We start from the raw sequence: 72,089 nt of genomic DNA, 5'->3' as shown, positions 1-72,089 counted from the left end.
GACGGCGGAGAGACTCAGGTCTCTAATCCGCTATTTTCACCTTCCTGTGGACTTCGTCTATAGTCTCTCTACTGGTAACTTCCTTTGGGCACATGGTCCCGATGATATAATTATTTCTTAGGAACAGCTCAAGGCTGGCTTGCGTCTTCCCCTAAACCCCTAATAGTGGAGGTGCTAAACCATTTTAATTTTACTATCAATCAGCTTCATCCCAACGCTATCCGAAACATGGTTGGGACCATTTCTTTGTGTTATGAGTATTGTCTCCCCATGGACTTAGACATTTTTGCTTCTATTCTTTGTATAAAAAAAGCCGCTCTCGGAGCACCTCCGGAAAGGCATTTTTACTACCTCTCTCCCTGCCACGGCTATAAGCTCCTGCACAAGCTACCGAATAAGATTCCTGCCTAGAAGCGGGACTATTTTGTGGTCCTTAACCCCGAGGGGTGGCCCTTCCCAACTTCTTGGAGGGGCACCATCCAGGACCCCAGGCCCAAGCTGGACCCTGAAATTTGGAAAATGATGTTGTCCTGGGCATCAGTAGGCTTTCTCTGTTCGGACTACTTGATCGAGGAGAAGCTCGCACAGGCTGGCCTGAGCCCAGGTAGGTTGCCTTTTTAGGTCACGTAGTGCCTGTTAGACAGTTTTGTATGCCCTTAGCTTCAATCAAATTGATGTACTTTATGAGTTTATTGTAAATGAATAAAAGTGCATATTTGATTCATGTTCCCTTGGTATGTTTCTGTGTAATACCCTTAAACTGGACACTTAATGAGACTCGTGTTAGTTTAGAATATTCACAGCCAGTGGGTTGGTCTGGGGAGACCTATCCTGACAAGGCTGACACTGTGGTGCCACCAAGTTGGTTGGGGTGGCTTGTCTCAGCTACCGGGGTGAGACCCTATGCACATACAGTGTGGGATTAATTGAATCTTTGAACTGGACCCGATTTCCAGTATTGCCCTGGACCTTGGAGATTGATGGGCAAAACTGGAAAGTTACACCCGACCCCTAAACTCGATTATGATACTACACTAGGTGTCGGATTGGGTTGTCTTTGATATACCAATCAGTGAGATCCTTAGCGGGGGTCAAAACCTGGGTATGTTGGGATAGTCTGAGAATTCATCTAAGTGGGTGATCATAGTGACAGGATCAGCCCCTTTGTCGGACAAAGGTAATGATCGGGGAAGCACTCTCACTGATGGAAACCAAGACTGCTAGCAGCCGATTTCAATCATTGAGATTTGTTTTGCAAAATATATTTTATATGAGATATAAAAAGTATATATATATTATGGTTTTGAAATGTTTGCAAAAGGTTTTAATTCCCGGGATCCATACATGAGAGAGTGCAACACTGTTCCTTGCAGCCGAGGGTGAGGTCCTCTCTTGTCGGGCAGTGTATGATCATTATGGGCTGAGAGGTTAAGTGTAAGGCCATTGAGGATAATACCTGATGGGCTAATCTTGCATCTGCCCACAGTCCCTGGGTGTTACAAGGTGGCTTGGCCCAGGGACCACTTAGGGTAAGTGTTGGGCCCATAGAGCCCATCTGATGGGTTTCAGGGGGTGCACTGTCCATAACAGTGTATTCGGCCAGGCCTTGTAACAAAGGTTGGGCTGAACCCATGTGGCTGATGTGTAGATCAATGTTTGGGTCCCACGCCATACAAGGAAGCCCAACTGGGCAGCAGTTTGGAAGGTTTAATGAATACATAACCCTAAATGGGCCTTAAGCCCATTTTGAACTGGGCTAATTTGATTAGTCTTTAAGGGGCGAATTCTGAGATAAGATCAGCTGATAAATTGGGCCCACACCCTATCCACTTAGAGAGTCCAAGATCTAAATGAGATTTAGATTTGGAAACTTCCTAATTAGATTAGGAACTAGCTGATTTAATCTGCATATAAGATAAGGTTTATCCCTTATCTTAACGAGACTTCTAATCCAGATATGATTTGGGTTAGCAACTCCTAATGGGATTAGGAGCTGATCCCTTTAAGTTTATAAAAGGAAGAGGGGGCGGCAGCCTTTAGACACACAATCACCAGCAACAGTCTTGTCTTCAGAGCTGAGATCACAGAGGAGAGAATTCTGCACCCTACAAATTCTCTCTAGCCGCCTCCTTCCTGCAGCCGCCGCCTATAGTAGTTCGATCTCCATTGCGTGGGAGAAATCAAGATCAGATATTGATTCCAATCTTTTCAAGAAAAGTTTGGTAGCAGTTGTATTCACTAGCCACCCAGGTGATTCTTGGGAAGAATCAAGTTCTTAGGAAGGACACTGTTGATTCTGCTCCACCCTGCACTGCGCCATCTTCAGTGGGAGCAGATTTTGGGTTCTACCTTGGGCGTGAACACCTCCGTTGAGAGATATTATTTCTCTGTATCAGGTATTATCTCTCTCTCCTCCTTTTGGTTCAGATCTGGTTCAGTTTATGGTTCAAGAATGATCCTTGAAAATATGATTTTCTAAATAGGGAATTCGATTCTCAGTTGAAGGGAAAGAAAAATTTTTGAAATTCGCCCCCCCTTTATTTCGCAATCTTGGGTGTCCATATGATGGTTTCCTATCCCTTCAGTGGTATCAGAGCTATGGTTCAAATCTTGAACCATTCTGTTTCACATCTGAACCTGCGCAATTAAGGAGAAGGTGTTCTACCCAATTTGCGTAGATATGGGTTTTTAGGAAATTTGTTCCCAAAACAGATGGGCAAATAATCTGAAATTAATTTTAAATAAATTTGATTATTGTTTGGAATAGTTCTTTATAATTTTCTGGATTTATGGGTTGTTCGTACAAGAGGAGATCAAAATCTTGATTTGCGTAGGGAGAACTGCAAGATTTGCAGTTTTTGAATTGAATTTATTACATTTGGTCTATTTATTTTTAATTTTGGATCGAAAATGGCGGCCTAGAGAAGGAGATTTCGTAGATGGGAGATTTTCTATCTGCGATTTGCAGTTTGAGAAACTGCAATCTGTGATCGAACCTCTATTTTGTAGGATGGAGTGTGCGAATAGCCCTAATTAACTGTTTTTGTTTTTCTTTTATCAGTTATTTAATTTTAGATTATTTTCTTGAATTAAGGATTTAATTAAAAATCAAACCCTAGACCCATTCGAACCAAGATTGGTTCAAACTGTTTCGACCAATTCTAGGGTTTAATCAAGGCTGAAAGTCAGCCCTAATTTTCCCACTAATGGGCCTAAGGATTGATATTTAAATAAATGGTTAATTCGGCCCAGCCTGTAAAGGCCCAGTTTTAAATAGTTAAAACTGCAAAAGCCCATTTTAAAGGATAAAGCTATATGGGCCGAACTGGGTAACCCTAATTCAGCCCATATACCTAGATAATATTAATGGTTAATATTATGAAATTTTAACGGGCTTCCAACGGGCCTTACAGATAATTAATTGATTGGATCAATTTATCCCTACATGAGATGTATGGATGTGTGATGTGCAGCGTACATGGGCCATAAGTGCTTGGCCCATGCTCATTCGACAGTGGCTCTTGCGCACACCATGGTTGAATGCACATCATTGCCATGGTGTCCCTTTTGGTCATTGGATGACTTCCCTCAGTGGTGGGCCCCACACCTCATCAAGAGGTCACGTGCGAAACCCTAGCCGATTTAAGGCCCACCGAAATCAGGCTTTATGAAAGTCAGTGGGAGCCACTTTGGTTTGACCTAAATCAAACTAGGGCGTAATTTTGTTCCCTTCAGCTAATATGAGTGCATGTGATAGGGAGATTCATATGATGAACTCTCTAAAGGCCTTCCATCATTAGCATGAGGATGGGTCCTTCAGTAATGAGAAAACACACCAGAAAATGGGCTATCCATTTGCTGCTGGGCTTGTCTGAATGTTTCATAAGATGATAGGGGCGTCATAGACCGATGTGGGAGGGGCTTCACCAAAAAATTGGAACTCTCTCACGGTACTTTGGCATTCACGAATATGATGGGTAAGCACTCACTGGACAGAAATGTTTACCTGTAAACGGCTCTGAACCTTGTCTGATAGAGGCCAAAGGGAAAACTCATATGATGAGTGGATATGATCCTTCACAGAAAGGTGGTGGGGTTATGCTGCTGAAACAGTTGGCTCCATGCACCCTATGTGATTTCCCACAATTCCAGAGACAACTCGTAGTCTCCGTCACTAAGAAAGGAGGGAAATCTCAGAGATGAATAAATGGAAATGGATCGTAGATTAAAATCCATATCTATGAAATGAACATGAATCAAATTAGGTTGTGGACTGATGTTTGCTCTTTTATCAAAAAATGGCAAACGGATCTTTTGCAAAGCTTCTTGATGACAACAAGCTTACGGGCCCAAACTACGCCGACTGGTACAGGAACCTTATGCTGGTCCTAGCTTCAGAAAAGCTAGACAAAGTGGCAAAGAATCTAGCCCCGGAGCGTCCGGGTGACAGGGCTTCTGAGGCCCGAAGGAGAGACTATCAGGAATGGGAGGATAAAAACTCCCTATCCCGGTGTTACATCATCACTTCCTTGGACAACCCAATACAGAGGTAGTTCGATCAGATCGAACTTGCCAAGGACATATTGGACAGCCTAAGGATGATGTATGAAGAGCAGAATCGTTCTACTCAGCAAAAGGTCTTGAAGCAGTTCGTGACCACTCAAATGTCCAAGGGCCAACAAGTTCATGACCATTGTCTTCGGATGATGGGTTACATCAACGAACTGGAGGGTCTTGGATCCGGGCTAGACCTCGCAACCCAGATAGACGCTATCCATAATTCTTTGCCCCCTTCCTTTAATCCGTTCATCATGAACTATAACATGAACAAGCTGAATGTCAGTTTGCAAGAGCTCAGCAATATGTTGCAAAGAGCTGGACAACTGATTAAAAAGGATGAGCCTGTAGCTATGCTTGTTGAAGCTAGCAAAATGGGCAAGAGAAAGAGGAAGGCAAAGAAGCCTTAGAAGAAAGCCACCAAGGGCAAAAGGTAGAAGAAAGACAAAGCATCAAATGCATGCCACTTCTGCAAGAAGACCGGCCACTGGAAACAAAATTGTCCTGCCTACCTGGAATCCAAGAAAGGTAATTTCGAAACTTGTGTTATAGAAACCAATTTTTTGGTAGCTTCTGCGTCCTGGTGTATTGACTCCGGGGCTTCAACTCATCTGTGTAACTCACTGCAGGGGTTCAAGGTAAGCAGAAGGCTGAGTGAAGGAGAAGTCACTCTCTACTTGGGGACTACTGCAACTGTTGTAGCCGAGGCAATAGGAACCGTGGAGTTAATTTTTAGAGAAGAAAAAAGTGTACTCAAATATTGTCTTTATGTACAAAATTTAAGAAGAAATTTGATTTTTGTTTCAAAACTGTGTGCAAATGGTTATTCTGTCTTATTTAGTAATACGATTACTATTAAAAGAAATAACATATTCATCGCATACGGGGAACTGGAGAACGGTCTCTATGTTCTACATCCTTCTTTAGAAATTAACATAACCGAAACTACGTCGGCTGAAATCCCCAAGAAGAGAGCCCGTGATACAATTAATCCCACGTGTCTGTGGCACTACCGACTTGGCCACATCGGTGTTGACCGAATCACAAGGTTGGTAAAGGATGGTCCTTTGGATTTTCTAACTGTAGAAGATCTTCCCACCTGTGAGCCTTGCCTACAAGGCAAGATGACAAAACGGCCATTTGACGGTAAGCCTGAAAGATGTACAGGCACACTTGACCTAATACATACTGATGTATGTGGTCCCCTAAGTGTTAGGACACAGAATCAACACGTGTATTTCATCACCTTCACAGATGATTTCTCACGATATGGTTACGTGTACCTAATGAGACACAAGTCTGAATCCTTTGAAAAGTTCAAAGAGTTTAGACAAAAGGTCGAGAAATAGTTGGGGAGAGAAATTAAAGCCCTTCGATCTGATCGAGGTGGCGAGTATCTCTCTAACGAGTTCAGGGACTACTTAAAGGACAATGGGATAGTATCACAATTAGCTCCTCCTGCTACACCACAACTTAACGGTGTTTCAGAGAGGAGGAATAGGACCTTATTGGATATGGTTCGGTCACTTCTCATACACTCAGAGTTACCCACATCCTTTTGGGGTTATGCATTAGAGACTGCGATCTACGTGCTGAATCGGATTCCAACCAAATCGGTTCCGAACACTCCATATGAACTTTGGACCGGAAAGAAACCAAGTGTCAGACACTTGAAGATTTGGGGTTGTCCAGCACACGTTAAAAGAATGAGTGCGGACAAGTTGGAATCCAAGACCAGTCGTTGCCTATTTGTAGGCTACCCAAAATGCTCTGTAGGTTACCTTTTCTATGACCCAAGTGAGTAGAAAGTGTTCTGCAGTCGAAATGCCCAGTTCTTGGAGACCGATTATATCCTAGACACCCATCGTCAGGAAATTGTTCTTGATGAGGAGAGCTCAGGAGCAGTGGGAGATGTCCCACAAGTTCCAGGTAGTGACCAACCTAGAGGATCCACTCGGGTATCCACGCCACCAGTCCGTTATGGTTATGACCAGGATAGTTACCTGGTGGAAACCTTGACTAGTGAGGAGGATCCTGTGACTTACGCGGAAGCTATGTTGGACATAGATTCCCAGAAGTGGGTGGAGGCCATGATAGCAGAGATGGAATCAATGGAGACCAATGGAGTCTAGACTCTAGTAGATCCGCCCTCTGGGCTAAAAGCAATTGGTTGCAAATGAATTTACAAGAGGAAGGAAGGGCCCTGATGGTAGGGTTGAGACCTTCAAAGCTCGTCTAGTGGCGAAAGGGTACACTCAGAAAGAGGGCATCGATTATGAGGAAACATTTTCGCCTGTGGCCATGCTTAAATCCATTAGAATCCTTTTAGCTGTAGCAGTATATCATGATTATGAGATTTGGCAAATGGATGTCAAAACTGCATTCCTGAATGGAAATCTTTCTGAAGATATCTATCTGCAGCAGCCGCAAGGTTTCATAGCTGCGGGTCAGGAAAACATGGCATGTAAACTTAATAGATCCATTTATGGACTTAAGCAAGCTTCTAGAAGTTGGAACATCCGTTTTGACTCTACCATCAAATCGTTTGACTTCGAGCAGAATCCGGATGAACCCTGTGTTTACAGAAAGTACAGTGGAGATAAGGTTACCTTCTTGGTTCTGTATGTAGATGACATTCTACTCATTGGGAATGATGTAGGAATGTTGACTACGGTAAAAGTATGGTTTTCACAGCAATTCTCCATGAAAGATCTTGGAGAAGCCTCCTATATACTGGGTCTTCGACTCTATAGAGATATATCGGAGCGGATAATAGGATTATCCCAATCTGCTTATATTGACAAAATAGTCAAGAGATACAGCATGGAAAACTCCAAGAAAGGAAATGTTCCTTTCAGGCACGGAGTCACTCTCTCCAAGATGTCTCCCAAGACTTCTGAGGAGATTGATGGCAAGAAGGACGTTCCCTATGCCTCTGCCGTAGGGCGCATCATGTATGCCATGCTGTGCATTCGCCCTGACATTTCTCAGGCAGTGAGTGTAGTAAGCAGATTTTAGGCCAACCCAGGGCAAGGGCATTGGACTGCTATGAAAAACATACTTAAGTACCTTCGAAGGACAAAAGAGTTTTGTCTAGTATTCGATGGTAGCTCACTACAGATCTAAGGGTATACAGATGCCGATTTCCAGTCAGATCCAGATGATAGAAAGTCTACATCTGGGTATGTTTTCACAATAGGATCATATGCTATTTGCTGGAAAAGCAGCAAACAGGGGTCCACTGCAGACTCCACGACTGAGGCCGAGTACATTGCCGCAAATGAGGCTGCCAAGGAAGCCGTGTGGATGAAGAAGTTCGTTCATGAGTTAGGAGTTGTTCTATCCAGCACATCACCCATCCCATTGTTGTGTGACAACAATGGAGATATTGCTCAGGCTAAGGAGCCATGAGCCCTCTCGACGTCGAAACACATCGAGAGGAAGTACCATGTACTGAATGCGATTGTTGGTAGAGGGGACGTCCTGATTCAGAAGGTAGCGTCAGCGGAAAATGTAGCAGACCCATTGACAAAGCCACTATCACAGAAAGTGTTTGAGAAACACGTGGAAAGCATGGGACTCCGGCTAGTACCTGATTGGACCTAAGTGCATGTGGGAGTTATTAGACAATTTTGTATGCCCTTAGCTTCAATCAAATTGATGTACTTTATGAGTTTATTGTAAATGAATAAAAGTGCATATTTGATTCATGTTCCCTTGTTATGTTTCTGTGTAATACCCTTAAACTGGACACTTAATGAGACTCGTGTTAGTTTAAAATGTTTACAGCCAGTGGGTCGGTCTGGGGAGAGATATCCTAACAAGGCTGACACTGTGGTGCCACCAAGTCGGTTGGGGTGGCTTGTTTCAGCTACCGGGGTGAGACCCTAGGCACGTACAGTGTGGGATTAATTGAATCTTTGAACTGGACCCGATTTCCAGTATTGCCCTGGACCTTGGAGATTGATGGGCAAAACTGGAAAGTTACACCTGACCCCTAGACTCGATTATGATACGGCACTAGGTGTCGGATTGGGCTGTCTTTGATGTACCAATCAGTGCGATCCTTAGCGGGGGTCAAAACTTGGGTATGTTGGGACAGTTTGAGAATTCATCTGAGTTGGTGATCATAGTGACAGGATCAGCCCCTTTTTCGGACAAAGGTAATGATCGGGGATGCACTCTCACTGATGGAAACCAAGACTACCGGCAGCCGATTTCAATCGTTGAGATTTGTTTTGCAAAATATATTTTATATGAGATATAAAAAGTATATATATATTATGGTTTTGAAATGTTTGCAAAAGGTTTTAATTCCCGGGATCCATACTTGAGAGAGTGCAACACTGTTCCTTGCAGCCGAGGGAGAGGTCCTCTCTTGTCAGTCAGTGTATGACCATTATGGGCTGAGAGTTTAAGTGTAAGGCCATTGAGGATAATACCTGATGGGCTAATCTTGCATTTGCCCACAGTCCCTGGGTGTTACAAGGTGGCTTGGCCCAAGGACCACTTAGGGTAAGTGTTGGGCCCATAGAGACCATCTGATGGGTTTCAGGGGGTGCACTGTCCATAACAGTGTATTCGGCCCGGCCCTGTAACAAAGGTTGGGCTGAACCCATGTGGCTGATGTGTAGATCAATGTTTGGGTCCCACGCCATACAAGGAAGCCCAACTGGGCAATAGTTTGGAAGGTTTAATGAATACATAACCCTAAATGGGCCTTAAGCCCATTTTGAACTGGGCTAATTTGATTAGTCTTTAAGAGGCGAATTCTGAGATAAGATCAGCTGATAGGATTGGGCCCACACCCTATCCACTCAGAGAGTCCAAGATCTAAATGAGATTTAGATTTGGAAACTTCCTAATTAGATTAGGTACTGGCTGATCTAATCTGCAGATAAGATACGGTTTATCCCTTATCTTAAAGGGACTTCTAATCCAGGTATGATTTGGGTTAGCAACTCCTAATGGGATTAGTAGCTGATCCCTTTAAGTCTATAAAAGGAAGAGGGGGTGGCAGCCTTTAGACACACAATCACCAGCAACAGTCTTGTCTTCAGAGCTGAGATCACAGAGGAGAGAATTCTGCACCCTACAAATTCTCTCTAGCCGCCTCCTTCCTGCAGCCGCCGCCTATAGCAGTTCGATCTCCATTGCTTGGGAGAAATCAAGATCAGATATTGATTCCAATATTTTGGAGAAAGGATTGGTAGGAGTTGTATTCACTAGCCACCCAGGTGATTCTTGGGAAGAATCAAGTTCTTAGGAAGGACACTGCTGATTCTGCTCCACCCTGCACTGCGCCATCTTCAGTGGGAGTAGATTTTGGTTTCTACCTTGGGCGTGAACACCTCCGTTGAGAGATATTATTTCTCTGTATCAGGTATTATCTCTCTCTCCTCCTTTTGGTTCAGATCTGGTTCAGTTAATGATTCAAGAATGATCCTTGAAAATATGATTTTCTAAATAGGGAATTCGATTCCCAGTTGAAGGGAAAGAAAAATTTTTGAAATATGCCCCCCTTTATTCCGCAATCTTGGGCGTCCATATGATGGTTTCCTATCCCTTCAGTGCCTTGTAACAATATTATGTATACAAATATTTCCTTTGGACTAATACCTTGTGGTTTTTTGGCAACCCGGGTAGGTTGCCTTCGGCTCTTCTGCCTTCTCTCGAGCAACCAAAAGCGCATAGTGAAGAGGCTGCGTCCTAACCGAACTCCCACTTCTGGGGGCACTAAGTTTGGGTCTGCTGAGCCAGACTTCACTTCTCCACCGCCTGAAGTTCTGCTGCCTCCATCTGAAGGAGGTGCTGGCGGAGTTGGCCTCGAGGAGGGCGAGCTCCGGCAGCAAGGGGTGATTCCTCCTAGTCCTTCTCATTTGTTTCCCTACTTGTGTCTCCCAGTGAGGAACTGGGAGGGTATTAATGATTATGTAGTGGTCAGGCAGAAGAGCCGAACGACAATCTACCACGAGGAGATCGCTATGTTAGGGGAGATGGAACTCAGGGATCTCGCCGCACTCGCCACCTCTCACTATATGGTGGTAAGCAGTCTTTTTCTTTCTATTCTTGTTTTTTGCTTCCTTTTGCTGCCTTTTGACTTTAGTCACCTATTGACAGGTAAACTCCGCCATCCACACCATGGCCCTTCAGACGAACATCCACTCCGGCGACCCTCACAATCATGGGGTCATCGTTCAGAAGCTCCAGGGCGAGCTCGACCAGACTCGAGGCGAGCTCCTTCACACTTGCAAGGGGAGTGAGTCCCAAGAGCTGCTCATCTGAGACCAGGAGGCACAGATCATCAGGCTTTCTGAGGAGAGCGCGCGCTACAGGGAGGAGTCATCGAGGGTGGCAGTGGAGAGGGAGCTCCTTCGTCAATAGGTTCGAGACTTGGAGTCCACTCTTCTGGACCAAACTCGGAAGTTCGACAACATGGTGGAGGTCGAGCGAGAGAAGGCAGTCTGGGACTTCAAGGACTCCCAGGAGTATCATGACCTCCAAGTGGAGTATGGCTCAAGCTCGTACCGCTCCAGATTCGAGCTCTACCGCTAGTTGGTTCGGAAGAAATTTTCTATGCTCAACCTTAACGACATCACCATGAAGGGCCTGTCTCCCGTGACGAGGATGAGGTGGACCCTTGAGGTTGGCGGCTCCGATTTTTCTGCTCTGATTTCTGGTGGCTCCCGAGTGCCATAACCCAGTCTTAAAAAGATCTTGTTGGGCGGTTATGCCCATTTTACCTCTTGTTAAACTTTCTTGAGCTTTTTAACTCTTTTTTTTGTGAAATGGTAATGAAATTTTTTTTTCTTCAAAGTATGGCGTGCTCCCTTTATATTTTCTAAAGTGATCTCATCACTCGAGCTATTAGAGCTACATACCCGATGTAGTACTTTTTGGTAGTCGTTATCCCGAGCTGTCCCTTAATGTTTAAGGCACCTGTATGGTATACCGCGAAATGATTACCATGTAAGCCCGAACTATACACTTGTTGGTGATTCCTTAGTTCAACCAACATACTAAGGTGAGCTATGCTTTGTGGGGTTTAAACTCGATATTTCATACTTACGCCTCTGATATTTCATACTTTGCCTTCACCACTGAAGTGGCTAAGTCTTTCTTGATGCTGAGATCTTAGTTAGCTCGGTGTTTTAACACAGGCTGAGGGGGTGACTTATAGTCTGCCCTTAGAGTTTTCCCATGCCAAGGAGGCAACTGGGTCTTATTGCGCCGAGGTCGTGTTAGCTCGGCATTTTGGCCCTTAGGCTCTGGGAGTGATTCATGGTCTACTCAGTAGCTACGGGTGATATTGCCTTAAGTTGACAATATTCCATGCCCGAAGTACTTATTTCCCTTCAAGGGTTTTGAGCTCATATGTTCCTTCCCCAAGCACCCGCTTAACTCGGTAGGGTCCTTTCCAATTCAGTCCGAGCTTACCAGTGCCGAGCTCAGGTACCATAACTTTACGAAGGACAAGGTCGCCGATGCAAAGGTTCCGCTTCTTGACCCTGGTGTTATAGTACTGAGCTACTCTTTGCTGGTAAGTTGTGGTCCTGATATATGTAAGGTCTCTTACTTCATTGAGTAGGTTGAGGTTGGTATGTAGCTCGCCTTCATTTGCCTTGTCATCATATGCTTCCAGTCGTAGCGAGGGAACCTCGATCTCAGTTAGGATGACTGCCTTGGTGCCATATGTGAGGTTGAAGGGAGTCTCTCCTATGGCGGTCTTATCTGTGGTTTGGTAAGCCCATAGAACACTAGGTAGCTCGTCCACCCATAGTCCTTTAGCTTGGTCTAACCGTGCCTTCAATCTGCGAAGTATAGCCCTATTCGTGACTTCTGCTTGACCGTTTGCTTGAGGGTGTGCGACCGAAGTGAAGTTCTGTCGGATCCCCATGTCTTGGCACTAGTTCTGGAATTTGATGTCCTCAAACTGCTTATCGTTATCAGAAATCAATACCTGAGGTAACTCGAAGCGACACACTATGTTCTTCTAGAAGAAATTCTGAACGTTTCAGGCTATGATTGTTACAAGGGGTTTGGCTTCTACCCATTTGGTGAAATAATCCACTGCGACCACTAGAAACTTCCTCTGGCCTGTTACTAGTGGAAATGGTCCAAGTATATCAATGCCCCATTGCGTGAAAGGCCACGGCCTAGTGAGATACTTTAGATCGATGGCGGGCTGATGGTGGATGTTGGCATGTCTCTAGCACTTGTCACACTTTCTGATGAGCTCAATGGTGTCTGCTTTCATTGTTGGCCAGTAGTATCCCTGTCGTAGTGCGTTTTGGGCAAGGGCCCTGCCCCCCAAGTGTCTGCCGCGCAGGCCCTCATGAGTATCGTGGAGTACGAGCTCGGCTTCGGAAGGTCACAAGCAGCGCAGGCAGGGGAGCGTGTAGGATCTTCGGTATAGCCATTCATCTATCATGACATTTTTTACTGCCTGACGCTCTACCCTTCTAGTGGCATTGCAATCTGTAGGGAGGGTCCCATGTAGCAGGAAGCTCATAAGTGGGTTAATCCAGCTCGGCTCTGCTTGAATGACAGGAGCGACCTCCTCTACTCTGCCGAGAATGCTAGGCCGAGGCAGGTTCTCTATGTACATGATTCTCATGGTGTTATCACTAGTGTTGGCTAACTGGGACAGGGCGTCGGCTTCAACGGTCTCAGACCTCAGGACTTGCTTGATGAAGTGTGACTAGAAATTGGGTAGAGCCTATCTTACTTTGGCCAGGTAGGCAATCATAGTCGATTTTCGAGCTTCGTATTCTCCTGTGACCTGATTGACCACGAGCTGGGAATCACTACAGATGATAATGTGCTTGCTTTCATTTCTTTGGCTAGAGCTAGCCTGGATATCAACGCTTCGTACTCTTCTTCATTGTTAGATGTCGAAACTCAAAGCGTAGTGTGTACTCCATTTTCGTGCCACTTAGGCCGTGTAGAACTATTCCAGCTCCGATGCCTTGTTGGTTCGAGGAGCCGTCTACGTGATGGATCCAGGGCTCCTCATCCTAGTTCGCTCTTGGCCTAACTAGGAGAGATACCACACTGGCTGCTACCTCACAGTGCTCGGACTCAACCAGCCTGGGAGCTTCGGGCTTGCCCGAGCTGGGGGTCTCGTGCTCAACCATTTTGGGGACTTCGGAGATGAAAGTGCACTTCGCAACAAAATCTGCTAAGGCTTGGGCCTTAATAGTAGTTCACGACTTATATTGGAAGTTGTACTCGCTGAGCTCAACGACCCACTTCGTCAATCGACCAGAGACCTCGGGCTTGAGTAAGACTTGCCTCAGAGGTTTGTTGGTGAGGACGATAATAGTATGAGCTTGAAAGTACGGACGGAGCTTTCGGGCTGCAACGACCAGTGCGTACGCCAGTTTTTCTATCTCTGGATATCTCGTTTCTACTCCCTGCAACACTTTACAAACATAGTAGATAGGTCGCTGGACCCGATCTACTTCCTTTATTAGTACTGAGCTGACCATTTCGTCACTTGCCAAGAGGTACAACTCTAAAACATCGCCCTCCTTAGGTCAGGTTAAGACCAATATGCTAGCAAGGTACTTTTTGAACTCATCGAACACGAGCTGAAAATCTTGGGTCCATTCAAACCCTTTGCTTTTAATTGCTTTAAAGAAAGGTAGGCAGCGATCTACCGACTTGGACATGAAGCGGCTCAGGGTAGCTATTCGTCCATTCAGCCTCTGAACCTCCTTCATTTTTCAGGGTGGTCTCATATCCAGGATGGCCTTTATTTTATCCAGGTTGGCCTCAATGCCGCACCGGTTCACAATATACCCCAAGAATTTACCCGAGGTGACTCCAAAGACACAATTATTCGGGTTCAACTTCATATTGAATCTACGCAGGATTTCAAAAACCAAAGTCAAGTCTTGTATTAAATTGCATGAGAACTGGGTTTTGACGATCATGTCGTCTACATAACATTCTACTTTTTGGCCAATCAATGACTCAAACAGTTTGTTTACAAATCTTTGAAAGGTCGCCCTAGCATTTTTTAGCCCAAAGGGCGACCTTGTAGCAGTACAGGCCGAGCTTTGTTATGAAGGCAATTTTCTCTTCATCAACAGGGTCCATCCTGATCTGATTGTAGCCCGAGTAGGCGTCTAGATAGCACAACAACTCGTGCCCCGAGGTCGCGTCCACCAGATGGTTGATTCTAGGGAGTGGGAAGCAGTCCTTTGGGCAAGCTCGGTTCAAGTCGGTGTAGTCGACGCAAATCCTGTTAAACAGTCTTGTATGCCCTTAGCTTCAATCGGATTTGATGTACTTTTGTTATTTAGTGGAAATAAATTAAAGTGCATGTTTGATTCATGTTGTTTGGTATAATTCTGTGTAAGACCATAAAACTGGACACCTATAGAAACTTGTGTTAGTTTTAAATGTTCACAGCCATTGGATAACTCTGGGGAGATTTATCCTGCCAAGGCTGATACTGATGTGCCACCAAGTGTTGGGAAAGCTTGTTTCGGCCATCAGGGTAAGACCCAAGGCACATGCAGTATGGGATTGTTTGAACCCTTGAACTGGACCAGATTTCCAGTATTGCCCTAGACATTGGAGACAGATGGGCAAAACTGGAAAGTTACACCTGACCCCTAGACTCGATTATGACACATCACTAGGTGTCGAATCGGGATGTCTTTGATGTGTCAATTAGTGAGATCCTTAGTGGGGGTCAAAACCTGGACATGTTGGGGCAGTCTGAGAATTCATCTGAGTGAGTGGTCATAGTGACAGGATCAGCCCCTTTGTCGGACAATGGTAATGATAGGGAATGCACTCTCTCTGATGGAAACCAAACTGCCGGCAGTTGATTTCAATCATTGGAATTTTGTTTTGCAAAATTAATATATATATATATATATATATATATATATATATATATATATATATATATGTATATGTATATGTACGATTTCAAAAGATTTGCAAAAGGTTTTAATTCCCGGGATCCATGTGAGTGGAGAGTGCGGCACTGTTCCTTGCATCCAAGGGAGAGGTCTTCTCTTGTCGGGCAGTGCTTGATCATTAAGGGCTGAGAGGTTAAGTGTAAGACCATTTAGGATAATACCTGATGGGCTAATCTTGCACCTGCCCACAGTCCTTGGGTTTTTATAAGATGGCTTGGCCCAGGGACCACTTAATGTAAGTGTTGGGCCCATAGGGTCCATGTGATGGGCTCAAGGGGGTCACTGAGTCTTTTAGTGAATTCGGCTGGGCCTTGTAATAAAGGCTGGGCCAAACCCATGTGGCTGGTGTGTAGATCAATGCTTGGGTTCCACGCCATACAAAGAAGCCCAACTGGGCAGCATATTGGAAACTGGGTAAACATTGAACACTTAATGGGCCAAAAGCGCATTTCGAACTGGGCTGATATGATCACCTGTTCATGGGGTGAATCAAAGATTAAAGTTAGCAAAAGGATTGGGTCTTTAACCTTATCCACCCTAAGAGACCATATTCAAATTAGATTTTAATCCGGTAACCTCCTGATAAGATTAGGAGTTAACTAACTTAATCTAAAGATAGCATTAAGATTAACCCCTATCCAAATACTGTTTTGGATTGGGATAACTCCCAAAAATATTGGGAGGTTTCTTAATCAAGAAGAAAGAGCTGAAAACCCTAGCAAAAATATCAAATTTTGGACTAGGGGGTTTGAGTAAGCAAGAAACACTTCCTGCAAATTGAGATCAGATCTCTAACAAGACTTCAGAGAGAAGAGACAGTTCTGCCCTCTTCATCCCTGGATTTCTCCTCCTTCAGCCGCCGCCACTCCCTGTTGGAAAATTGGATCTTTGCAGCAACAGGAAGTCAAGAAATTAGTTCTTGACAACAGTCTTGCAAGAAAGACAAAAGGATTCGGTGTTCGAGGTTTCCGAAGGGTTCTTGTGAAGAATCCAGTGTGTAGGACGCACCCTGCTGGTTCCGTTCCATCCACAGCTGTGTCATCTTCAGCGGGAGCAGATCTTGGTTTCTTCTTTGGGCGTGAACACCAGCTTTGGGAGATATTGTTTCTCTGGATCAGGTATAATCCTTCCTGTTTCCTTTTGGTTCAGATCCGGTTTGATTATGGTTCAAATAGAATCCTTGAATAATATATTCTAAATTTAGGGAATATGATTCCCAGTTTGAAGAAAGTAGGAAAATTTTTGAAATTCGCCTACCAATTCCACACCCTTCATTGCATCCATTAGATGGATCCTACCATTCTTTCAGTGGTATCAGATCCAGGTTCGAATTTTGAACCAAAAGAAAATCAGATCTGACCCTGCGCAGATGGACAGAAGATGTTCTGCCAAGATCTGCGCAGATTGCTTTCTTTTTTTTTTTTCAAGAAATGGTTTCTTGTTAATGGTGTTTGATCTGAAATTAATTTTGTTAAATCCAAAAATTTATTTAGAATTGTTCTTTATTTATTTTTGATTTAATGGTCTATTTGAACCTAGAGATCGCGGTGCAGTTTTGGCGCAGATGGTCTGCGCACCCTTCTTCATTTATTTTATTCAATTCGGTCTGTAAATAATTTTTTTTATTTTTCTAGACTGAATGTATAGGATTTGATCAAGAATGTAATTAATTAATAGAAATAGGATTTCTGTTTTTTATTTATTTTCTTGATTAAAGAAGAAGGAAGAAGATGGCGGCGCTGGAGATTTGCAGATGGAGAAATCGCCTACTGCGATTTACAGTTTATGAAACTATAACTTTTGTGATTGTCTAAAATCAAAATTATTAATTTCAGATCTCTCTTGAATTAATTCTTGAATTGAAAATTAGTTTTGGACCATTTCGGACTAGATTGGACCAAAACTGTTTGGACCGAATCTGAGATTTGAAAGGGGTTGTTTTTCAGTCCATATTTCGCACACTGGTTATTCCAAATCTGATGTTCAATTACAGGGATTAATTCGGCCCACCTGTAAAGCCCAGTTTTAAAGGGTTAAAACTGCAAAAGCCCATTATTGTGAGAAAAGTTGTATGGGCCGAACTACTAACTGCTATTCAGCCCATACACCTAGTAGACATTAATTGTTAATGTTTTAGGTTTTTAAATGGGCTACTCGATGAGCTCTATAGTAGTTAATTGATTGGATCAATTCTTCCTTTACATGTGATGTTTGGATGTTTGATGTGCTGCGACCATGGGCCATAAGTACTTGGCCCATGTTAACTCGTTAGTGGCTCTTGCGCACACCATGGTTGAATGCACATCATTGCCATGGTGTCCCTTAAGGTCATTGGATGACCCCCTCTCTACTTGATGGGCCCCACAACCCTGAAAAGGGATGCATACGGAACCCCTAGCCGATTGAGGCCCACCAGAAATCTGACTTTATAAAAGTCAGTGGGAGCCACTTTGGTTTGACCTAAATTAGAATAGGGCATAATTTTGTTCCCTCCAAGCAAATATGAGTGTGTGTGATAGGGAGATCCATTTGATGGACTCCCTAAAGGCCTTCCGTCATTAGCACAATGATGGGTCCATCAGTAATGAGGAAACACACCATAAAATTGGGCTATCCATTTGCTGTTGGATCTGTTAGAGTTTCATTAGATGATAGGGGTGTCATAGACCGATGTGGGAGGGGCTTCACCAGAAAATGGGAACTCTCTCACGGTACCTTCGCGTAACCTGAATATGATGGGTGTGCACTCACTGGATAGAAAGGTTTACCTGAAAATGACTCTGAACCTTGTCTGACAGAGGCCAAAGGGAAATTCATATGATGAGTGGATATGATCCATCACAGAAAGGTGGTGGGGTTTTGCAGCTGAAATAGTTGGCTTCACGCACCCTATGCGATTTCCCACATTTCCAGAGACATTCCATCGTCTCCGTCACTGAGAAATGAGGGAAAATCTCAGAGATGAATAAATGGGAATCGAACATAGATTAAAAGCCATATCTATGTAGGTAACATGAATCAAACTAAGGTTGTGGACTAACATTTTTTCTATTTTATCAGAAAATGGAAAACGGTCAATTTGCAAAGCTTCTAGACGATAACAAGCTTAAGGGCCCAAACTATGCCGACTAGTATAGAAATCTTATGCTGGTCCTAACTACTGAAAAGTTAGATAAGGTGGTGAAAAATCCTGCCCCGGAACGTCCGGGTGATAGGGCTTCTGAGGCCTGTAGGAGGGACTACCATGATTGGGAGGATAAGAACTCCCTATCCCGCTTCTTTGTCATTGCCTCATTAGACAACTCAATACAGAGGTAGTTCGATCAGATCGAACTAGCCAAGGACATATTGGACAGTCTAAGAACAATGTATGAAGAGCAGAACCGTTCTACTCGACAGAAGGTCCTGAAATTGTTCATGACCGTGCAGATGTCCAAGGGGCAAAAAGTTCATGACCATTGTCTTCGGATGATTGGATACATTAATGAACTCGAAGCTCTTGGATCCGGGCTAGATCTTGGCACGCAAGTGGATGCCATCCTGAATTCTTTGCCCTCTTCCTTCAATGCATTCATGATGAACTACAATATGAATAAGTTGAATGTCAGCGTCCAAGAACTCAGCAATATGTTGCAGAGGGGCCAAGGATCTTTCAAAGAAGGATGAGCCTGTGGTTATGTTTGCTGAAGCTAACAAATCAGGCAAGAAAAAGAGAAAGGCAAAGAAGCCCCAGAAGAAAGCTGCCAAACCCAAGAAGTAGAAGAAGAACAAGGAATCTGATGTCTATCACTTCTGCAAACAGACCGGCCACTGGTGTGCTAACTCCGGGGTTTCAACTCATGCGTGTAATTCACTATAGGGGTTCAAAGTTAGCAGAAGATTGAGTGATGGCGAAGTGACACTATTCATGGGAACGACTACAAGTGTTGCAGCTGTGGTGATAGGAACCATAGAATTAGTTTTTAGAGAAGGAGTCCTTGTACTTAAAGATTGTCTTTATGTATAGAACTTGAGAAGAAATTTAATTTCTACTTCTAAACTTTGGCATTACTGACTTGGCCATATCGGTGTTGACCGAATCACAAGACTGGTAAAGATGGTCCTTTGGATTTTCTAACCATAGAAAATCTTCCCACTTATGAGCCTTGCCTTCAAGGTAAGATGACTAAGCGGCCATTTGACGGTAAGCCTGAAAGATCTAGAGGCACACTTGACCTAATACATACTGATGTATGTGGTCCCCTGAGTGTTAGGAATCAACACGTGTACTTCATCACCTTTACAGATGATTTTTCACGATATGGTTTCGTGTACCTAATGAGACACAAGTCTGAATCCTTTGAAAAGTTCAAAGAGTTTAGATAGGAAGTCGAGAAACAGTTAGGGAGAGAAGTTAAGGTCCTTCGATCAGATCGAGGTGGTGAGTATCTCTCTGACGAATTTAGGGACTACTTAAAGGACAATGGGATAGTGTCACAACTAGCTCCTTCTGCTATACCTCAACTCAACGGTGTTTGAGAGAGGAGGAATAGGACCTTGTTGGACATGGTTCGGTCACTTCTCGTACGCTCAGAATTACCCACATCCTTTTGGAGATATGCATTAGAGACTGCTATCTACGTGCTGAATCGGGTTCCAACCAAATCAGTTCCAAAAACTCCATATGAACTATGGACCGGAAGGAAGCCAAGTGTAAGACACTTGAAGATTTGGGGTTGTCCTGCACACATTAAAAGAACAAGTGTGGACAAGTTGGAATCCAAAACCAGTCGTTGCCTATTTATAGGCTACCCAAAGGATTCAATGGGTTATCTATTCTATGACCCAAGTGAGCAGAAAATGTTCTGTAGTTGAAATGCCCAATTCTTAGAATCCGAATACATCATGAACATTCACCGTCAAGAAATAGTTCTTGATGAGGAGAGCTCAGGAGCAATGGGAGATGTCCCACAAGTTCTAGGTAGTAACCAACCTAGAAGGTCCACCCGGGCATCCAGACCACCAGTCTGATATGGTTATGACCAGGATTCCTACCTGGTGGAAGCCTTGACTAGTGAAGAGGATCCCGTGACTTACGCGGAAGCTATGTTAGACATAGATTACCAGAAGTGGGTGGAGGCCATGAGAGTTGAGATGGACTCGATGGAGACCAATGGAGTCTGGACTCTAGTAGATCTGCCCTCCGGGGTAAAAGCAATTGGTTGCAAATGGATCTACAAGAGGAAGAAGGGCCCCGATGGTAGGATTGAGACCTACAAAGCTCGTTTGGTGGCGAAAGGGTATACTCAAAAAGAAGGCATCGATTATGAGGAAACCTTTTCGCCCGTGCCATGCTTAAATCAATTAGGATTTTGCTAGCTATAGCAACATACCATAACTACGAGATTTGGCAAATGGATGTCAAAACCGTGTTCCTGAATGGAGATCTTAGTGAAGATATCTACATGCAGCAGTCGCAAGGCTTCATTGCTGCTGGTCAGGAACACATGGTATGTAAACTCAATAGATCCATATATGGACTTAAGCAGGCTTCTAGGAGTTGGAACATCCATTTTGATTCTACCGTCAAAACGTTTGACTTTGAGCAGAATCCGGATGAGCCCTGTGTTTACAGAAAGTCTAGTGGGGATAAGATCCTATTCATTGGGAATGATGTGGGAATGTTGACTTCAGTCAAGGTATGGCTGTCACAGCAGTTCTCCATGAAAGATCTTAGAGAAGTTTCATATATACTGGGTCTTCGACTCTATAGAGATAGATCGAAGCGGATAATTGGATTATCCCAGGCTGCTTACATTGACAAAATTGTCAAAAGGTACAGATTGGAAAACTCCAAGAAAGGAAATGTTCCTTTTAGACATGGTGTAACTCTCTCCAAGAAGATGTCTCCCAAGACTTCTGAGGAGATTGAGGGCATGAGAGACGTTCCCTATGCCTCAGCCATAGGGAGCATCATGTATGCCATGTTGTGCACTCGCCCAGACATAGCTCAGGCGGTGAGTGTGGTAAGCAGATTCCAGGCTATCCTAGGGCAGGAGCATTGGACTGCTGTGAAGAACATACTTAAATACCTTCGAAGGACAAAAGAGTTTTGTCTGGTATTCGATGGTAGTTCACTACAAGTTCTGGGGTATACCAATGCCGATTTCCAGTCGGATCTAGATGATAGAAAGTCTACATCTGGGTATGTTTTCACGATAGGATCATGTGCTGTTTGCTGGAAAAGCAGCAAACAGGGGTCCACTGCAGACTCCACAACTGAGGCCGAGTACATTGCCGCAAGTGAAGCTGCCAAGGAAGCCGTGTGGATAAAGAAATTCATACACGAATTGGGAGTGATTCCGTCCAGCACATCACCCATCCCGTTGTTGTGTGACAACAGTGGAGTGGTCGCCCAGGCTAAAGAGCCTCGGGCCCATTTGAAATCAAAGCACATCGAGAGGAAGTACCATGTACTGCGGCAGATCATTGGTAGAGGGGATGTCCTAATTCAGAAGGTAGCATCAACGGATAATGTGGCAGACTCATTGACTAAGACACTGACACAGAAGGTGTTTAAGAAACACGTGGAAAGTATGGGACTCCGGCTTGTACCAGATTGGACCTAAGTGCAAGTGGGAGCTGTTAGACAGTCTTGTATGCCCTTAGCTTCAATCAGATTTGATGTACTTTTGTTATTTAGTGGAAATAAATTAAAGTGCATTTTGATTCATGTTGTTTGGTATAATTCTATGTAAGACCCTAAAACTGGACACTTATAGAAACTTGTGTTAGTTTTAAATGTTCACAGCCATTGGATAAGTCTAGAGAGATTTATCCTGCCAAGGCTGATACTGATGTGCCACCAAGTGTTGGGATGGCTTGTTTCAGCCATCAGGGTAAGACCCAAGGCACATGCAGTATGGGATCGCTTGAACCCTTGAACTGGACCAGATTTTCAGTATTGCCCTAGACCTTGGAGACAGATAAGCAAAACTGGAAAGTTACACCTGACCCCTAGACTCGATTATGACACATCACTAGGTGTCGGATCGGGCTGTCTTTGATGTGTCAATCAGTGAGATCCTTAGTGGGGGTCAAAACCTGGACATGTTGGGGCAGTTTGAGAATTCATCTGAGTGAGTGATCATAGTGACAGGATCAGCCCCTTTGTCGGACAATGGTAATGATCGGGAATGCACACACTCTGATGGAAACCAAACTGTTGGCAGTTGATTTCAATCATTGGAATTTTGTTTTGCAAAATTAATATATATATATGTATATGTACAGTTTCAAAAGATTTGCAAAAGGTTTTAATTCCCGGGATCCATGTGAGTGGAGAGTGCGGCACTGTTCCTTGCAGCCGAGGGAGAGGTCTTCTCTTGTCGGGCAGTGCTTGATCATTAAGGGCTGAGAGGTTAAGTGTAAGACCATTTAGGATAATACCTGATGGGCTAATCTTGCACCTGCCCACAGTCCCTGGGTTTTCATAAGATGGATTGGCCCAGGGACCACTTAATGTAAGTGTTGGGCCCATAGGGTCCATGTGATGGGCTCAAGGGGGTCACTGAGTTTTTCAGTGAATTCGGCTGGGCCGAACCCATGTGGCTGGTGTGTAGATCAATGCTTGGGTTCCACGCCATACAAAGAAGCCCAACTGGGCAGTAGATTGGAAATTGGGTAAACACTAAACACTTAATGGGCCAAAAGCCCATTTCGAACTGGGCTGATATGATCACCTGTTCATGGGGCGAATCAAAGATTAAAGTTAGTAAAAGGATTGGGTCTTTAACCTTATCCACTCTAAGAGACCAAATTCAAATTAGATTTGAATCTGGTAACCTCCTAATAAGATCAAGAGTTAACTAACTTAATCTGAAGATAGGATTAAGATTATCCCCTATCCAAATACTGATTTGGATTGGGATAACTCCCAAAAATATAGGGAGGTTTCTTAATCAAGAAGAAAGAGGAGAAAACCCTAGCAAAAATATCAAATTTCGAACTAGGGGGTTTGAGTAAGCAAGAAACACTTCCTGTGAATTGAGATCAGATCTCTAACAAGACTTCAAAGAGAAGAGACAGTTCTGCCTCTTAGTCCCTGGACTTCTCCTCCTTCAGCCGCCGCCACTCCCTGTTGGAAGATTGGATCTTTGCAGCAACAGGAAGTCAAGAAATTAGTTCTTGGCAACAGTCTTGCAAGAAAGACAAAAGGATTCGGTGTTCAAGGTTTCCAGAGGGTTGTTGTAAAGAATCAAGTGTGTAGGACGCACCCTGCTGGTTCCATTCCATCCATAGCTGTGTCATCTTCAGCGGGAGCGGATCTTGGTTTCTTCTTTGGGCATGAACACCAACTTTGGGAGATATTGTTTCTCCGGATCAGGTATAATCTTTCCTGTTTCCTTTTGGTTCAGATCTGGTTTGATTATGGTTCAAATAGAATCCTTGAATAATGTATTCTAAATTTAGGGAATTATGATTCCCAGTTGGAAGAAAGTAGGAAAATTTTTGAAATTCACCCACCAATTCCGCACCCTTCATGGCGTCCATTAGATGGATCCTACCATTTTTTCAAATCCGTCATTTACCATTAGCCTTTTTCACCAGAACGGGGTTGGCCCCCCAGCTCCGGTAGTGGACCTCCCTGATAAAATCGACTGCAAGGAGCTTCCCGACCTCCTCGTCGACCGCCCTCCATTGCTCTGGGGCTAGGTTACGTTTCTTCTATTTAACGGGCCTAACTACATGATCAGTATTAAGTTTATGAATTATGATTCTAGGGTTTATGTCGGGCTTTTCTGTCGTAGACCATGCAAAAACATCTAAATTTTCAAGTAAAAAGCGTACCAGTTTAGATCGCAGGGGCTCCGTAATGGAAGCACCAACTGAATAGTTCAGGCTGGGTCTTCTGTAGAGGTCGGGATGAAAACGGTCTCTTCTGTGGGCGCAGCTCGCTCCTCACTTTGCTCCGCAGGTCGCTCCAACTCAAGGTCATCGGCCAGCTTTGTTTTTCCCTTAAGGGCAGCAACGTAGCATTTGCGAGACTTAAGCTAGTCACCTCGCGCTACCCCGAAGCCAAAGTCCGTGGGGAACTTCATGGCCAAGTAGTAGGTGGACACCACAGACCGTAAGGCATGGGTAATCGGTCGACCTACTATGGCGTTATATGGGGAGGGGGTTGCGACCACTAGGAAATCGTGGTTGAGCCTCACTATGCTAGGCCAGGTGCCAACTTCCATAGGTACTATTACCCTTCCCATGGGCTGAACATCCTCTCCGCTGAAGCCTACCGGGGGAGTGTTCACGGGCTTTAGGTCGCACTCTTAAAGTTGGAGTTGGTCGAAGGCAGCTTTGAAGAGGATGTCTACTGAGCTGCCCGAATCGGCAAGGACGTGCCTAACTTCGAAGTTGTTGATCTTCATCTTTATGACGAGTGTGCCGTCATGGGGGTAGTGGACCCAGTGCGTCATCCACTGTGAAGAAGATGGGGTCTTCTGTCCTTGGTCGCTTCGGTGGGTTCCGCTCCTCCTTGCCAATCTTGCGAGCTGATGCACGAGCTGCTGCTGAGGTGCAACCTGTCACAATCGAACCTCCGACTATGACATGGATGGTCCCCCGAACTGGTCTCTCTTTGGGGGGCTGCATCTGCGGCTGTTCCACTTGCTTGCTAGACTCAGGAGCCTCTTTGCTCTGCTCCCCTTGTCGACCTGCTTTATTTTTATTATTATCACTTTGTACAAAATTTCTCAAATATCCACGATAGATGAGCTCTTCTATCTAACCGCAGAGGTTTTTACAAATTTCGGTGCTATGATCGCGATCTTTATGAAAGCTACGATACAAATTTTTATTCCTGGCATTAGGGTCGACCTTCAACCGAGGTGGCCACTTCACGTACGGAGCATCCTTGATCGCCATGAGGATCTTGGTCCGCTTCGCGTTGAGGGGGGTATAGTTCCTTTCTGCTGCTGGAGATCAGAAGGGTTGGGCTGGCCTTGCCCCCCGAGCTGTGTCCTTCTTCTTCCTATTGTCGCCTTGAGATGGGGGTTCTGGCTCCCTCTTTCTTTTTTTTGGGGCTTGCTCACCCTTCTACTTGATTTCCTCCTCTATCCCTATGAACCGATCCGCGAGCTTAAGGAATTCAGTCACGGTCTTGGGTTGGTTGACAACTACATGCCACTTAAACTCTTTGTGGGTGATACCTCGCTTGGCTGCTGTGAGGCGAACTACGGGATCCAAGTCGGGTATCTGCGGACAAGCGTCATTGAACCGCTTGATGTAGCTCTTGATGGAATCCCCTTCCTTTTGCACTATGCTGAGGAGGCTCTCCTGAGTTCGCGGGCACCTTTTGCTGGTGACGAAGTGAGAGGTCAAAACTTGCACGAACTGTGCCCAACTTCTTATCGAGCCGGACGTGAGGTTTTGATACCAAGTGCGGGATACCCCTTTGAAGGTGGTGGAAAAGGCCATGCACATACAGGACTCGCTGGCTCTTTCCAGGTGCATCTAGGATTGGAAAGCATTCATGTGGTCATTTGGATCGAAGGATCCTTCATACTTGTCCAGTGGAGGGAGCTTGAAGTCCCTTGGCATGGGGACAGCAAGGAGTTCTGGAGATAACGGGGAGGAAACTGAGAGGAGAGGGGTAGCTTTCACTTCACCTGAGCATACATCCTCTTTTCCTTTGAGCTCGGGAAAGTCTCGGGTAGCAGTTCAGTGAGCTCGCCGGCGTCTTTGTTGTTGCTTCGCTGGCTTGGCGTTGGTGCTTGATCCTTTAGTGTTGTCGAGCTCGACGGGCTCAGACTACTAGTGGTGACTTTGGACCGAAGGGCCCTGGTAATAGTTCATGGCCAGGACCTCGAACGGATTCTCCGTGAGTGGGAGCTCGAACTACAGAGGCTGGGGCGATACAGGCTTGGTTGGCTGGGAGGCCTCTGGGAAGAGGCTTGGCTCTTGGTGGGATCCTGGGCCTGGGAGGCCTCTTCCTGGTGAGGTCGCTCACTCTGGTGGGAGGCTTGGTCTACTTTATGGCTGCATGTTGAGGGGGAAGCGACGACTGGGCTTGAGGCAGAGACAGGAATTGCTAATAGTATTGGTATTGGGAAACCTGGTGCAACACTTGTTGTTGATAGAGATGAAATTGTTGAAATTGTTGCATTTGACCCTGCCTAGCTCGCATGCATTGCATTAAGTCCTCCAATTGGTTCAGGTTGGCCGCTAAGGGCACAACTAAGGGTTCAACAAAGGTTGTCCCAACTGTGGAAGGGAGTGGAGCGACCGCGGGTGCCATTACAAGAGGCACATTCAAGCTAGGGACTCCATCCACGGAGAGGGGGACGGTGAACTATCCAATACAGACGGTAGGAAGCTGGAGCTGCTCCCCAGAAGCGTTCTAGCTGGTACCACGTCCGACGTTACTGGAAGAAGCCATGAATGCTGAGTTTTTGCAGAAAGAAATTGTAAAAGCTTAGAGGAAGGCTTTTAGAAGAAAATCCCACAGACAACGCCGAATGATGCGGCACGATCCGAGCACTCCTAGCTGGCTGCTGACTAGCTCCTTGCTGGCAATGGACGACACCTGAGAAGACGAAGGTGAAGGATTCCCGAGGGATTTACCTAGCGGGAATACTCCGAAGCTTAAGTTAGAACGTTAGGGAGGAAGAAAAGAGTACATAAAGCTAAGAGTGTAGGTTGCGCTAGATCACTATATCTCAAGATTAGGTCATGCGCAAGTAAGAATTCAAGTTCAGATCCAATTCGAGAGAGTGAGGGTCAGTATGAGAGTGTCCTCTCCCCTTCGTCTAAAAGGCTTTTCTAGGGACGCTCTTGTAAAATCAGGCGTAATTGCCACTGGGCTACTGTCGCAGCCGTTATCTGCCAGGTCTGCACAGGTGATCGTTATAAAGTACTACCCGCTTAGATGAGTGACACGTCCCAAAGAGACAGGCACGCCACCATCTATCGAGAGACATGGGTGCAGACTATCAATTGGGCAGGAACTGCGCCATCAGTCGAGAGACGTGGTGCAGTCTGACGGGTATGGTCTTGTCAGATAGAAGCTTCCTGAGAGCGCCGGGCTGCTTAGTCGCGAGCTACCCTGTCATGTAGCGAGCTATCTTTGTCGCAAGCTACCTTGTAGCGAGCTCCTAGGGATGCTTCGAGATGGCCCTCATCGAGATTGTCTTTGGGGTAGTTCTTCTGCCTAAGTGTTGGAGCGAGCTGGTTACCCTATCTTGCGAGCTGAAATAGTCTTGGAGTATTCCCTTCTCGGTAGCTCGGGTGACCTGGAGCTCACGTTGTAGCGAGCTATTTCATAGCGAGCTGCTTTACAGGCTTGTTACATAGTCGTGGTCAGGCCATAATGCTGAGTTGTCGCTCGTGCTGAGTTAGGTCCACGCATCATCATCTTAGTAGGTCGGGTCAAATCATCCTCCATTAATAGAGTTTACTTCTTGTAGGACCTCATCAATGATATTCACCACCCCACGGCCTCACCCTGAAATATTTTCTCAAATTTTCTCAAAAGGATCTCTTGGATTTCATTAGCACCCTCGATCCAATTTTCTCCATCTTTAATTTTCAAGATCCTGTTTTTATATTTTCTAATTAAGGTGGAGGTATGGAAAAATTTTGTATTCTTATTTCCTAATTTAATCCAATTAATCCTGGATTTTTAGGCCAAAAAAATTTCTCATTCACTAGAACTTTATTTAGTTGTCTCTATAAGGCGGTTTCTTTATTAATTTGATATCTTCTACCCGGTTTACTAATTAAAACTTCTTGGTTTATTTTAATGAGATCTATAATCTCATTCTTTTCCTTTTCATGGATGTTGCTGTTCCAATTTTTTTATTTCCTCTATAATTCGTATCTCTTTGGTTCCACGAAGAATCAATAAGATTTTCTAAACCTACCCTTTCTCTCCACATTATTTTGAATCTGAATGGTTTGAGTTTACATCTGCGCCCCACAAGGGGATGCCCCCACAAGGGGATGCCCCCACAAGGCCCCACAGCACATTTCAATCTTGTATTGGGAATATCTCTCGATGATGTTTCATCATCTCCATACTTATCATCATCGAGAGATGTTCCCAATACAAGATCAGGATGCGCTGTGAGGCATTGTGGGGCGCAACTCAAACGGTTTAAGGCCAAGGTTCACTCTTGCTCCAAAATGAATTACCATTGGGGTATGATCCGAACATAGAAACGGTTAGTTTTCATTATACACACGAGGATACATATTAATCCATTCTCTGATTATTAAGGTCTGGTCTAGCCTTTCAAATATGTAATTATTTTTCCATGTAAAGTTGGAACCCCTTGTTTCAAGATCAAATAGATGACAATCATCAATCAGATCATTGAACATTTTTAGAGGTCTTAGTGTCTACCAAGTCTATTGGCTAAACTACGCCCTACATCAAAAAGATTGTACCCTAGTTTCATAAATAGCAAGGGAAGATGGTTGTTTTTCGTGCACCAGATTAGCAAGAGGCGCTGCAGGGTGGATCCACCCATCTCCAAGGATGGTGGCACAATTATATGACTTATGTCGTAAATAATCACAGCCTATGAACAAACCATTGATGTTTTCATACATCACATTAATGATATGTTCTGAAATACCTAGCAAGATGGAGCAGATGATGATGAAAGTTTAGGATTGCGACATTCGTTCCTTCAGGATACAAGATCCTGGATCATTCAACAGTCTGAAAGAGCACCGATATGTTGGGTTTTGCAGGAGATGAATAAAATATAATTCACTTGTGTTTAGTTCCCAAATTTACTTTTTTATTTATAGCTGCATAAAGAATCTGAACCTTGGGAAACTACTAGAATGCAGGTAATCACATTGACTTTAATACCTGCCATTTGTTCGTCATCACTATTAGTTGGTCTCCAATCAGGATGAGACTGGTATCTCATAGAATAGGGCTTAAATTCTTACTTTTCTCAACCACTCTTGCCAATCCTTCTATTCCTAATGTTCATAGATGTTGGATTGACTTGGCCCAACATATGTGTATATGTGAGATAGTGTAAAAACGTGTTTGCAAAAATATTTTATTTATATGAAAATAATATATAATATAATAAAAAATAAGATGTGATATTGTGTCACAATATACACAAAAAGCAAATAATTAGTCCATTGGTGTGTGACTATATCCAATGGCTACGGTTTGTCCAACACACCAAGGCTAGACCATGGAGGGAAAGAGAGTCTCCACCTCTTCTCCATATTCTCATCCATCTTGATCACTGGGCCCAGTTGTCTAAGGACATTAATACCAAGTCTGTCCGACCCACAAATTGGCCTCCTCAATAATTGTAGTGAGGGTGTTGGAACCCATCCTCCACTTCATAGGCTCAATTTGGAAGGAGTATAAATATAAATATGTACATTGCAAATATATACAAAATATAAGGTTTTGTACTGTATACATTTGTATTTGCACTCCTTCCAAACTGAGACTATAAGGACAAGGTAACAACCACTCACAAACCATGGGCCTTTCTCATTACATATAGAAAGTCATCTTTAGATTCAAATGTGAAAAGAAAACTATTACCTATGCTCTAAGTGTTGCCTGAATGTTTTGTTCTTTCGTCCCTTTGATTTTATAGACAATTTCAAAATTTCGGTTGGATGGGATAATTTTCCCACTCAGCTATCTTTTCTCTGCTTATTGGTTAACTGGTGGAGCTCAGAGATATTCCCGCTGCCCTCTTATTCGTAGATAACAAGGAATTCCAAAGGTTCTCTCCTTCAAGATGCAGCTCATGCACTAAAACAAAATTACCTCGGATTGATTGGTACATCATTTAATTTGGGCAAATTAAACCTTTGGATGCTTGCAATTAGTTGGTTGTTCTTAGAATGCCATTTCGATCGTATAAATTATTTAGAAAAAAAAATGTTTCTTTCTTCATATGGTTGGAATTAGTTGAAATCTTGATACATTAATTGTTTGGATGGTCAAGTTGGGATCAATCGTGTCCTCCCGATATGTACTTCATTAATTTCCTCCCATTTAGGCTGTGTTTATTTCTGGTGTAAAATTCATCAATGTAAAATGTATGGTTTTTAAAATTGAACCGGTCAGGGGTTCGTGAAGGGATGGGATATTCATCACATGGACGCCCAAGTCTTGCAGAATGGACTGTGTGAATTTCAAAAATTTTTTTCCATCTTTGCAGGGAATCGAATTCCCTATTTTAGAAAAAATAAATTTTCACGGACCAATCTTGAATCATGAATCAAACCAGATTTGAACCAAAAGGAGTAGGAGGGAGGATGTACCTGATACAGAGAATTAGTATCTCCCAATGGAGGTGTTCACGCCCAAAGAAGGATCCAAAGACTGCTCCCACTGAAGATGGCGCAGTGTAGAATGGAGCAGAATCAGCAGTGTTCTTCCAAAAGAACTTGACCCTTCGCAAGAATCAACTGGATGGCTCGTGAGTACAGCTCCAATCAATCTTTTCCCAAAAGATTGGTATCAAGATCAGATCTTGATTTCTCCCAAGAACTGGAGATCGAACTGAAGGTAATGGCGGCGGCAGGAAGGAGGTGGCAAGAGAGATTTCGCAAGGTGCAGAATTCTCTCTTCTTGTGATTTCAGCTCTGAAGAGAATTGAACATCAATCTTTAAAGGCTGCCACCCCCTCCTCCTTTTATAGATTTAAAGGGATCAGCTCCTAATCCTATTAGGAGCTGCTGATCCAAATCATATTTGGATTAGAGTCCCTTTAAGTGATAAGGGAGAACCCTTATCTTATTTGCAGATCAGATCAGCCATATTCTAATCTAATTAGGAGGCTTCCAGATCTAAATCTCATTTAGATCTTTGACTCTCTAAGTGGATAGGGTCTAGGCCCAATCCTATCAGCTGATCCATCTCAGAATTTGCCCCTTTTAATTGACTGATCAAATCAGCCCAGTTCAAAATGGGCTTAAGGCCCATTTAAGGTTATGTACTCACTTAGCCTTCCAAACTGCTGCCCAGTTGGGCTTCCTTGTATGGCGTGGGACCCAAACATTGATCTACACATCAGCCGCATGGGTTTAGCCCAGCCTTTGTTACAAGGCCTAGCCGAATACACTATTATGGACAGTGCACCCCCTGAAACCCATCTTATGGGCTCTATGGACCCAACACTTACCCTAAGTGGTCCCTGGGCCAAGCCACCTTGTAACACCCAGGGACTGTGGGCAGATGTAAGATTAGCCCATCAGGTATTATCATCAATGGTCTTACACGTAACCTCTCAGCCCATAATGATCAAACACTGCCTGACAAGGGAGGACCTCTCCCTCAACTACAAGGAACAGTGTTGCACTCTCTGCTTACATGGATCCCGGGAATTAAAACCTTTTGCAAATCATTTTGAAACCATAACATATATATATATATATATATATATATATATATATATATATATATATAGTATATGTATGTATATATATCTTTATATAAATATATTTTGCAAAACAAAATCTCAACAATTGAAATCGATTGCCGACAGTCTTGGTTTCCATCGGAGAGAGTGCATCCTCGATCATTACCTTTGTTCGACAAAGGGGTTGATCCTGTCACTATGATCACCCACTCAGATGAATTCTTGGACTGTCCCAACATACCCAAGTTTTGACCCCTACTAAGGATCTCACTGATTGGTACATCAAAGATAGCCAAATCTGACACCTAGTGTAGTATTATAATCGAGTCTAGGGGTCAGGTGCAAGTTTCTAGTTTTGCCCATCTATCTCCAAGGTCCAGGGCAATACTAGAAATCTAGTCCGGTTCAAAGGTTCTATTAATCCTACACTGCATGTGCTTCAGGTCTCACCCTGGTAGATGAGACAAGCCACCCCAACTGTTGGCAGCACACCAATGTCAGCCTTAGCAGGATAAATCTCCCCAGACTTACCCAATGGTTGTGAACATTCTAAACTAACACAAGTCTCATTAAGTGTCCAGTTTAAGGGTATTACACAGAAACACACCACAAAAACATGAATCAAATGTGTACTTTATTCATTTACAATAAATTCATAATGTACATATTTCTGATTGAAGCTAAGGGAATACAACTGTCTAACAGCTCCCACTTGCACTTAGGTCCAATCCGGTATAAGCCGAAGTCCCATACTTTCCATGTGTTTCATAAACACTTTCTGTGATAGTGGCTTAGTCAATGGGTCTACCACATTCGCCGCTGATGCTACGTCTTAATATCATCCTCCCGTATGTCCAGTGTTGTCATACAATAGTGGAAGGGTGATGTTTGCTGAATTCCAAATTTATGAATGAACACCTTCATTCATAAGGCAGCCTCACTTACGGCATTGCGCTCGGCTTGGGTTGTGGACTATTAATTTGCTACTCAGGACCCCTATTTTTTGGCATTCAGGAAACAACACACGATCCTATTATGAAAACATATCCAGATGTAGACTTTCTATCATCCGGATCCGACTGAAAATCCACATCTGTATATCCTTGGATCTGTAGTGAACTACCATCGAATACTAGACAAAACTCTTTTGTCCTTCGAAGGTACTTAAGTATGCATTTCATAGTAGTCCAATGCTCTTGCCCTAGGTTGGCCTGGAATCTGTTTACTACACTCACTGCCTGGGCGATGTTAGGGCGAGTGCACAGCATGGCATACATGATTCTCCCTACGGCTGAGGCATAGGGAATGCCTTTCATGCTCTCGATCTCTTCAGAGGTCTTCGGAGACATCTTATTGGAGAGATTGACTCCATGCGTAAAAGGAACATTTTCTTTCTTGGAGTTTTCCATGCTGTATCTCTTGACTATTTTGTCAATATAAGCAGATTGGGATAATCCTATTATCCACTTTGATCTATCTCTATAGAGTCGAAGACCTAGTATATAAGAGGCTTCTCCAAGGTCTTTCATGTAGAATTGCTATGATAGCCATACTTTTATTGTAGTTAACATGCTTACATCATTCCCAATGAGTAGAATGTCATCTACATACAGAACCGGAAACGTAACCTTGTCACCATTGGTCTTCCTGTAAACACAGGGTTCATCCGGATTCTGCTCAAAATCAAACTTTTTGACTGTAGAGTCAAATCGGATGTTCCAACTTCTAAAAGCTTGCTTGAGTCCATATATGGATCTATTCAACTTACAGACCATGTGATCCTGACCCGTAGCTACAAAACCTTGCAGTTGCTGCATATAGATATCTTCAGTAAGATCTCCATTCAGGAATGCAATTTTGATATCCATCTGCCAAATCTCATAGTCATAGTAAGCTACTACAACTAGCAGGATCCTAATGGATTTAAGCATGGCCACGGGCAAAAATGTTTCCTCATAATCGATGCCTTCTTTCTGAGTGTATCCTTTCACCACTAGACGAGCTTTGTAGGTCTCAACCTTGCCATCGGGGCCCTTCTTCCTCTTGTAGATCCATTTGCAACCAATTGCTTTTACCCCGGAGGGCGGATCCACCAGAGTCCAGACTCCATTGTTCTCCATTGAGTCCATCTCAGCTCTCATGGCATCTACCCATTTAAGGGAGTCTATGTCCAACATAGCTTCCGTATAAGTCACAGGATCCTCTTCACTAGCCAAGGTTTCAACGAGGTAACTATCCTGATCATAACCAAAATAGACCGGCGGCCTGGACACCCGGGTAGATCTTCTAGGTTGGTCACTACCTAAAACTTGTGGGACACCTCCCACTGCATCTGAGCTCTCCTCATCAAGAACAATTTCCTGACGAAGATTTTCCAGGATGTAGTCATTTTCCAAGAATTGTGCATTCTGACTGCAGAAAACCTTCTGCTCACTTGGATCATAGAATATGTAGCCCACTGAGCCCTTTGAGTAGCCTACGAATAGGCAACGACTGGTCTTGGATTCCAATTTGTCCGGATTCATTCTTTTAATGTGAGCCGGACAATCTCAAATCTTTAAGTGTTGTACACTTGGTTTCTTTCCGGTCCAAAGCTCATAGGGAGTCTTAGGAACCAATTTGGTTAGAACCCGGTTCAGCACGTATATCATAGTCTAATGCGTATCCCCAAAAAGATGTGGGTAACTCTGAATGGATGAGAAGTGACTGGACCATATCTAATAGGGTCCTATTCCTCCTCTCTGAAACACCGTTAAGTTGTGGTGTAGCAGGAGGAGCTAACTGTGATACTATCCCATTTACCTTTAAGTAGTCCCTAAATTCGTCAGAGAGATATTCCGCCTCGATCTGATCGAAGAGACTTAATTTCTCTCCCTAACTGTTTCTCGACCTCTTGTCTGAACTCTTTGAACTTTTCAAAGGATTCAGACTTATGTCTCATTAGGTACACGTAACCATACCGAGAATAGTCATCGATGAATATAATGAAATACACGTGTTGGTTACGGGTCCTAACACTCAGGGGACCACATACATCAGTATATATAAGGTCAAGTGTGCCTGTACATCTTTCAGGCTTACCGTTAAATAGCCTCTTTGTCATCTTACCCTGAAGGCAAAGCTCACAAGTGGGAAGATCTTCTACAATTAGAAAATCCAAAGAACCATCCTTTACCAATCTTGTGATTCAGTCAATACCGATATGGCCAAGTAGGTAATGCCACAGGCACGTGGGATTAGCTGTATCACGTGCTCTTTTCTTGGGGATTTCAGCCGACGTAGTTTCATCTACGTTAGTTTCTAGATAAGGATATAGAACATAGAGACCGTTCTCCAGTTCCCCATATGCGATGAATTTATTGTTTTTTTTAATAATAATCGTATTACTAAAAAAGACAGAATATCCATCCGCACACAGTTTTGAGATAGAAATCAAATTTCTTCTAAGATTTTGCACAAAAATACAATCTTTAAGTACAATATTTCCTTCTCTAAATTTTAATTCTACGGTGCCCATTGCCACAGCTGCAACGCTTGCAGAAGTCCCCAAGTAGAGCATCACTTCTCCATCATTCAACCTTCTGCTTACCTTGAAGCCCTGTAGTGAGTTGCATGCATGAGTTGAAGCCCCAGAGTCAATGCACCAGGATGCAGAAGTCACCAATAAGTTGGTTTCTATGACACAAGATTCGCAATTACCTTTCTTGGATTCCAGGTACTGAGGACAGTTCCTCTTCCAGTGGTCGATTTGTTTGCTGAAGTGACATGCATCTGCTGTCCTGTCCTTCTTCTACTTCTTGGGCTTGGTAATCTTCTTCTGAGGCTTCATTGCTTTCCTCCTTTTCTTGCTCATTTTGTTAGCTTCAACAAGCATCACCATAGGCTCATCCTTCTTAATTAAGTCCTCGGCCCTTTGCAACATATTACTGAGCTCTTGGCTGACATTCAGCTTGTTCATATTGTAGTTTAATATGAACCCATTGAAGGAAGAGGGCAAGGAGTTCAGAATGGCATCTACTTGAGTGCCAAGATCTAGCCCGGATCCAAGGGCTTCTAGCTCGTTAATGTATCCCATCATCCAAAGACAATGGTCGTGAACTTTCGGCCCCTTGGACATCTGAGCGGTCATGAACATTTTCAAGACCTTCTGCCGAGTAGAACAGTTTTGCTCTTCGTACACTATTTTCAGACTGTCCAATATGCCCTTAGCAAGTTCAATCTGATCGAACTGCCTCTGTATTGAGTTGTCCAAAGAAGCAACGACATAGCAGCGGGCTAGGGAGTTTTTATCCTCCCATCTTAGAATTCTCTCCTACGAGCTTCAAAAGCTCTATCACCCGGACGCTCTGGGGTAGGAGACTTGACTACCTTGTCCAATTTTTCAGATGTTAAAACCAGCATTAGGTTACAGTACCAGTCGACATAGTTTGGGCCCTTAAGCTTGTTGTCATCAAGAAGCTTTGCAAATTGTCCGTTTGCCATTTTTTGATAAAATAGCAAATATTAGTCAACAACCTTATTTGATTCATGTTCATATCACAGACATGGATTTTAGTCTATGTTCTATTCTCATTTGTTCATCTCTGAGTTTTCCCTCCTTCTCAGGGACGGAGACAGCGACTTATCTCTGGAAATATGGGAAACCACATAGGGTGCATGGAGCCAACTGTTTCAATTGCAAAACCCCACCACCTTTCTATGAAGGATCATATCCACTCATCATATGAGTTTTCCCTTTGGCCTCTATTAGACAAGGTTCAGAGCCGTTTTCAGGTAAACCTTTCTGTCTAGTGAGTGCTCACCCATCATATTCATGAATGCCAAGGTACCGTGAGAGAATTCCCATTTTCTAGTGAAGCCCCTCCCACACCGGTCTATGATACCCCTATCATCTTATTAAACACTTAGACAAGCCCAACAGCAAATTAATAGCCCATTTTCTGGTGCATTTCCTCATTACTGAAGGACCCACCCTCATGCTAATGATGGAAGGCCTTTAGAAAGTTTATTACATGAATCTCCCTATCACGTGCACTCATATTTACTAGAGGGAACAAGAATTACGCCCTAGTTTATTTTAGGTCAAACCAAAGTGGCTCCCACTAACTTTCATAAAGCCAGATTTTGGTGGGCCTAAATCGGCTAGGGTTCCGCATGTAACCTCTTCAGGAGGTGTGGGTCCCACCATTGAGGGAGGTCATCCAATGACCAGGAGGGACACCATGGCAATGATGTGCATTCAACCATGGTGTGCGCAAGAGCCACTATCGAATCTGCATGGTCCAAGTACTTATGGCCCATGAACGTAGCACATCTCACATCCATACATCACATGCAGGGAGGAATTGATCCAATCAATTAATTATCTGTAAAAACCCATTTGAATCCCATGTTAATCCATAATATTAACAATTAACATCTCACATCCATACATCTCAGTCAATCCAGGGTTGTTCGTACAATCCATCCTGCAAAACAGAGGTTAGATCACAAAATGCAGTTTCACAAACTACAAATCGCAGGTAGCGAATGTCCCATCTGTGAAATCTCCTTCCTTGCGCCGCCATCTTCGATCCAAAAAATAAATAGAAAACTTAATTTCTATTATAATTACATCAGATTGAATACCTAATACATTGAGTCTAAAAAATAAAAAAAAATATTTGCAGACCAAATGTAATGAATAAATCAAGAAACTGCAAATCTTGTAGGTTCCCTACGCAAACCAAGAATTCGATCTCCTCTTGTATGAACAACCCATAAATCAAAAAAATCATAAAGAACTATTCTAAACAATAATCAGATTTATATAAAATTTAATTTCAGATTATTCGCCCATAATTTTGGGAGCAAATTCCCAAAACACTTATCTGCACAAATTGGGTAGAACACCTTCTACCCATTTGCACAGGTTCAGATCTGAATTAAAAAGATTTCAAGATTTGAACCATGGCTCTGATACCACTGAAGGGATGGGATATCCATCACATGGACGCCCAAGTCTTGCAGAATGAACTAGGCGAATTTCAAAAATTTCTCCCATCTTTGCAGGGAATCGAATTCCCTATTTTAGAAAAACAAATTTTCAATGATCAATCTTGAATCATGAACCAAACCAGATCTGAACCAAAAGGAGTAGGAGGGAGGATGTACCTGATATAGAGAATTAGAATCTCCCAATATAGGTGTTCACACACAAGGAAGGATCCAAAGACTGCTCCCACTAAAGATGGCGCAGTGTAGGATGGAGCAGAACCAGCAGTGTCCTTCCAAAAGAACTTGACCCTTCGCAAGAATCAATTGGATGGCTTGTGAGTACAGCTCTAATCAATCTTTTCCCAAAAGATTGGTATCAAAATCAGATCTTGATTTCTCCCAAGAACTGGAGATCGAACTGAAGGTAATGGCGGTGGTAGGAATGAGGCAACAAGAGAGATTTCGCAGGGTGCAAAATTCTCTCTTCTTGTGATTTCAGCTCTGAAGAGAATTGAACATCAATCTTTAAAGGTTGCCGCCCCCTCCTCCTTTTATTGATTTAAAGGGATCAACTTCTAATCCTATTAGGAGCTGCTGATCCAAATCATATTTGGATTAGAGTCCCTTTAAGTGATAAGGGAGAACCCTTATCTTATCTGTAGATCATATCAGCCATCTCCTAATCTAATTAGGAGACTTCCAGATCTAAATCTTATTTAGATCTTGGACTCTCTAAGTGGATAGGGTCTAGGCCCAATCCTATCAGCTGATCAATCTCAGAATTCTCCCCTTTTAATTGACTGATCAAATTAGCCTAGTTCAAAATGGGCTTAAGGCCCATTTAAGGTTATGTACTCACTTAGCCTTCCAAACTGCTACCCAGTTGGACTTCCTTGTATGGTGTGGGACCCAAACATTGATCTACACATCAGCCACATGGGTTCAGCCCAGCCTTTGTTACAAGGCCTAGTCGAATACACTGTTATGGACAGTGCACCCTGTGAAACCCATCTTATGGGATCTATGGGCCCAACACTTACCCTAAGTGGTCCCTAGGCCAAGCCACCTTGTAACACCTAGGGACTGTGGGCAGATGCAAGATTAGCCCATCAGGTATTATCCTTAATTGTCTTACACTTAACCTTTCAGCCCATAATGATCAAACACTGCTCGACAAGGGAGGACCTCTCCCTCGACTGCAAGGAACAGTGTTGCACTCTCTGCTTACATGGATCTTGGGAATTAAAACCTTTTTACAAATCATTTCGAAACCATAACATATATATATATATATTATATAAATATATTTTGCAAAACAAAATCTCAACAATTGAAATCGGTTGCCGGTAGTCTTGGTCTCCATCAAAGAGAGTGCATCCCCGATCATTACCTTTGTCTGACAAAGGGGCTAATCCTGTCACTATGATCACCCACTCAGATGAATTCTCGGACTGTCCCAACATACCCAGGTTTTGACCCTCGCTAAGGATCTCACAGATTGGTACATCAAAGACAACCCAATCCGACACCTAGTGTAGTATCATAATCGAGTCTAGGGGTTAGGTGCAACTTTCCAGTTTTGCCCATCTATCTCCAAGGTCCAAAGCAATACTGGAAATCTAGCCCGGTTCAAAGGTTCTATTAATCCTACACAGCATGTGCTTCGGGTCTCACCCTGGTAGTTTTACCTTGTCTGACAGAGGCCAAAGGGAAAACTCATATGATGAGTGGATGTGATCCTTCACAGAAAGGTGGTGGGGTTATGCAGCTGAAACAGTTGGCTCCATGCACCCTATGTGATTTCCCACATTTCCAGAGACAACCCGTAGTCTCCATCACTAAGAAATGAGGGAAATCTCAGAGATGAATAAATGGAAATGGATTGTAGATTAAAATCCATATCTATGAAATGAACATGAATCAAATTAGGTTGTGGACTGATGTTTGCTCTTTTATCAGAAAATGGCAAACGGATCTTTTGCAAAACTACTTGATGACAACAAGTTGAAGGGCCCAAACTATGCTGATTGGTACAGGAACCTTATGCTGGTCCTAGCTTCTGAAAAGCTGGACAAAGTGGCAAAGAATCCTGCCCCGGAGCGTCCGGGTGATAGGGCTTCTGAGGCCCGAAGGAGAGACTATCAAGAATGGGAGGAGAAAAACTCCCTTGCCCGGTGTTACATCATTGCCTCCTTAGACAACCCGATACAGAGGCAGTTCGATCAGATCGAACTTGCCAAAGACATATTGGACAGTCTCAGGACAATGTATGAAGAGCAGAATCGTTCTACTCGACAAAAGGTCTTGAAACAGTTCATGACCGCACAAATGTCCAAGGGTCAACAAGTTCACGACCATTGTCTTCGGATGATGGGATACATCAACGAACTGGAGGCTCTTGGATCCGGGCTGGACCTTGCTACCCAGATAGATGCTATCCTTAACTCTTTGCCTCCTTCCTTTAATCCGTTCATCATGAACTATAACATGAACAAGCTGAATGTCAGCTTACAAGAGCTCAGCAATATGTTGCAAAGAGCTGAGGAACTGATTAGAAAGGATGAGCCTGTAGCCATGCTTGTTGAAGCTGGCGAGACAGGCAAGAGAAAGAGGAAGGCAAAGAAGCCTCAGAAGAAAGCCACTAAGAGCAAGAAGTAGAAGAAAGACAAAGCATCGGATGCATGTCACTTCTACAAGAAGACCGGCCACTGGTAAAGGAATTGTCCTGCCTACCTGGAATCCAAGAAAGGTAACTTCGAAACTTGTGTTATAGAAACCAATTTGTTGGTAGCTTCTGCTTCCTGGTGTATTGACTCCGGGGCTTCGACTCATGCTTGTAACTCACTGCAGGGGTTCAAGGTAAGCAGAAGGCTGAGTGATGGAGAAGTCACACTCTTCTTGGGGACTACTGCAACTGTTGCAGCCGCGGCCATAGGAACCGTGGAATTAATTTCTAGAGAAGGAATAATTGTACTGAAAGACTGTCTTTATGTGCAAAATTTAAGGAGAAATTTGATTTCTGTCTCAAAACTGTGTGCAGATGGTTATTCTATCTTCTTTAGTAATACAATTACTGTTAAAAGAAACAACAGATTCATCGCATACGGGGAACTGGAGAACGGTCTCTATGTTCTACATCCTTCTCTAGAAACTAACATAACCGAAACTACGTCGGCTGAAATCCCTAAGAAGAGAGCTCGTGATACAGTTAATCCCACATGTCTGTGGCATTATCGACTTGGCCACATCGGTGTTGACCGAATCACAAGGTTGGTAAAGGATGGTCATTTGGATTTTCTAACTATAGAAGATCTTCCCACTTGTGAGCCTTGCCTACAAGGCAAGATGACGAAACGGCCATTTAACGGTAAGCCTGAAAGATGTACGGGCACACTTGACCTAATACATACTGATGTATGTGGTCCCCTGAGTGTTAGGACACAAAATCAACACGTGTATTTCATCACCTTCACAGATGATTTTTCACGATACGGTTACGTGTACCTAATGAGACACAAGTCTGAATCCTTTGAAAAGTTCAAAGAGTTTAGACAAGAGGTCGAGAAACAGTTAGGGAGAGAAATTAAGGCCCTTTGATCAGATCGAGGTGGCGAGTATCCCTCTGACGAATTCAGGAACTACTTAAAGGACAATGGGATAGTATCACAATTAGCTCCTCCTGCTACACCACAACTTAACGGTGTTTCGGAGAGGAGGAATAAGACCTTATTGGATATGGTCCGGTCGCTTCTCATACACTTAGAGTTACCCACATCCTTTTGGGGTTACGCATTAGAGACTGCGATTTATGTGCTGAATCGGGTTCCAACCAAATCGGTTCAGAATACTCCATATGAACTTTGGACCGGAAAGAAACCAAGTGTCAGACACTTGAAGATTTGGGGTTGTCCAGCACACGTTAAGAGAACGAGTGCAGACAAGATGGAATCCAAGACCAGCCGTTGCCAATTCTTTGAGAAAGGATTGAAAAGGAAGCTGTGCTCACGTTCCATCCTGCTGTTTCTTGCGAAGGACAGAGTTCTTGGGGAAGAACACTGCTGATTCTGCTCCATCCTGCACTGCGCCATCTTCAGTGGGAGCAGTCTTTGGATCCTTCCTTGGGCGTGAACACCTTCGTTGGGAGATATTGCTTCTCCGTATCAGGTATTATTCTCTCCCTTTCCTTTTGGTTCAGATCTGGTTCAGTTTAAGGTTCAAGATTTATCCTTGAAAATGTGATTTTCTAAATAGGGAATGTGATTCCCAGTTGAAGGGAGAGAAAAATTTTTGAAATTCGCCCCTTATTCCGCAATCTTTGGGCGTCCATGTGATGGATCTCTCAACCCTTCAGTTGAGACAAGCCACCCCAATAGTTGGCAGCACACCAGTGTCAGCCTTGGCAGGATAAATCTCCCCAGAGTTACCCAGTGGCTATGAACATTCTAAACTAACACAAGTCTCATTAAGTGTCCAGTTTAAGGGTATTACATAGAAACACACCACAGGAACATGAATAAAATGTGTACTTTATTTATTTACAATAAATTCATAATGTACATATTTCTGATTGAACTAAGGGCATACAACTGTCTAACAGTTCGGTTTCTAGTTCGAACGATTTGATCATTCAATCCGAACGGTCGGCTTGTTCTAACAAAAAAAATTAAAAAAATTAAAAAATGGTCAAATTTGTTCGAATGGTTAACCAGTCGGTTCAACGGTTTACTAACCAATGATTTAAAATTATAGTGAAACGTTGAAACTTTTTTTAATGTAAGGGTTCGACTATGATGTAGAAAAAATATAATATCTAAAAAACTTCCGACCAATCAAATGGACTCATAAACATGGTAGCCAATTAGGTGTTATTTATCAAAATTTATGGGTGGGTTTTGATTGGTCAAAACCTTTCCCATACCATATTTTTTCTGCATCATAGATTTTCCTGCAAAAGAAAGAGGAAAAAAACAAACAATTCCATAAAAACTTTAGTCCTCCCAAAATACCCCTAGGCCCCGTTTGCTTTTCGGTAAGTTATTTATCCTAATAATTTTTTCTTAGGAAACATTTACTTGGGTAAGTGCATTTGCCTATGTTCTTTTATTTCCTAGGTAAATAAGGTAATGACCATTTTAGCCATAAAAATTCATTATTAAAAGGGACATTTTTGTCACATTCAAGTGTTAGCAACTTTCCCCCCTAAGCGGGAAAGTTATTTACCCACCTATGAGATGGGTATCACTTATCAGGGAAAAGTGTTAGCAACGGGTAAATGATATCCAAGAAAATAAACTTTCTCTAGTCCCCACATAAATCTGAAAAATGAACATGGGATTCTTGGTCCATGGGAACCAAAATCCCATTGACCAACTTCCCCCCTCTCAAAATGCAAAAAAAGAACGCCCCCCTAAAGTTGGGACCTTATACATATCACAATCAATTGTGCAAGGTGAAAGATGGGAATAATGTTATTTATGTAAAATTTTATCGTCGATTTGCATTTGTTTTCAATGTAAATACAGACCGGTGTAAAATTCCACTCTTAGTCCATATTTCCACGTGTTTGTTTTCGGTGTAACCCATTGGTTAAATTTTCATCGATTTTATCAATATATTTTTATATCGATTATTAAGGGAAAATTTATGATTCAAATTTATATCAAAACCCACCCATGAATTTCGATAATTAACACTGATTGTCTACCACGTTATTGGTCAAAAGTTTTTCAGACATAATATCTTTTCCATATCATAGTCGAACCCTTCTTTTGCTTTACATAAGTTTGAAACCTTTTCCAGCCTAAAGATAAGAAACACAAGTTTTAAAGTAGTTTGAAAAGTGAACCATGTGGAGCTCAAATCGTCTGTCCCCGAAAGAGAGAAATTTTTCTACCTGTTAAACTGACGGAATTCAGACGTAACGGTAGTCTGGACTCCAAATTTTATGAAATCTAATTAACGTTCCAGCTTCTTTCTTTCTTTTCATTTCCTCTCTTCTCTTCTCGTTCTCCTCCCTCCCCACCGTCCCTGCACAGCACCAAACCGCCCCTACGAGTGCCTGAATCTCCACTGCGATCGGAACCGTCGCTGAAACCACAGCTCTCTCCACATTCTCTCTGACAGGAGGGGGGAGATGTCGTTGAAGCTATTCAAATCTCTCATATTCAAAGTTATCAAACACTGACAAAGTGTGTTAATGGAAGATAGAGATGGTTATTCTTCAAAAGAAACTCTTCGACTTAACTAAATCCATCACTCATTTGAGCATTTGAGCATATATTCAATTTGGATTTCAGGATTTGTTTATATATCGATATACTCACACACTCTTCCTCGCCTGAATGTTTGGCAGGAATTAGCAAATCCATAGGAGAATTGCTCAGTTAGAGATTCATGGAGCAGAGCAACTATGTGTTGGGTCTCTGGTAAATACTAAATAGGATAAAAGTTTGGTAAGATAAACCCTTGACTCTTGTCTTTTCTGAAATTTAATTTCAACGACGTCAAAAGAGAAAGAAAAAATCAAGAAACTGAAACCCAAGTAACTAATGCACCTGCAAATTACAATCTAATTCACTCAGGAAAAAAAAAAAATCATCTCATCCAGGCCAGCGACACTGAATATTTTTGTATCTGCTTTGACAAAGTCTGTACAACCGAGGTGAGAGACTGTGGCCACCAGATTTGAGCGCATTGCATGATTCACACTGCATGCTTGCCTGCCCCAATCTGCCCGTTTTGCTGCAGCAGCATTGCCAAGGTAATGGTTTCCAAGGGTAAGATGGAGAGAAAGTCGAACAAAGAGATCAACTCTTCACAGATGAGGAGGTTGAGAAGATCAAATTTCAGTGAAGGCAGCAACAACTTCTAGGGTTTGTCAGCTGCTGGTTCATTTTCGGAGATTGGTGGTCGTGGTTCAGGGAGGATTGTTGCTGATAGCAAAGTTTGGAACGCTATCAGCTCTAGCACTCAGTGTAGGGAGGATTACTTCTCGAAGCAATACAGAGAGGATGGAAGGCCTATCCTCTTACCTCTCAGATAGTGAGAACGATCGCCGATGGAGCAAATGACGGACTGGGAGATCTACGGGTTCACCTATAGAGAAGTGGGAGGGTAAAATGGCAAACTGGGAGAGAGAGAAAGGGAGAAAGGGGAGGAGGAGAAAGAAGAAAGTGGGTAAGAGAGTGTTAATAAAATTAAAATGAAATTTGGAGTCCAAACGGTCGTTAAGTCTGAAACTCCGTTTAAATTTTAGGTACAAAAGATGGCCTGGCGATTTTCTATTGGAGGGGACAGACGATTCGAGCTCCTGCTGAGGACGGTTGGCACATTCATATATGCGATTGATTTCCACTGCTGCACAATTATTGTAGTGCAAATGATTTGAATGTAAATCCTGACGTGTTTTTATTTTAAATTTTAGATTATTTTATTTGGTTGTAATACAAATAAATTAAATTTAGACAAAAAAACAGAATAAAGTAAAATCCAAAATAAAATTAGATGAAAATATATATTTTTTACATTTACACTTCAATACATTTATACTAGTGCAAATAAATTTGAACCGCAATAAAACACAACCTAAGCTAAATAGAACTGTCATGGGTTGGGTTTGGTCTTGGACGAGACTATTCCATTATTTGAAATCTAAGAAATCATTTTTATTGAATTGATTTTTGGGCTGACTTGGTATAACATTTCAATGGTCTATGCTGATTAAAATCCCAGTATCACTTAGGATGTTTGAGATCAATCTATTGATCTTAGTAGACTATTTTAATGGTCTAGATTTGTTAATCTAGGTCTTCCAAACAATATACCAAAGCTTCAAATAATGGGTTTGGATAGATGCGTTGGTGATAATGGGTTTGGTAGCCCAGATCTTGGGCCTATACCTCTAAATAAACTATATTTAATATGTGCCATTTGGAAAGTTTTATTACAAAGATCTTCTAACAAGATGGATAAAAGGTGTGATGAGTTTTTGAGGGTCTTGTCTTTAAAGATGTAGGCTGTTTGTTAAGTATCCTAATGTACCATTATCAACAAAATTATTAAACGAAAGATTTGAGGTTTCGAAAGATAGGAAATATCATTTGATGCTTTCAAATTTTTGGCCATTTTAGATTTTCATGAATTTTTTAGGACATAGGTCTTTCTAACTTCTTATCTATTATTATTGTCAAATACAGAAAGACTAGATTTTGATAGCTTTGAAAAAGCTAAAAGACCACACAAAAAAATACATGCCAAATGCCTCCTTATATTATAATACATATATGTATTATATATAAAATATGTTATAATATGTATAAACATAAAATAATGTATATAATATTATATGTCATTTTATAATATTTATAACCATGTTTTCAACCTGCTATTGAGTTGGTCGGTTATTATTACTGCTATTTCCGATTCGAATCAAACGAATTAAGGAAGGAAGGGTGCTTAAATAAGTTTAAGGAGGGTTGCTCTCCTCGCTATAGAAAGGGTGTTTCTCATCCATCCAGTTAATTTTCTATCCATATTTTCTTCAACGTTTATGAAAGTTTCTCTAATGACCCTCCCATCAATTATTGGAGCACCAAAATAAACTAATTCTTTGCCATCTAATCCTGATTATCGGATTATAATAAGTGCACTTGATCTCATTTTTTGCAGTTTTAAAATATCCACCACAGCTGTTAACTTGGCTGAATCCCACATCGCAAGAAGTAAAATGCTGTAAAGGGTTTGTTTTCCAGAACTCAGAGAAAGGGAGCGGGCAATGATAAGAACAAGCATATCGGTGGACACGGGTTTCTACCACCATCTGATAGTGGATGATAAGATATGCTCTTGAGCTCTCAAAAATTTTATTTTTCTAGAGGGATGAGAATTGCGATAAAAAACAGACCTTTAATTGTTGAGCTCAAATGCGTCTTCTGTCTTCAATTAATAATATGAAAATTACATCACCACACTCATCTGAAATTAAGTATGCACATGTTTTGTACATTTACTTTTGTTTAAATTTTCTAAAATTTTTTATAATGATAGTAAATAATATGTTTCAAACAATTTCTATATTTTTTTATATTTATATTTATCAAAATTATTCTTATTTTTCACACTTAATTTTGTTTAATATGATGAATATACAATATATTAAAGATGTTCTCAAATGTTTTCTATTATTATTATTATTATTATTATTATTATTATTATTATTATTATTATTATTATTATTATTGCATTTTCATACTTTTGTGTTCTTTTATCCTTTTGAAATTTTGTTAATATTTAATTATGACATGAAGGGTTTACACATTTGACCTCAAAAGGATGAATTGTTGACTCGCCACCGAACATTAAAATAACTCCATTTTGTTGATTTTAAATTTGTATTTTATTTCTATTATCAATAAAACAATTATTCATTGTCAAATTTATTTTTTTAATATGATCAATTAATACAAGTTTTAATAAAAATGGGAGTTAATAAGATTTAATGAGAGGGAATTAAATGAGGAAAAATGTAGAAATTCAAATTATATTTTGTGCCCTTACAATTTGAGAGAGAAATTTCAAAAATAGGGGTATTTTTAGTCAAATAAAAGTTTCACATTGTCATTCACACTTTTAATAATATATACTACTTTAAAAACACGAATAGCCTTAAGAATATTTCTGAAAGTTTTTGTAGACAAAAATTAACATTTCATATTTAAATTTATTGATAACAAAATGAAGGTGAATAGCATGATCGGTAATTGATATTAAATGAGTTGAAATTTTGTAATTTTAAGATATTCAATGCATTCAATTCCATCTCATTAAGTCCAACATTTAAGGTATTAACTTGCATTCACGTTTATTGAATCGTATATTCAAGTCATTTTTTTATTTGTTTCTTCCCATCATTAAGTTCTATTAATTAAACCCATACATAATTAATTAATAATTACAATAACATAAAAACTTATACTTTTAAAATTTACCTAGAAAAAAATAGTGTTTTCATCTAGGTGGTGGTAAGAAATTAAACCATTTTGGGTCAAATTGTTCAATCCATGTTGCCACAATTAAATAACAAAATGAAAAAATAGATAAAAATGAAAAAAAATATAGAAATTATAAAAATGGGAACACTTTTTACATCATATATTCAATACATTAAACAATAATAAGTTTGATAAATAAGAAATGCTTTTATTAATGATGTAAATGAAATGTAAAATTTAAAACCAGTTGGAAATAAAACTATTTTCTTATTCTCTCTCTCATTAAATCCCATATCTTAAGTTTATTCTCCCATTAAATCTTAAATTTAAGATACATTTTTCTCAACATTAAATTTTACTAATTATATCCACAACATTAATTTTAATAATATAAAAAGAAAAATATTTTGAGATAAGCTTATATTATATATCATATTGCATGCATAGGCTTATAGGTCTGAAAATTTTCGCCACCACTAGGTTGTTAGTTTTTTGGATAAGAGTTATAGAAGTTCTATTTATTTCTCTTGACATTTTACATGAATGAAAGAATACTCTCATTGTCTCCTTAATTGATTCTCCAATGATTGGTTTGTGATGGAGGATGATTTGACCCGACCTACTCAGACGATGACATGTGGATCTGACTCAGCACGAGCAACAACTCAGCGTCATGGCCTGACCCCAACTAAGTAATGAGCCTATAGAGCAGCTCGCTACGTCATATCTCACCATAGGGGGAGCTCGCTACAACGCGAGCTCTAGGTCTCCAGAGCTACCGAGAAGAACATAATACTCCAAGACTATTTCAACTCGCAAGGTAGGGAAACCAGTTCGCTCTAGCAAGAACTGCCCCAAAGACCAACCTTGGTGAGGGCCACCTCGAAATACTCCTAAGAGCTTGCTACAAAGTAGCTTGCCACGTAACAGGGTAGGTCGTTACAAAGTAACTCGCAACTAAGCAACGCGACACTCTTAGGAAGCTTCTACCTGACAAGACTGTACTCGTCAGACTGCTCCACGTCTCTCGGTTGATGGCATTGTCCCTGCCCATTCGACAGTTTGCACTCATGTCTTTCGACAGATTGTGGCGTGTCTGTCCCTTTAAAACATGTCACTCATCCAAGTGGGCAATACATTATAACGATCACATGTGCAGCCCTAGCAGGTAATGACTGCGGCAGGAGCCTAGTGGCGGTTACGCCCGATTTGACAAGAGCATCCCTATAAAAGCCCTTTTATCGAAGGGGAGAACTCTCTCTCGAATTAGATCTGAACTTGAACTCTTACTTGCTCACGAGCTAATCTCGAGACATAGTGATCTAGCGTGACCCACACTCTTAGCCTTTTACACTCTTTTCTTCCTCCCTAGCGTTCTAACTTAAGCTTCGGAGTATTCCCTCCAGGAAAATCCCCTGGGAATCCTTCATCTTCCTCTTCTCAGGTGTCGTTCGTTGCCATCACAAAAGCCAATCAGCAGCTAGCTAGGAGTGCACGAATCGTGCCGCATCATTTGGCGCGGTCTGTGGGATATGCTTCTAAAAGCCTTCCTCTAAGCTTTCATAGTTTCTCTTCCAAAAAAAGAACTCAGCATTCATGGCTTCTTCCAGCAATGTCGGACATGGCACCAGCCAAAATGCTTATGGGGAGCAGCCCCAGCTTCCTATTGTCTGTATTGGATAGTTCACCGTCCCCCTCTCTGTGGACGAAGTCCCCAGTTTGAACGTGCCTTTTACAGTGGCACCCGCGGTCGCTCCACTCCCTTCCGCAGTTGAAGCAACCTTTGCTGAACCCTCAGTTGTGCCCCTAGCGGCCAACTCAAACTAGTTGGAGGACTTAATGCAATGTATGCGGGCTATGCAAGCTCAAATGCAACAATTTCAACAATTCCAACTCTACCAACAACAAGTGTTGCACGAGGCCTCCCAGTACCCAGCAGCAGTTCCCTTCTCTACCTCAAGCCCAGTCGTCGCTTCCCCCTTGGCATCTGGCCACAAACCAGACCAAGCCTTCCCAACGGAGTGAGTGACTTCCTTACTAAGGAGAGGCCTCCTAGGCTCAAGATCCTACCAAGAGCCAAGCCTCCTCCCATAGCAAGAAGGAGAGGCCAGCTACCCCTGCCTCACAGCCTGTAGGCAGGTCGGGGGCCACCTAGCTAACCAAGCCCGTCTCACCCTGGCCTTCGCAGTTTGAGCTCCCGCTCACGGAAAATCCATTCGAGGTCCTATCCGCAGACAATAGGCAGGGCGTTTCGGTCTAGAGTCACCACCGACAATCTGAGCCTATCGAGCTTGGCAATACTGAAGCGTCAAGCACCAACGCCGAGCCAGCAAAGCAGCAATGAAGACGTCGCCGAGCTCACCAAACTACGAATCGAGTCTCTCACGAGCTCAAAGGAAAAGAGGAGGTATGCTCAGGTGAAGTCGAAACTACCCCTCTCCTCTCAGTCTCTTCCCCGTTATCTCTAGAACTCTTCGTTGTCCCCATGCCAAGGGATTTCAAGCTCCCTCCTCTGGATAAGTACGATGGGTCTTTCGATCCAAATGACCACGTGGATGCTTTTCAGTCCCAGATGCACCTGGCAAGAGCCAGCGAATCCTGCATGTGCGTGGCCTTCTCCACCACTTTCAAAGTAGTAGCCTGCACCTGGTACCGAAACCTCATGCCCGACTCAATAAGAAGTTGGGCGTAGTCCGTGCAAGTTTTCACCTCTCACTTCGTCACTAGCAAAATGTGCCTATGAACTCAGGAGAGCCTCCTTGGCATAGTGCAAAAGGAATAGGAGTCCATCCGGAGCTATATCAAACGGTTCAATGATGCTTGTTTGCAAATACCCGACCTAGATCCCACGGTTCGCCTCATAGCAGCCAAGCAAGGCATCATCCACAAAAAATTCAAGTGGCACGTAGTTGTCAACCAACCTAAGACCGTGACCGAGTTCCTCAGGCTCGCGGATCAGTTTATAGGGATAGAGGATGAAATCAACCAGAAGGGCGAGCAAGCCCCAGAAAAAAGAAAGAGGGAGCCAGAACCCCCATCTCAAGGCGACAGCAGGAAGAAGAAGGACATAGCTCGGGGGGCAAAGCCAGTCCTGCCCTTCCGAGCTCCAACAGCAGAAAGGGACTATACACCCCTCAATGCAAAGCGGGCCGAGATCCTCGTACGTGAAGTGGCCACCTCGGCTGAAGGCCGACCCTAGTGCTAGGAATAAAAATTTGTATTGTAGCTTTCATAAAGATCACGGTCATAGTACCAAAAATTGTAAAAATCTCCGCGATGAGATAGAAGAACTCATCTGTTGTGGATATTTGAGAAATTTTGTATAAAATAATAATAATAATAATAATAATAATAATAATAATAATAATAATAAAGCAATTTGACAAGGGGAGCAAAGTAGAGATGCTCCCGAGTTCAGCAGGCAGGCGGAACAACTGCAAAACAGCCCCCCGAGGAGAGACCAGTTCGGGGGACCATCCATGTCATAGTCAGAGGTTCGATTGTGGCGGGCTACACCTCAGCAGCGGCTCGTGCATTAACTCGCGAGACTGGCAGGGAAGAGCGGAACCCACCGAAGCGACCAATGACTTTGAAGTTAGGCGTGTCCTTGTTGATTCGGGCAGCTCAGCAGACATCCTCTTCAAAGCAGCCTTCGACCAACTCCAGCTTCAAGACTGCGACCTAAAGCCTGCGAACACTCCCCTAGTAGGCTTCAGCGGAGAGGAAGTTCAGCCCCTGGGAAGGGTAACAGTACCTGTGGAAGTTGGCACCTAGCCTAGCATAGTGAGGCTCAACCATGACTTCCTAGTGGTCGCAACCCATGCCTTACAGGCTGTGGTGTCCACCTACTACTTAGCCATGAAGTTCCCCACGGGCTTCGGCATTGGGGTAGTGCGAGGTGACCAACTTGAGTCTTGCAAATGCTACGTCGCTGCCCTTAAGGAAAAAATCAAGGTGGCTAATTACCTTGAGTAGGAGCGACCTACGGAGCAAAGCGAGGAGTGAGCTATGCCCACAGAAGAGACCGTCTCCATCCCAGCCTCGGCGAAAGACCCAGCCCGGACTCTTCAGATCGGTGCTTCCATTAAGGAGCCTCTGTGATCTAAACTGGTACGCTTTTTACTTGAAAATTTAGATGTTTTTGCATGGTCTGCAGTAAAAATGCCCGGCATAGACCCTAGCATCATAACTCATAAACTTAATATCGATCCTGTAGTTAGGCCCGTTAGATAGAAGAAATGCAACCTAATCTAAGAGTGATGGAGGGCAGTCGACGAGGAGGTCAAGAAGCTCCTTGTAGCTGATTTTATCAGGGAAGTCCATTACCCGAGCTGGGTGGCCAACCCCGTTCTGGTGAAAAAGGCTAATAATAAATGGCGCATGTGCGAATTGTGCTTGCATAAAGGACTACTTCCCACTCCCCAAAATCGACCGTCTAGTGGACGCAACCTCGAGGCATGAGTTGCTGAGTTTTCTAGATGCCTACTCGGGCTACATCAGATTAGGATGGACTCGGTAGATGAAGAAAAGACTGCCTTCATAACTGAGTTCACCCTGTACTGCTACAAGGTCATGCCCTTTGGGCTAAAAATGCTGAGGCAACCTTTCAAAGACTTGTAAACAAACTATTTGAGCCATTGATTGGCCAAAAGATAGAATGTTATGTAGACGATATGGTCATCAAAACCCAGCTCTCATGCAATTTAATACAAGATTTGAATTTAGTTTTTGAAATCCTGCGAAGATTCAATATGAAGCTAAACCTGAATAAGTGTGTCTTTGGTGTCACATCGGGTAAACTTCTGTGATACATCGTAAACCGGCGCGGCATTGAAGCCAACCCAGAGAAAATAAAGGCCATCTTAGATATGAGACCACCCCGAAAAATGAAGAAGGTTCAGAGGCTGAATGGCCAGATAGCCACCTTGAGCCGCTTCATGTCGAAGTCAACAGATCACTGCCTACCATTCTTTAAAGCAATTAAAAGAAAAGGGTTTGAATGGACCCAAGATTGTCAGCTCGCATTTGACAAGCTCAAAAAGTACCTCACTAGAATACTAGTCTTGACCCGGCCCGAAGAGGGCGATGTTTTAGAGTTGTACCTCTTGGCAAGTGACGAAGTGGTCAGCTTGGTACTAATAAAAGAGGTAGATCGGGTCCAATGACCTATCTACAATGTTAGTAAGGTGTTGTATGGAGCAGAAACGAGATATCCGGAGATAAAAAAACTGGCGTATGCACTGGTCATTGCCACTCGAAAGCTCCGCCCGTACTTTTAAGCTCATACTGTTACCGTCCTCACCAACAAACCTCTGAGGCAAGTCCTACTCAAGCCCGAGGTCTCTGATCGACTGACGAAGTGGGCCATCGAGCTCAGTGAGTAAGACCTCCAATATAAGCCGCGAACTGCTATTAAGAACCAAGCCTTAATAGATTTCGTTGCGGAGTGCACTTTCAGCTCTGAAGTCCCCAGGCCGTTTGAGCACGAGGACCCCAGCTTGGGCGAGCCTGGAGCTCCCAGGCTGGTTGAGTCCAAGCACCATGAGGTAGCAGCCAGTATGGCATCTCTCATAGTTAGGCCAAGAGCAAACTAGGATGAGGAGTCCTGGATCCTTCATGTAGATGGCTCCTAGAACCAGCAGGGCAGTGGAACCGGAATAGTTCTACACGGACCAAGTGGCACGAAACTAGAGTACGCACTATGCTTTGAGTTCATGGCATCCAACAATGAAGCAGAGTATGAAGCGTTGATAGCCAGGCTAGCTCTAGGCAAGGAGATGAAAGCCAAGCACATTATCATCTGCAGCGATTCCCAACTTGTGGTTAATCAGGTCACAGGAAAATACGAAACTCGCGAATCAAATATGATTACCTACCTGACCAAAGTAAGAGAGGCTTTGCCCAACTTCCAGTCACACTTCATCAGGCAAGTCCCGAGGTCTGAGAGTGTTGAGGCTGACGCCCTGTCTTAGTTAGCAAGCACCAGTGGTAATACCATGAAAATTGTCTACATAGAGAACCTGCCTCGGCCTAGCATTCTTGGGGGGGGGGGGGCTGAGGAAGTCGCTCTTATAGTTCAAGCAGAACCGAGTTGGATTGATCCGCTCGCGAGCGTCCTACTACACGGGACCCTCCCTGTAGAATGCAATGCCGCCAGAAGGGTAGAGCATCAGGCGGCCAAATACGTCATAATAAACGAACGGCTGTACTGAAGATCCTACACGCTCCCCTACCTGCGCTGCTTGCGACCTTCCAAAGCCGAGCTCGTGCTCCGCGACCTTCGGGGGCAGGGCCCTCACCCAAAAAGCACTATGGCAGGGATACTACTGGCCAACAATGAAAGCATACGCTATTGAGCTTGGTAGAAAGTGTGACAAGTGCTAGAGACATGCCAACATCCACCATCAGCCCATTGCCGATCTCAAGTATCTTACTTGCCCGTGGCATTTCGCGCGGGCATCGATATACTTGGACCATTTCCACCAACAATAGGCCAGAGGAAATTTCTAGTGGTAGTAGTGGATTATTTCACCAAGTGGGTAGAAGTCGAACCTCTTGTAACAGTCACAACTCGAAACGATCAGAACTTCTTTTAGAAGAACATAATGTGCCACTTCGGGTTACCTTGGATATTAATCTCTGATAATAGAAAGTAGTTCGAGGACATCAAATTTCAGAACTGGTGCCAAGACATGGGGGTCCAAGAGAACTTCACTTCGGTCATGCACCCTCAAGAAAATGACCAAGCAGAAGTCACGAACAGAGCTATACTCTACGGACTAAAGGCACGGTTAGGCCGAGCTAAAGGACCATGGGAGGATGAGCTACCTAGTGTACTATGGGCTTACCAAACCATGAGAAAACCGCCACAGGAGAGACTCCCTTCAACCTCATCTACGGCACCGAGGCAGTCATCCAACTGAGATCGAGGTTCCGTCGCTACGACTAGAAGCATACGACGACAAGGAAAATGAAGATGTGCTCTGTACCAACCTCGACCTACTCGATGAAGTAAGGGACCTCACAGATATCAGGACCGCAGCCTACTAGCAAAGAGTAGCTCGGTACTATAACGCCAGAGTCAAGAAGTGGAACCTCCGCATCGGTGACCTTGTCCTTCGTAAAGTTATGGTACCTGAGTCCGGCGCTGGCAAGCACAGACCCAATTGGGAAGGACCCTACCGAGTGAAATGGGTGCTCGGGGAAGGAACATATGAACTCGAAACCCTTGAAGGGAAACAAGTACCTCGGGCATGGAATATTGTCAACTTAAGGCAATATTACCTGTAACTACTAAGTAGACCATGAGTCACTCTCAGGGCCTAAGGGCTAGAATGCCGAGCTAACACGACCTCAGTGCAACAAGACCCAGTCGCCTCTACGGCATAGGCAAACTACTGAGTAGACCATGAGTCACTCCCAGAAGCCTAAGGGCCAAAATGCCGAGTTAACACGACCTCGACGCAATAAGACCTAGTCGCCTCCATGGCATGGGCAAACTTCAAGGGTAGCCTATGAATCACCCTCTCAGCTTAAGGCCTAAAAAATCGAGCTAACTAAGACCTCGACATCAAGAAAGAATTAGCCACTTCAGTGGCAAAGGTAGAGTATGAAATATCAAAGGTGCAAGCAGCTCGGGTTTAAACCTTACGAAGAATAGCTCGTCTCAGTATGTTAGTTGAACTAAGGAATCACCAACAAGCGCATAGTTTGGGCTTATATGGTAATCACTTCGCGGTATACCATAGAGATGCCTTGAACATTAAGGGACAACTCGGGATAACAACTACCGAAAAGTCCTACTTTAGGCATGTAGCTATAATAGTTGGGGGATGAGATCGCTTTAGCAAAAAATACAAGGAGCAAACCATACTTTGAAGAAAAAGAAATTTCATTACTATTACAAAAATAAAATAAAATAAAACCGAGCTAAACAGCTCGAGGAAGTTTAACAAGAGGTAAAAAGGGTTCAACTGCCCAACAAGATCTTTTCAAGACTGGGTTTATGGGACCCAGGAGCCACTAGAAATCAGAGCTGAAAACCAATGCCGCCAGCCTCAAGGGTCCACCTCATCCTCATCCTCCGAGGAGTCAGGCTCTTCCTCCTCTGCTTGGTTCGCCATCTCAGGAGACAAGCCCTTCATGGTGATGTCGTCAAGATTGAGCCTAGAAAATTTCTTTCGGACCAACCAGCGGTAGAGCTTGAATCCGGAGCGGTATGAGCTCGAGCCATACTCCACTTAGAGGTCATGATACTCTTGGGAGTCCTTGAAGTCCTAGACCTCCCTCTCCCGCTCGGCCTCCACCATGTTGTCAAAGTTTCGAGTTTGGTCCAGAAGAGTGGACTCCAAGTCCCCAACCTGTTGACGAAGGAGCTCCCTCTCTGCGGCCACCCTCGACGAAGAACCTGGTGATCTATGCCTCCTGGTCCCAAACGAGCTGCTCATACAACTCGCTCCCCTTACGAGTGTGATGGAGCTTGCCCCGGGTCTAGTTGAGCTCACCCTGGAGCTTCTGAATGATGACCCTCTAGTTGTGAGCATCGCCGGAGTGGATGTTCATCTAGAGGGCCATGGCGTGGATGGCGGAGTTCACCTACCAACAGGAAACTAAGGTCAGAAGACAGCAAAAGGAAGCAAAAACAAGGAGAGGAGAAGGACCACTTACCACCATACAGTGGGTGGAGGCGAGAATGACAAGATCCCCAGGCTCCATCTCCCCCCACTTGGTGATCTCCTCATGGCAGATCGCCCTTCGGCTCTTCTGCCTAGCCACTACATAGTCATTAATACCCTCCCAGTTCCCCACTCAGAAGCGCGGGTAGGGAAAAGGCTGAGAAAGACCAGGAGGAATCACCCCTTGCTACGGGAGGTCACCCTCCTCGAGGCCAACTCCGCCCACACCTGCTTCATATGGAGGCAGTGGAACTTCAGGTGACGGGGAAGTGAAGTCTGGCTCCGTAGACCCGAACTTAGTAACCCCAAAGGTGGGAGTCTGGTCAGGACGCGACCTCTTCACTTTGTGCTTCTGGTTGCTTGAGAGGAGGCGATGCGCGTCAACACCAGACATGATGGCTGCCAAAAAATCCACAAGATATTAGTTCGGTCAGAAACAAAATGTATGTATACACAATATTGTTACAAGGCACTATGCGACCTAAAAAGGCAACCTACCCAGGCTCAAACCGGCCTGCGCAAGCTTCTCCTCGTTCAAGTAGTCCGAATAGAGGAAGCCTACCGATGCCCAGGACAGCATCATTTTCCGAGTTTCAGGGTCCAGCTCGGCACCGGGGTCCTGGATGGCGCCCCTCCAAGAAGTTGGAAAGGGCCACCCCTAGGGGTTACGGACCACAAAATAATCCCACTTCCATGCGGGAATCTTATTTTGTAGCTCGTACAAGAGCTTGTAGCCGCAACGGGGAGAGAGGTAGTAAAAATGCCTTTCCGAAGAAACTCCAGGAGCAGCATTTTTAATACAAAGAATAGAAGCAAAAATGTCAAGGTTCAAGGGGAGGCAATACTCATAACACAAAGAAATGGTGCCAACCATGTTCCAGATAGCGTTGGGATGAAGATGATCGATGGTAACATTAAAGTGGTTTAGCACCTCCACTATAAGGGGGTGCAGGGGAAGACGTAGGCCAGCCTCAAGCTGTTTCTGGTAAATAACTATCTCATCGAGACCATGCTCCCAAGGAAAGTTACCATGGAGAGACTGTAGATGAGGTCCTCGGGAAGGTGAAAATAGCGGATTAGAGACCTAACTCTCTCCGCCGTCATAGAAGAAGGACCGAAGGTGTCAGGCTCTCTCCCTCGAGAAGTAGAGGCCACATCACCAGAGGTCTCCCAAGCCTACAGAACCTACTCCCAAGCTCACCCGGAGCTCAAGGGAGCATCGTCGTCCTGGTTACCGTTCCGTTAAAAAGCATTGTACGGATACCCAATCATGATTGACAGCGATTGAGACTCACCAGGACAAGCGAAACGAAGCGAACAAAAGAGCTCGGGTAGGCTAGAAAGATACGCAACCTCAGAATCCAAATACAACAAGATGGCATGAAAGAAAATGAGGCCTAGGGGGCCATCCTATTTATAGCCACTATGCCTCTGAATCAACAGCCCAGATTAAGGCAGATCTGACTGTTCGTAGTCAAGTTGACCACACACCTTCTAAAACTGAAATGTGACTGGCTGCACATCTCCCATGATTGAGGTAATGGCGGCTACACGACATCCGGAGTTAAGAGCTTCTTCAGCACGTTTTTGGTATTCGAAAAGTCAGAAATCCCCTGATTCCCGCGCGCACATTTAATATGAGCAGTCAATCAAGTTTAAATTTCAATAAAATGAACCCGTCAAACTTCATGAACTCTTCATGCTAAGGCAACACTCTTAGCCCAAGGAGTGGGGGGCAATTGATGGAGGATGATTTTACCCGACCTACTGAGATGATGACACGTGGATCTGACTCAGCACGAGCAACAACTTAGATCAGGTCCCCCGAGCTACTGAGAAGAAGGGAATACTCCAAGCTCTAGCTTGCTAAGTAACGAGCCTGTGGAGTAGCTCGCCACGTCATAGCTCGCTATAGGGGGAGCTTGCTACAATGCAAGCTCCAGGTCCCCCGAGCTACCGAGAAGAAGGGGATACTCCAAGACTATTTCAACTCGCAAGCCAGGGAAACCAGCTCGCTCCAGCAAGAACTGCCCCAAAGACCAACCTTGGTGAGGGCCACCTCGGAATACTCCTAAGAGCTTGCTACAAAGTAGCTCGCTGCACGACAGGGTAGCTCGCTACAAAATAACTCGCGACTAAGCAACGCGACACTCTCAAGAAGCTTCTATCTGACAAGACCGTACTCATCAGACTGCACCACGTCTCTCGACTGACGGCGCAGTCCCTGCCCATTCGACAGTCTGCACCCAAGTCTTTCAACAGATGGTGGCATGTTTATCCCTTTAAAACGTGTCACTAATCCTAGTGGGCAGTACATTGTAACGATCACCTGTGCAGCCCTAGAAAGTAACGACTACGGCAGGAGCGCAGTGGTGGTTACGCCCAATTTGACAAGAACATCCCTATAAAAGCCCTTTTATCAAAGTGGAGAACTCTCTCTCGAATTAGATCTGAACTTGAACTCTTACTTGCTCATGAGCTAATCTTGAGACATAGTGATCTAGTGCGACCCACACTCTTAGCCTTTTACACTATTTTCTTCCTCCCCAGCATTCTAACTTAAGTTTCAGAGTATTCTCGCCTGGCAAATCCCCCGGGAATCCTTCATCTTCCTCTTCTCAGATGCCGCTCGTTGCCATCACAGGAGCCAGTCAGCAGCCAGCTAGGAGTGCCTGGATCGTGCTGCATCAGTTTGTATTTTAGGTTGTATTTGGTTGCAATGCATATTTATTTTCACTATTACAAATGCATGTGAGTGCAAATGTAAAAAAGAATGCAAATTCTTGTTTAATTTTGTTTTGGATTTTACTTTATTATGCTTCATGTCTTAATTTACTTTATTTATACTACATTCAAGTAGAATAAGCTAAAATTTGAAACAAAAATATATAGTTAAAATTTTCACTCAAATCATTTGCACTTCATGATTCTGCATCATTGCAAATTTATTTGCATTTTAACAAAAGACAGCCTTATGAAAAAATAAGTATTGAGGCCATCTGGGCCCGGAGCCTTTGTGTCTCCCATAGAATTGATTACATCCCAAATTTCTTGCAATGTAACCATCTTAATAAGATCCTCATTTTGAGACTCACTAATAATAGGGCTTCCCTATTGTAAAAACCTCATCAATGATATTCACCACCCCATGGCCTCACCCTGAAATATTTTCTCAAATTTTCTCAAAAGGACCTCTTGGACTTCATTAGCACCCTCGAACCAGTTTTCTCCATCTTTAATTTTCAAGATCCGGTTTTTATATCTTCTAATTAAGGTGGAGGTATGGATTTCTAGGCCAAAAAATTTTCTTCATTCACTAGAACTTTATTTAGTTCTCTATAAGGCGGTTTCTTTATTATTTATGTTTCTTCTACCCGGTTTACTAATTAAAACTTCTTGGTTTATTTTAATGAGATCTATAATCTCATTCTTTTCTTTTTCATGGATGTTGCTGTTCCAATTTTTTTATTTCCTCTATAGTTCGTATCTCTTTGGTTCCACGAAGAATCAATAAGATTTTCTAAACCTACCCTTTCTCCCCACATTATTTTGAATCCGAATGGTTTGAGTTCACATCTGTGCCCCACAAGGGGGTGCCCCCACAATGCCCCACAGCACATTCCAATTTTGTATTGGGAATATCTCTTGATGATGTTTCATCATCTTCATACTTGTCATCATCGAGAGATGTTCCCAATACAAGATCAGGATGCACTGTGAGGCATTGTGGGGCGCAAATCTGAACTCCGAGAGATGTTCCCAATAACCACAGCCTATGAACAAATCATTGATGTTTTCATACATCACATTAATGGTATGTTCTGAAATACTTTGCAAGATGAAGCTGATGATGATGAAAGTTTAGGAATGCGACATTCGTCCATTCAGGATACAAAATCCTAGATCATTCAACAGCCTGAAGGAGCACCAATATGGTGGGTTTTGCAGGAGATGAATAAAATACAATTCACTTGTGTTTAGTTCCCAGGTTTACTTTCTTATTTATAGCTGCATAAAGAATCTGAACCTTGGGAAACTCCTAGAATGCAGGTAATCACATTGACTTCAATACCTGCCACTTATCCTCACTATTAGTTGGTATCCAATCAGGATGAGACTAGTATCTCATAGAATAGGGCTTAAATTCTTACTTTTCTCAACAACTCTTGCCAAGCCTTCTATTCCTAACGTTCATAGATGTTGGATTGACTTGGCCCAACATATGTGTATATGTGAGATAGTGTAAAAACATGTTTGCAAAATATTTTATTTATATGAAAATAAAATATAATATAATAAAAAATAAGATGTGATATTATATCACAATATACACAAAAAGCAAATAATTAGTCCATTGGTGTGTGATTATATCCAATGGCTATGGTTTATCCAACACACCAAGGCTAGACCATGGAGGGAAAGGGAGTCTCCACCTCTTCTCTATATTCTCATCCATCTTCATCACTGGGCCAGTTGTCTAAGGACATTAATACCAAGTCTGTCCGACCCACAAGTTGGCCTCCTCAATAATTGTAGTGCAATAATTGTAGTGAGGGGGTTGGAACCCATCATCCACTTCATAGGCTCAATTTGGAAGGAGTATAAATATAAATATGTACAGTGCAAATATATACAAAATATAGGGTTTTGTATGTATACATTTGTATTTGCACTCCTTCCAAACTGAGACTATAAGGACAAGGTAACAACCACTCACAAACCATGGGCCTTTCTCATTACATATAGATAGTCATCTTTAGATTCAGATGTGAAAAGAAAACTATTACCTATGCTCTAAGTGTTGCCTGAATGTTTTGTTCTTTCGTCCCTTTGATTTTATAGACAATTTCAAATTTTCGGTTGGATGGGATAATTTTCCCACTCAGCTATCTTTTCTCTGCTTATTGGTTAACTGGTGGAGCTCAGAGATATTCCCGCTGCCCTCTTATTCGTAGATAACAAGGAATTCCAAAGGTTCTCTGCTTCAAGATGCAGCTCATGCACTAAAACAAAATTACCTCGGATTGATTGGTACATCATTTAATTTGGGCAAATTAAACCTTTGGATGCTTGCAATTAGTTGGTTGTTCTTAGAATGCCATTTCGATCGTATAGATTATTTAGAAAAAAAAATGTTTCTTTCTTCATATGGTTGGAATTAGTTGAAATCTTGATACATTAATTGTTTGGATGGTCAAGTTGGGATCGATCGTCTGTCCTCCCGATATGTACCTCATTAATTTCCTCCCACATTTAGGCTGTGTTTATTTCCGGTGTAAAATTTATCAATGTAAAATGTATGGTTTTTAAAACTGAACCGATTAAGGGTTTGGTTACTAGTTTGAATGGTTTGACCATTCAATCCGAACGGTCGGCCTGTTCTGACAAAAATAGTAAAAAAATTAAAAAAAGGTCAAAATTATTTGAATGGTTAATCAGTCGGTTCAACGGTTTGCTAACCAAAATCAATGGTTTTGGAGAAAAATGAAATCAGTCAGGTGATTGGTTCCCAGCTTTTCCGATCTTACCATCCGATCCGATCCGGTTTTAAAAACCATGGTAAAATGGTACCCAATCAATGGAGTTCACCGATGATTTAAAATTTTAGTGAAACGTTGAAACTTTTTTCAATGTAAGGGTTCGACTATGATATGGAAAAAATATGATATCTAAAAAACTTCTGACCGATCAAATGGAATCATAAACATGGTAGCCAATCAGGTGTTATTTATCAAAACTTATGGGTGGGTTTTGATTGGTCAAAACCTTTCTCATACCATATAGAAAGAGGAAAAAAACAAACAATTCCATAAAAACTTTAGCCCTCCCAAAATACCCCTAGGCCCCGTTTGTTTTTCGATAAGTTATTTTCCCGGATAAGTTTTTCCTGGGAAACATTTACCTGAGTGAGTGCTTTTACCCATATTCTTTTATTTTCTAGGTAAATAAGGTAATGACTATTTTACCCATAAAAATTTATTATTAAAAGGGGCAATTTTGTTACATTCAAGTATTAGCAACTTTACCCCTAAGGTGGGAAAATTATTTACCCACCTACGAGATGAATATCACTTACCGGGATAAGTGATACCTAGGAAAATATATTTTCTCTAGTCCCCACATAAATCTGAAAAATGAATATGGGATTCTTAGTCAATGAGAACCAAAATCCCATTGACCAACTTTTTCCCCTCTCAAAATCTAAAAGAAGAACGCCCCCCTAAAGTTGGGATACATATCATAATCAATTGTGCCAAGTGAAAGATGGGAATAATGTCATTTATGTAAAATTTTACCGTCCATTTGCATTTGTTTTCAATGTAAATACAGACGGGTGTAAAATTCCACTCTTGGTCCGTATTTCCACATGTTTGTTTTCCGTGTAACCCATTGGTTAAATTTTTCATCGATTTTATCAATATACTTTTATATCGATTATTAAGGGAAAATCTATGATTCCAGTTTATATCAAAACCCACCCATTAATTTTGATAAATAACACTGATTGTCTATAAAGATGATTGGTCAAAAGTTTTTCAGACGTATAATATCTTTTCCATTTCATGGTCGAACCCTTCTTTTGCTTTACCAGAAGTTTGAAACCTTTTCCAGCTTAAAGATAAGTAGTTTGAAACAAAGTTTTAAAGTAGTTTGAAAAGTGATCCATGTGCTAATGGAGTTCAAACCCTTCTCTCTCTCTTTTCATTCCCTCTCTTTTCTCTTCTCGTTCTTCTCCCTCCCCACCGTCCCTGCACAGCACCAAACCGTCCCTACGAGTGCCTGAATCTCCACTGCCATCGGAACCGTCGCTGAAACCACATTTCTCTCCACATTCTCTCTGACAGTAGGGGGGAGACGTTGTCGTTGAAGCTATTCAAATCTCTCATATTCAAAGTTATCAAACACTGACAAAGTGTGTTAATGGAAGACAGAGATGGTTATTCTTGAAAAGAAACTCTTCAACTTAACCAAATCCATCACTCATTTGAGCATATATTCAATTTGGATTTCAAGATTTGTTTATATATCGATAAACTCACACACCCTTCCTCGCCTGAATGTTTGCCAGGAATTAGCAAATCCATAGGAGAATTGCTCAGTTAGAGATTCATGGAGCAGAGCAACTGTGTGTTGGGTCTCTGGTAAATACTAAATAGGATAAAAGTTTCGTAAGATAAACCCTTGACTCTTGTCTTTTGTGAAATTTAATTTCAGCGACGTCAAAAGAAAAAGAAGAAATCAAGAAACTGAAACCCAAGTAACCAATGCAGTTGCAAATTGCAATCTAATTCACTTAGGAAAAAAAGTTCATCTCATCCAGGCCAGCGACACTGAATATTTTTGTATCTGCTTTGACAAAGTCTGTACAACCGAGGTGAGAGACTGTGGCCACCAGATTTGAGCGCATTGCATGATTCACACTGCATGCTTGCCTGCCCCAATCTGCCCGTTTTGCTGCAGCAGCATTGCCAAGGTAATGGTTTCCAAGGGTAAGATGGAGAGAAAGTCGAACAAGGAGATCAACTCTTCAAAGATGAGGAGGTTGAGAAGATCAAACTTCAGTGAAGGCAGCAACAAATTCTAGGGTTTGTCAGCTGCTGGTTCATTTTCGGAGATGGGTGGCTGTGGTTCAGGGAGGATTGTTGCTGATAGCAAAGTTTGTGGAACGCTATCAGCTCTAGCACTCAGTGTAGGGAGGATTACTTCTCGAAGCAATACAGAGAGGATGGAAGGCCTATCCTCTTACCTCTCAGATAGTGAGAACGATCGCCGATGGAGCAAATGACAGACTGGGAGATCTACGGGTTCACCTATAGAGAAGTGGGAGGGTAAAATGGCAAACTGGGAGAGAGAGAAAGGGAGAAAGGGGAGGAGGAGAAAGAAGCAAGTGGGTAAGAGAGTGTTAATAAAATTAAAATGAAATTTGGAGTCCAGACGGTCGTTAAGTCTGAAACTCCGTTTAAATTTAAGTTTTAGGTACAAAAGGTGGCATGGCGATTTTCTATTGGAGGGGACAGACGATTCGAGCTCGTGCTGAGGACAGTTGGCACATTCATATATACGATTGATCATTGATGTGCATAGTTTTTTTGTTTCATTGACCCTAATGTTTCTTCCAGGAGGGAAGAATTCACCCTTATACAAAATCCACGATTTTAGTTTTTGAGACGTTTGGCCCCACTTTCATATCTTGTCAAAACCCCCTATGGTTTTGTTAATGGTGAATCATAAATTAACTAACTAAACATATATTATTTGTTTTGTTATTAAAGAAAAAAAATCTTGAGGCTGTATTTGGTTGCAATGCAAATAAATTTGTATTACTGCAAAATTATTGCCGTATAAATGATTTAATTGTAAATTTTTATCTATTTTTATTTTAAATTTTAGTTTATTTTATTTGATTGCAATACAAATAAAGTAAATTTATACATGAAATGAAATAAAGTAAAATCCAAAAAAAAAACAAAATTAGATGAGAATTTGCATTTTTTTTCATTTACACTCACATGCATTTGTACTAATGCAAATAAATTTGAACTGCAATAAAACACAACGTAAGCTAAATAGAACCGTCATGGGTTAGGTTTGGTCTTAGACGAGACTAATCCATTATTCGAAGTCTAGGAAATCATTTTTATTGAATTGTTTTTTGGGCTGATTTGGTATAATACTTGGATGGTCTATGTTGATTGAAATCCCAGTGGATGTTTGAGATCAATCTATTGATCTTAGTAGACTATTTTAATGGTCTAGATTTGTTAATCTAGGTCTTCCAAACAATATACCAAAGCTTCAAATAATCTTTGTCCAATCAATCAAATTACTAAGGTTTTTGAAAAATATATGTCAACTACAGTGATGTAAAACCATGCAAAGGATTTGGAACATCAGAATAAATGGTCTCTGAAATCAATTAACTATTACCAATTCAGCCATAACAAATAAGCAAAATATTATTACATCATTAACCCTGGGCCTAAGCCTCTAAATAAATTATATTTAATATGTACGATTTGACAAGTTTTTTTACAAAGATGGGATGAGCTTTTGAGGGTCTTGTCTTTAAAGATTTAGGCTGTTTGTTAAGTATCCTATTGTATCATTATCAACAAAATTATTAAACAGAAAATTTTAGGTTTGGAAAGATAGGAAATATCATTTGATGCTTCCAAGCTTTGAAAAAGCCAAAAGACCACACAAAAAAAGACATGCCAAATGCCTCCTTATATTATAATACATATTGTATTATATATAATAAAATATGTTATAATATGTATAAACATAAAATATTGTATATAATATTATGTCATTTTATAATATTTATACCCATATTTTCAACCTGCTATTAACCTATGTTGAACCGTTCAAACCAATACCCGACCATAATTTTGGGTCCAATTTTGTTGAAACCTGATATCTAGTCCAAAACTGTTGACTTGGTAAAAAATTCTTTGACCTGAACGGTTATTATTACTGCTATTTCAAGTTCTATTGAAGTAATAGTCAATTAATAGGAAATCTCTTTGTGAAGTAATTGACTATTAGCAACAGGATATTATTCTGATTCGTATCAAACGATCGGATATCTGACATTATTAACATATTTCAGATCGGGCTATTTGTTTTATCAGATCGAATTCAAATATACCCGATATTCGAAACTACGGTGCTAATACTGTTGCTTTATTTAAAACTCTCTCTTTCTTCTAAATTTTCACTATTCTCAAACTAGAGAGAGTAAAGAAAACAGAAGAGAAGAGGAATAGAACAAGACAAACAACCACAAACAGAACAACAGGACAAAACACGAATAAAAACAAGGCTACAATTAAACTTGAAACAAAGGCCTCTACTATCAAACAAACATGTACTACATCCACCTACGGAAGGCTTCAACAAACTGAAACTCAGCTTCTAATAAGTTTTAAACCTGCCTTACCAAGGATATGAACTGCACCATTTAAATCTCTTGGACACCCATTTAAATTAAACCTCTCCAACCCAATAAAAACTCGTAGGTCGTGGATGAAAGCGTCAATTTAGGAAGATTGCATGTTTTCATCTAACAAAAAGTCCCTCCACTTAACATGATTGGCCTTCATTTCTTTTCACGCTCTCTCTGCTGGACCATCCATCTTCTTCCCTTCTCTCAACCTCCACCGCAACCTTGAGATTTCTAGTCAATAGTTGGGTGTTTGTAATCAGTACTATCTGGCCAGAGCTTACTAAAGATTCCCAAAGCGGCAAAAATAGAGATCTAGTTACAACTCAGTTGTTGATATTATAATATTTCTTAATCATTAATGACATTAAAAAGTAAGGAAAAAAAAAAAGCATAGCTAGGAAGAAGTTGATGTATATAAAATTATATGAAATAGCTAGGGAATTTAATCGCTCCAACCCAATAAAATTCGCAGATCGTGGATGAAAGCATCAGCGTAAGAAGCTTGCAATCTTTCATCTAACAAAAAGTCCCTCCACTTAGCATGATTGGCCTTCACTTGTTTTCCGATAAGGTTGTCTCTGTCCATCACTGAACTTATGACCTTGTACACGCTTTCTCTGGTGAACCATCCATCTTCTTCCCTTCTTTGAACCTCCACTGCGATCTTCATATCTCTAGCCAAAAATTGAGCCCACCTGATCTGATCAACATTGATGGGAATCAGTACTATCTGGCAAGAGCTCACAAAAGACTCCCACATGGAGCCATACCCACAGTGGTTCACAAAACACCCCACCGAGGGGTGACTCAGTATCTGCATCTGTGGAAGCCAACCCCCGTGAACTACTCCTCTTCCTTGGACCCTCTCCTTGAACCCATCGGGCAATGCCTCCTCTATTGTTGATGCTCCGTGTGGTGGTTTCAGTGCTACTAAGAAGGGTAGTCCGGTCAGCTCAAACCCCAGAACCAGTTCCTGGAACTGGTCCTTTTGAAGTATGCATTCACTTCCAAAGGCACAAAACACCACCGATCCCTCCTTGAAGTTGCCGAGCCACTTGGACAAAGGCTCGTCCAATAATCTTGTGTTTGGTTGATCAGCAGCAGCAGGTAGAATTAATGGCCCCGTTAACAAGACTGGTTTTCCATATTGGGTAGCCATGTAGTCGCAGTAAGGCCCCTCCATCTCTCGGCAAGTCCCAAAGCAGATGGCGTCGGATTCTCCATACGCGATTCTCAACATATCGTAGAATGATAACCCATCACCCCTGTCTTGGAAAGCTAATAATGCAGCGCGAGCCTCGTAGCGGCAAATCTGTATAGGGGATGAAGATGATGATGGGTAGCCCATCGGAGGTTGCATTAGCTCCTCCTCAGTTAATTGTTTGACCCTCACCCCACTGGGTCTGGGCGGCATTCGTTCTGGGACTGCGAGATAGGAGACCGCTACAGAGTTTATGACGGTGTAACGGATTGATTTGATGCCAAGCTGTCGTGCCAGGGAGGGAAGCCAATGGGCGAAGTCGAAGAAAACCAAGTCAGGTTTAAGATCACATAGAAGAGCTTCCACATGGTCCTTGGTCAGGTCTAGGGCAGTCATGAGGAGGGGAATCATGGAGCTGCTAGACACATCCGCCGTGGTCTCTACGGTGGACGGGAGGCCGTCGACGCAGGGGATAGGAATTGTGATGAAGCGGATGAGATGTGGGTAGCGATTCAAGTGCTCCAACTTGGACTGTGTTCTGGGAGGCAACAAGAAGGAGACTTGGTGGCCTTTCTTTGCTAACCTGTTGGAGAGGTAGAGGAAGGGGATGATGTGGCCAATGGCAAACCAGGGGTACATAGCCACATGAAATTTGCTTCTATTTGGGTTAGCCATCACCACTCCGGTAGCTTGTTTCTTAGAGCGAGCAGGTTCAAGAAATGCAATGACGAGATATGATATGTATATCCACAAAAAGTTGGAAACCTTTTTCAGCCTAAAGGGAAGGACAAGTTTTTTCATCATAAGAAATCAAGTAGTTTGAAAACTGAGCCTAGGGGGTGCAAATGGATCATATTTGAGACGTTTCTTATACACATTCTTGATTTTATTATTTGAGACGTTTGGCCCCTTGTAAGTTTCACTTTCATATCTTGTCAAATCCCTTATGGTTTTGTTAATGGTTTCTGATGATGCCCAAAATAGGCACACTGGTACAGAATTTGTTCACTCCCTCGGATCTAATGATGTGGCTCAGATTAAGTTCAATTTGTGGCGTGAGTTGAGCTGTTGTGCCGAGCTGTGGGTCCAAGCTAAGAGTTGAAATGGAAGAGAGGTTAGAGTGCTTGGGTAAGTCTTTAACTAAGAGGACACTCCGATGCTTAAGTCAGTGAATAGTTCTTCCAGAGAGAATGTGAGAGACAGAGTGAGAGCTTATGTGTGTTTACCTTTTGGAGTGATCCTAGGGTCTTTTTATAGCTACCTAAGGTTCAAGTACTATTAGATAACGTCTCTGAGCCTTGTAAGGAGCTGTTCCCTATATCCTAGGGTGTACTAGTTAGTTGTTTGCCAGATCCATGCAGCGGTTACAGGTCGCTTACTAGTTTGGAGGTGGTCAATTCGGTGTACCGTTCTCTGTGTTGCGGTTATAGCGCTTATGCGGGCATTGTCAGCAGGGCTATTTCAGGTGAGCTAGGGCTGTTAGAGGATCGAGCTTGCCCTAGCTTGGCTGCATATTTGATGCTGACTTTCATGCGTTACTCCAGCGAGTTGTTCTGATAGATGTTGTGGGCTAAGCTTACTCTAGTTCGTCTTTGTACCGGATGTTGACTGCCACATGTCAAGCCAATGATTTGTTTTGCTGAGTGGGATGCTACATCACTGATAGCGTCCACGTGTCCATCATCAAGTGGGTTAACCAAAATGCCCCTCATCAATAGCCCCCTACTCTCGAGTCACTATTTAGCAGACAAAGAGAGTAGAAGTTTTTGGGGCAGTTTGGGTTCACCTAGCTTCTACCTTTAGGTTCGGTTCACTTTCACGGTTGGTCTAGTTCAGCTCGCCGTTGCTTGGTCTATGCATTCGGTTTAGCTTGTTTGGTTTGGTGAAATTGGTGAGGCTTGCTGTGGTGGGCTTTCAATTTCTAGAAAATGTGTGCTTCTTTCAATTTCTGTGATTGACGCAAAATGCATGCTTTTTTTCAAATTTTGCGATTGGCGCGTTGACAAATTCGGCACGTGCGTCTACTTGTAGCAATCAATAGCTTATCAGTTGCAAGCACTGCTGAGATGTGGGAGATGTGCTCTTGTCACATCTCTTTCAAATCTGGGTAGTTAATAATTCTTGTTAGGGGAGCTTTTAAATAAGGGGGGCCCTCAAGGTCCCCACTTTGTCTTTGGACTTTTTCGAGTGAGGTGAGGATTTGGAGTTTCCTGTTGAGGCAAGTTGTGTTTTTCTTCTGTCAAGTCCGATGGTGGTTATTTTCCAAGTCCTTCCCAGTGTCTCTTCCGATGAGTATTTCACTTCCATTATATTGTATAGTTCTGCAGAGATTAGGGTTCATTGTAGCAAGTCAAGGGAGGTGTCTAGCTCCTCTGATGAAAATTCTTTCGAGGTTTTCTACGATGGAGCGATGGTAGGTAAAAGGGAGGAGGTTGAGGTTGTGACAACTTCATTTGGGGGAACTGAGTTGTCAGGGGACGAGGTGGTAGAACTGTGTCATTGATACGAGATCCCAAATGAGAACCAATGGGTAATGCCTGTTTTTGGTCGTTATCCTTGGGAGCATGGCCCGGAAGGTTTATGTGTATAGAAAGAGTCTTTGGTAGTTGGCCTTCGTTTTTCCCTTCATCCCTTCATCATTATCATCCTTGTGCGTTATTTGGTGTCCCTGGGCCAGCTCGCTAGGATGTTGATTGGGTTAATCAGTCTGTTTCATCATTGTGGTTTTCCTTTGAATATTGAGGCCCTCTCGTCTTTAGTGCATATGAAGCGGGTTTCGGGTCCCTTCCGATTTTATCTCTCCTTTTGTAGTGGAAAGAAAATTTTTAACTTCCTAAATAAGGTTAGGAATTGGAGGAATCATTTCTTTTTCCTTGAGAAGGCAAGTGATTGGGGCTACAGTACCACTTGGTATAGCTATCCTCAAAATGTTTTTGAGTGCAAAGATGACAAGCTATGAGTTGCCATTCAGTAGCTCATCCAAGAAAGTGTTAAAATTAAGGATTTTTTGGCATGCTCGTGTAGGCGGACCTGAATTGGATAGGTGGATCGGATGTATGGCCACTTATTTCACATTCAGTTCAGGTCGCTTGTTTATTTATTTCTCCCTACTAATCAGGTAATTGATACTTCTTTGCTTCTTTCATGTATGGCAAGTTTGAAGTTGATGATGTATGTTGATGCTAAGCGGATGTCCTCCCACAGGAAGCGTCGAGCTGAACATAGGCTGTCGAGGGGTGGAGCTTCTTCTTCTGGGACCCCTCCTATCGTTGACATGGAAGGGGAGGGGGATCCAATGCTTACTAAGTAGGATCCTTTTGATCCTATACGAGAGGCGGGCCCCCATCTCTTTGATGTCCCTCCTTTTATTCTCAGTATTCCTGATGTGAAGGTGATTGACTGGTCAAGCGATGCTCGGGTGGTGCTTCTGATTGGTAGGGGCATTCTTCTTCTGACAGATATGCGACGAATCACCGAGATGGATCTTGCAGAGACTGGAGCTCGGATGACCCAATGCATCATCCAAGTGCCTCCCTCCTTTTTTCTTCTCTCGTTTTTTTAGTGCCTTACTCATATCCTTTCTTTTTATAGGCAAACTCTTACGGTTAGGCTTTGCTGGGTCATGCCTACTCCAGCTAGAAGGAGTGAGCTAGTCTGTAGACTAGCATAGGTTTGCTTAACGTTGAGGTGCAGAAGATCAAGTTGGACTCAGAAGGGGAGCGTTAGCATTTGCAATGTGAGCTGTCGAAGGCGAGGTCAAGGTGTTCCCAAAAGGAGTGCCTAGGGGCTAAGCAGGCTTGGGCTGAGGCGGTTGCTTCTTACTTGGAGTCCCCCAAGTATGAGAACCAGCGAGCAGTAGATGGTATCCCTTCGAGGAGGTTCAGGATGACGCTAGTGGCGAAGAGTAGCCTGTCTCTTAGCTCAGTCGAGGAATTTGTGGTGGTCTATTGGTGTTTCTTCTTAGCTATTCCATGGGCTTTTATGCTCCTGTTAAGATCTTGGGACTTGTGTGCCCCGTATTGTCCAAACTTATGAAATCACTTTTATTAGACAGCCACTTGGCTTGATTTTGTAGGGGGGAGTTCTGGTTTTCCCCCCTTTTCCTTTCTTCAATTAAGGAGCTTTGTTTCTTCCATCGTTCTTTTTTCTATGTGACTTAGCTATGCTGTGTTGTTTCGAGCTTGCCAGTTACCTGTTGCCAGTTGAGTTGATTTCTAGCACTGGTGAGTTGTTTGAATCCTTATCTTAGGCATAGTATCGATGTAGATTGTCTATGTTCCATGCACAGGGAACTTTTTTGCCTTCGAGTGTCTTAAGCTCATATGTGTTGCCGCCAAAAATTTTGGACTCTATAAGGTCCTTCCCAGTTCGGACCGAGCTTCCCTGCTCCATACTCAGACACCATTAT

General features: G+C 42.7%; 1 protein-coding gene and 1 long non-coding RNA gene across 2 annotated transcripts; one reads left to right on the top strand and one right to left on the bottom strand.

The window, feature by feature from the left end:
- Positions 1–43,868: 43,868 nt before the first annotated feature.
- Positions 43,869–45,036, top strand: LOC148876018 (uncharacterized). The gene is made up of 2 exons (XR_016097243.1): positions 43,869–44,079; positions 44,220–45,036. It is a non-coding gene; the product is annotated as an uncharacterized LOC148876018 (long non-coding RNA).
- Positions 45,037–66,793: 21,757 nt separating this feature from the next.
- LOC148876017 (cyanidin 3-O-galactoside 2''-O-xylosyltransferase FGGT1-like) lies at positions 66,794–68,571 on the bottom strand. The gene has a single exon (XM_088947229.1). The coding sequence runs from the start codon at positions 68,483–68,485 to the stop codon at positions 66,923–66,925; it is 1,563 nt and encodes a 520-aa protein (XP_088803355.1). The 5' UTR covers positions 68,486–68,571; the 3' UTR covers positions 66,794–66,922.
- Positions 68,572–72,089: the final 3,518 nt, after the last annotated feature.

Source organism: Nelumbo lutea, chromosome 1, assembly GCF_056320005.1.
Source record: "Nelumbo lutea isolate HS-2025 chromosome 1, American lotus-T2T, whole genome shotgun sequence".
Taxonomy (NCBI): domain Eukaryota; kingdom Viridiplantae; phylum Streptophyta; class Magnoliopsida; order Proteales; family Nelumbonaceae; genus Nelumbo; species Nelumbo lutea.
This window is presented reverse-complemented; position numbering and strand designations above follow the sequence as displayed.

Coding starts and splice junctions, on each gene's coding strand:
- LOC148876017 (XM_088947229.1), bottom strand. CDS start 68,485: ATGATGAAAAAACTTGTCCTTCCCTTTAGGCTGAAAAAGGTTTCCAAC.